This window comes from Lissotriton vulgaris, chromosome 9 (genome assembly GCF_964263255.1).
Source record: "Lissotriton vulgaris chromosome 9, aLisVul1.2, whole genome shotgun sequence".
Lineage (NCBI taxonomy): Eukaryota > Metazoa > Chordata > Amphibia > Caudata > Salamandridae > Lissotriton > Lissotriton vulgaris.
Window position 1 is genome coordinate 331,592,507 of NC_141697.1, and position 72,089 is coordinate 331,664,595.

Below are 72,089 nucleotides of genomic sequence, written 5' to 3' on the forward strand. Positions count from 1 at the left end.
CCATGTTTTTTATACCTTAATAAAATACTTTAAACCTAAATAGTATAGATATAAGTGGGTCATCCCCAGGCCCCCATCGAAGGAAGGGATCCTACAGACGCTCAGAGCCAGGCTGGCTATCCCTTTCCCCCAGAGAAACTTAGAGGCCATGCTACCTAGATCTCTGAACCAGGCCCTCCAGAAGCTGAGGGGGGTGTTTTGAAGAACATAAAGGAACCTGGGGAGAATCATCATTTTAAAGAGTGCGACTCTCCCCATGGGGTTCAGGAGCAGCGCTTGCCACTTCTGGAGATCTGCCTTAGCCTTCTTCACTAGGGGTGTCACATTGAGGGCCCAGCTGAGTTCGGGGAGTAGAGTCACCCATATCCCCAGGTATTTGAATGATTGACGGTGGAACAGTATGTTGGACTGCAATCAAAACATTATCTAGACATGTGGAGAGGGACTAGGACCGACTTGTCGGGGTTCAGCCGGAGGCCAGAGGCCTGCTCACAGGAATGCAGGATAAGGAGACAGTGAGGGCCTGACTGTGTGGGGTTCGCTAAATAAATGAGGACATCATCCACTTAAAGAGCGATCTTGTCTGTCTCTGTGTTGGGCCACTCCCAACCCCGTACGTGTCTGCTCAAGAGTATCAGGGCCGCCAAGCGCTCCATCACCGGAGCAAATAGCAGGGGTGAAAGAGTACATCCCTGCCTCGTTCCCCTGCAGACCGAGAAGGGTTCCGATAGGGCCCCATTCACCAGGACACGTGCCCTCGGGCAGGCATATAGAACGCGGACTAAACCCCAAAAGCAGGGTCCAAAGCCCATTGCGGCAAGGACGTCCTCCAGAAACCCCCAGTCCACTGAGTCGAAGGCTTTCTCGAAGTCTACAAGGAGAATCACTAGATAGGGGTAATCAAGTGACAGTGGGCCAGGGCCAAATGCAGCCTCCGGAGACAGTGTTGGGTACCACGCGAGGGCATAAACCCACATTGATCAGAGTGAACCAACACAGATAAGTATGGTTTGAGCCACCGTGCAAGGACCATGGCAAACAGCTTAAGTTCCGTGTTGATAAGGGAGATGGGACGGTAGTCCGTACATGGCAAGGGTGGCTGGGATTTGGGAAGGACTACTATGGTGGCCATATCGATCTCAGGAGGGAAGGAACCCTTTTCAGCCGCCTCCTGGAACAGACATGCAAGGTAAGGAACAAGGTTTTCACCATATAGAGCATAGTATTCCTGGGGGAGGCCACCCGGGCCCGGTGTCTTGCCGGAGGATGTGAGGGTGATCGCGTCCCCAATTTCTTCTTGGGTGATGGGGCGGTCGAGGTCCTCCTGCACAATGGAGTCCAGGCGAGGTAGGTAGCCGTCTCCAACCCACAACAAGCCTGAGAGAGAGAGAGGGTTGGAGTTTTGGCTTCATATAGTTGGTGATAGAATGAGGCAAAGGCGCAGGCCATCTCCACTGGGGAGCGGCACACCGATCCCTCCTGAGTTATAATTTCGGGGACTATACAGTTCGCCCTCGGGTAGGTGGCTAGTGTGTGGAGAAGTGAGCCGTTTTTGTCGCCCCAGTCATACACCCTGGGAATGGATGAGCGCCAGAGGAGCTTAGCCCCGTCTGGTGAAAGCTGTCGAAGCTCTGCACGAATATGAGCAGGAAGCCTCACGTCTGAGGGTCTGAGTTCTGAGCGGAGGATTGTTCAAGGCGTAGAGCCGTTGCTTCTCGCGAAGTACTTTGCTCCAATTGCACCTGCCGCTGGAGCTTGAGCTGGCCCTTGGTGACTCCCATAATCGTGGCCTTGCTAGCCCCCCACAGGGTGCCTAGTGAAGATACAGATCCCTCATTAGTCTAAAAGTAATATTGAGTTCCTGTCTCACCACCTTCTGAGACTCCTTGTCCTGAAGGAACCAAGCTTTTAACCTCCACGTCTGACGCATTGAGGCAGGAAGGGGGCCCGTATTAAGTATCACCGGGGAGTGGTCAGTTATACCTCGAAGGAGGATGAAAACATCTTGGATCATGAGACAATCGGTCGAGGGAACGAAAATCATATTGAAACGCGCCTGCGTGTGATGAACTGCTGAGGTATGTGTGAATTGCTTGGAGCGTGGATGTCAGGTGCGCCATGCGTCGCAAAGACCCAGTGATTCAGACCAATTTGTCAACTGTCTCGCATGCGCAAGTCTACTATGGGACAGAGACCTGTTGTGTCCAAGTCAGGGGAGGAGACCGCATTGAACCCATTCCGCATCCCTAAAAGGACTGATGGCTATTAGGAGTGAGCAGTGATAATAGATGAGGAGTAAGTAAATAGGGTTAAGACCTCAACAATGAGTTGTGACTGGACAGAAATGAGGGACTGAGGAATGATAATACATAAAAAATGGATCCTGAAATGGATGCAAGCTGATTGGTTCAGAAGCCACAGTTTTCCTTGATGTTGATAGTTCCGCTATTTTAAAGATGACATAGGCTGTGGTCTCCATGATTGAGATAACAGTGTGGGACAGTGCGTGGAGTCAGATGTGGGTACTTATTTGGTGTTGCTGCCTCTTTCTTTGTAGGAGAATGCTGTATGGAAGTGTGTGTGTGTGTGTGTGTGTGTGTGTGTGTGTGTGTGTGTGTGTGTGTGTGTGTGTGTGTGTGTGTGTGTGTGTGTGTGTGTGTGTGTGTGTGTGTGTGTGTGTGTGTGTGTGTGTGTGTGTGTGTGTGTGTGTGTGTGTGTGTGTGTGTGTGTGTGTGTGCGTTATGTGTGTGTGTGTATGCGTTATGTGTGAACTTGATGGTGTTAGTGTTAAGCACAGTGGTGTGGATTTGTCTATCTGTTGTAGGAGTGTGGGGATAGCTATTGTATTGTGCTTGCATTTACAGAGCGCTTCACACCCCCGATGTAGTACTGTAGCACCATAGGAAACCGGTTGCATGTTACACTACAGGTAGTGGTTGTCTGGAAATTTGGTGAAATGTAGTAGGGCCCATGTGAGAAGTGTTTGGTGTACTGAAAAGAAGAGTGGTTATTGTATCATGTCATCTGATACACCACTTAAGCGTGTACTGGAACGAAAAGGAATGGAGTTCTTAACCTTCATTTCATTGACGTGTCTGGTTGGAATGGATGGGTTGTTGGTGTGCCATAGGTAAGCTGTGTTTGGGTGCTGTCCATGCTGAACAGGAAATTGCAACACTTCTGTCACTATGATCATGTAGCTGCCCCTATGCTTGCAATAGAATGAAAGAGTCAGAGATAGTTGTGCAGGAGTCATATCTATCATCTTTGTGGGGCAGAAGAATAGGTTCTGGTTTGTGGGTAGGTATTTTCTTGTGTCCACTGGTGACCTTTGTTTCGTTATTGAGACTGGATGAATTCTTGATTGGTCCATTTGAGGTGTTGACCTACTTCCTGAATTCGAAGTGATCTTGGATATGTCTTGTCACATGGGAGAGAGTTCCATAGTTGTGCTGCTAGCACAAAGAATGAGGTTCTAACCATGTGATTTACAGTTTCTGAAGCACACGCAATTACTAAAGAAATGATAATACAATAGCATAAAGAGACAAAGACATTTTCGTGTTCTTGGGCTTGTCCAGTCTTTTTATTTTTCAAAGTCTTCCACTCCCTTACACCAACGCGTTTCGTTGTATACTGGTGTAACCCCACGACTTCCTCAGGGCTGGAAGTAATATAAATGATCACATTGTAGTGTGCCAAATTATAATCAATCAATATTTCATCAAATAAGCCCAAACATCACCTTTTTGCAACGAGGGACTAATCAAAAACCCAAGCATTATGCAATTATTTCTTGCTGACAGCATATTGTCTACGTTCTTGCATTGTGCATTTTCAAATCGATGTTCTATAAATAGGAAACACATTTTGACGCAGTTCTTGTCAATTTAAATACTTGTGTTGAACTATTTCCCTAGTTTCACTTTATTTGCTTGTTACTAATTCGAACAATGTCTCATAAAAGAGTTCCCTTAGGTGTTTGTAAATATTCCCACTAGCTAATGCACCATCAACACCAATGAACTTAGCTCTTCTAAAATTGGTGAGCAATGAAAGTTTGCTGATCAGGTGTCAACCTCCCTTATAGCTCAATCTACCAATTTATTCAAGCGATCAGCATCTGAATCATATAAAACAAAAGTTTGCAGTAACAACTTGAGGCGTGAGTTTCTATAATTGCAAAGAGAAAGGTATTTTGGTTTCATCTAAAGCAGTGAACACCTTCTTACAGCAATCATTGATTCCAGCTTTGACGCTTCTTGGCTGCATGTTCACTAGACGAGATGCTGCATCAAGCAACTGTGACTGTAAGTCAGACTTGCTCATTTCCAAACTCCTGGGTAGTGCAGTCCTTCAGTTCATTCTTCCAACACCTAAAAATGTCACATCAGGGCAAATAGATTTTTTGTGTTTCAGTCAATAATTCTTGAAAGGTAGATTTTGTGCTGAGTCAGCAGTACTATATCTGCTTACTCATGCATAAATAGTGATTCAGATATCTCTAGAGCCAGAGGATTGACCGCCTTCTGTTTGATAAAAACTCTGTATTTAATTAGAAGGAGATTGGTCAAGGTTTGGCAGCGCTTTTAGAAATGAAATCGTAGTACTTGGCACCATTGTCTTACCTTAAATGCTTCTTCTTTAATTGCCCTTGGTTCTGAGTAAGCAATCTCCCTGATCTCATCTTGAAGGCTGAACAGAAAGAAGAAAGCTTGGAGGACTACACATGGATCGAAGAGCGTTCCAAGCCAGCAGTGATTTGGGCCAACAGACTCCAGGCCTTTTAGTACAACGCCAATGCACATTGTGCAATTCAGGCACTTTGATGGTGCTACTGGCACACCGCCATCGCGCTACGCAACTGCCACTCTGCTGTTCAAAGCAGGTGCAGCCAATGAGTGTATAGGGTTGGTCCTGGTGCTCCTTCTGCTCCTAACTTGTTGACTACCAGGCTAGCACCAATGGTTGTGGACTGGAAGTTCTGTAGTCCGCGTAGAAGGTGCTTCTTGAAGGATAGGATTAGCAGCAGCTATGGTATGATTAGGCCAAGCCCAAAGGTGGTACTCTCATACCAGCCAAATGTATTTTAGGACTAATGAGACTGTATATCTGGGACATATTTGAACAGTGAAGGTGGTAAACTGAAACCCAGTACGGTTTAGCAGAGCTTCCTAAACTTTTTCGAACCACAAACCAATTTCTAGAAAGACAAACTTTCGCAACCCACCTACATTTAATGGACATGAGGGAGGAGTTTTTTTTATTGTAGCTAAAGCCTCACGCGGTAGCACACTCATTTACAGACCGCGCGTTTTTCATATAAATGTCCATAAAAGTTGCACAAACTTACAGTTTTAATAATGAAACTATATTTTACGCTAATGATAATGTATGGAAATCAGGTTTTAGTGAATATTTATCATTTGTGCATCACCCATTAAAGTTTCTTAATTTGTTTTATCCTATTATATCTTTGTTTCCATGACGCTTCTAAATTACCTGAAAAGTGCTTAATTTTTGCTTTCATAACTGCTGAATGTATACAGTTCATTTCACTTTAGTTCACGCCACTTTCTCACCCTAGCGCGGGGACATGCCGAGATGGCGTAACCATGCGCTTTATACATTTCTTTATTATTATATCATTTTGTTGTGTGTTACAAAAATGACATCCTACAGCCTTTCCTTTCAAAATCCCTTTACCCCAGCAAGATGATCCCATAATTCACTTTCATTTTCTTCCCTGACTACAGTGAGATGAGTTTGCATATACCCAAACCCCATTTTAAAAAAGCAGCAATTTGTCAGAAGACATAGCCTGACATTATTTGAAGGGCAGCAAAAGTGACAAGGTAAATGCAAAATTTAAAGGAATCTTTATTTATTGCTTGGACTTTCAGGACATATAACAAATTGGCTCACTGCCCACCAGTGGGTCATGACCTACAGTTTGGGAAACACTGGTCTTCAGATTTATTAATGGTCTGTTGGGATGAAAATGTCTTCTGTGTGGTAATGGATGTGTATCCCTGCCCTGAGTGCCTAACTATAACTGTTGTATTGGTTACTAATACTGATTTTTGTTGTAATTGACAAACGCTGATCATAAGCATGTGCCATGACATAAGCATGTCTAATAGGCTGTGGCATTGTTGGACCGGGTGTGGCGCCCAGTGCGTTACCCTCATAGTGGTGGAAGGTTACTACCTTGGCCAAGAGGTGATGGCAGCATACCATGTAGTGATCAGTAGGAGTGAACAAGTGCTTTTAACCTGTGCCACTGAAGTGAGTCCCACAGGCCGAATCACTTTCTTAAGTTCTGCTGCTGTATGCTTAACTCTCTCTTTAGCCTACATCGGTTAGATGTAAAGATCTGTGCCGTGCAGAAGAGTTGGCTCTTCACTGGTGGTCTGTGTCCCTGGGAAGGGTACAGTACAGGGAAAGAGCATTTCTGTGCAGTGCCTGAATGGTGAGTGCATGTACTAGGTGTATGTGTACTTGAGAGGGGTACAATACGTCAAGTGTGAAGTGTTGTCTAGCGCGCTCATGCAGAATGTGTGTGTTGGCTGTATGTGTGAATGCAAGTGACAACACAGAAAGGTTACAGTATTAAGCAGTGCATGCAGAGTGAATGTGTGTGCTGGGTGTATGTGTGTCTGTGGTGACAAAATAGATGGAGGTTACAGTGCTAGACAGTGTGTGTGTGTTGCGTGCAAGTGTGCGTGTAATGTTACATTGCATGGAGGACCTTGAATACCATTTTTGGAGGCCCGGGCATGCGCGATGAAGACATGAGGAGGTAGAGGAATCCCCCCAGACAGATTTGTGTATTGCTGCACTCCTGTGAGCTGGTTGGGCACACTGGAGAGGGAGAGTGCGGCTCCTCCTGTACACTTCAAAAGGTGCTCTTTGATTGAGTGAGAGATCATAAGGAAGGTGCTTGGACACAGCTCAGGAAAGTGATGGGGCTGATAAGGAAATCATAAAGTGTTGGGCTGGTTGCCTGGGAATAATCTTTTGATGCACATTTCACTGTAGCTGACATCCAAGTGTGAACTCTAGTCACTCTTGTGGCCTGTGTTGTGGGACTATCAGCTTCAGAGTCTCTGCTGCTGTGACAGACGACTTTTCAAGAGGAAGAGGGAGAGTAGAGTGTACTTTAAAATACGTATTGGAAATGGACTATAAGAAGTGTAGGTTGAGAACCCAAACATTGTCACCTGCTAAGTGACACATGAAGGTCATTCAATCAATTTTAGAACAAGCATTTCCAATGCAATAGGTCTTGCATCAGTTAAATTTAGAGCTACTGGCTTTGCAAATTAGAATGTTTCTTGGAAACTTTTTTTTCTCCAAAAATATTCTAACAGTAGCCTAACTACAAAAGTCAATAAATAGAAGAAATAAAATTGTGCAGCGGTTGTATTTTTTAAAATGTATTTATTTTTGTGGCAATCCCGGCACGCCACGCTTTCGAGTTAAAGTGCGGTCTGCCGCGATTGCCACAAAAGTAAATTAATGGAAAATAAATGTGGCGTCCGCCTGCCTTTGTTTTTCTATTAATTAACTTTTGTAGTAATCGCGGCACACTGTGCTTTAGCTTCAGATGTTTAAAGCCAAAGCGCAGCGTGCCGCCATTGCTACAAAAGTCAATAAATAGAAAAAAAAGCTGTGCGGCTGCAGTATTTATTTTCTATTTATTTACTTTTGTAGCAGTCACAGCACATCCTGCTTTAGCTTCAAATGTTTAATAGTAAAGCACAGTGTGTTGTGATTGCTGTAAAATTAGATAAATGGAAAAGAAATTAAGCGTCTGCCTGCCATTGTTTTTTTATCTATTGACTTTTGTAGCAATGGCGCCACGCCACGCTGTGCTTTAGCTTCAGATGTAAGCCGAACAGCCGGTCGTGCCGGCTTGAGAAATCCATTCATTAACTTAGCAGTGCTCACTAACTGTTAATCAAACCTAGAGAGTAAGGGCTCATATAAGAGGGGTTATCCTCATGGAAGGTAACAACAAAAGAAAGGGAAGTACTAACGAGGGACTTTTAAGTCTATATATGAATCAAAAGCCATCATTTATAAAGGACAGTAAGAGGAGCCAATTTAAAAGATGAACGGAAACTGGGCAGAGCTTAAAGTCTATGCCTGAATACAGCATGTCTGGAAGAGACAGCACAAGCGATGTCTAGGCAAGATCTAAAACGAGTATTAGAGAAGAGCTTTTTTGCAGGTGAAATATAAAAATAGAAATGAAACATAGGGAACGCAGTGCAATTTCAGTGATAGACATTCTATCACTTTTACTCCTTCATGTTTTGTCTCGAGAGAATGTGGTGTAAATTTTCTAGAACTATTCTATCATTTATCTGGACATTTAAGGTACATGTTGATTAAGGTTGACCAGCTTTTGATATTTATCGAAATTAGGTTTGTGACTGAGCTCACCGCGGATGGAGTTATCATCGGGTGACCAACCGTCCATAAATTTCATGGACTGCCCGTTATTCGGGCCTCTTGTCCCTTGTCTGTGAGGATTCTGTTGTAACTTATGTTTACCTGCTGCTCAGCCAGAATGAGTGTGGCGTGGAATGTTGGATGGATGGAATGTTGGATGTCTGTGAGTGTCAGTTGGGTATGGGTTGAGCAGCAGGGCGGCTGCTCCTGGTGGGGTTTCCTCATTTATTCATATAACAACTTAATAAAAGAATCTAACTAATCTACGCTGAAAGTCTGGACTTCCTTTTGATTACAACAGATTTCTTTCACAGATGCCTTTTGCCCGTAATTTTGAGGATGGCAACAAGCTGTGGTTTTCCCCTGCGACAATCGGTGCCAGCCAGCACTTCTCTTTTGAACTCTAGAGGCTGCAGTAGCCCCTCACTGACCTCGCTCAGTCTGTGGACAAGCCCATTGTCATTCTGACTGTGGATGATTATGACATAAAGAATGGCAATGGGCCAAAGGCGTAGTGAAGCACCCGCTATATATGCTTAAGTGGGGGTGTCAAGGGTCAGATAAAAATGTTTTTTGTCCTTTCTGACTTTGATCTGTGGCTCTCAGATCAGTATAAGTCAGAATAACAAATAAACATAGCAGAATATTCACCATGATGCAGTTATGGATTGGGGGCTAATGAGTGCCAAAGTAGCCAAAAGCTGCGAAAGAAAGAGAAACTATTAAAATGGTAAATCAAAAAGAAGTACAAGACAAATGGAGTGAGAAAGCAAAGGAAGACTAGAATGCAAATAATGAAAGAAAGCTGTGAAGATATAAGAAAAAGATTTAGATTTAACAATGGAAGGAAGGTCAAGAGGATGATCAAATAAAAAAGGAACAAAAAATGAATGTGAATGTGGAATATGGAAAAATGAAAAGAAAATGAAATTAGAATTTAAAGAATGGAGAGAAAGAATGAGAGACAAAATGAAATGATGAACCGACAGAAAGAGGAACAAATGACAGTTGTAAAGAAGAAAGTATAGAACAAATGTGGACAGAAAGAAGGACAGAATGAAAGAAGAACATAAGGAAAGAAAGAAAATGAAAAGACGGAAAGAATAAAAGAAAAAAGTCAATGCAGGTAAATGCAGTTTTCAACCAAGTGTCTTTCCTGCTGTAAAATGCCTAATTTTGCATTATTTTATGCAAATTTTCATTATGGTATCAATTTTCACTGACTTCAAAAGGAGAGCCCAGAATAGCTCACTTTGCTTCTTTATTTAGTGGCATATTAAGGGGGTGGTTTATTTTTCTGGCTACTCCCTTGCAATGGGCCCTTGTGTTTGTTTTGACCCTTTGTCCTGAATTTTTACACTCGCTGTCCTGAATTTGCACCTTTGCCAGTTGGTCACCCTAAGTTATCATGTTTTTTCAAGGAGGTGTGTACCAGGTAAAGAATTCCAGAAATAACTTGAACAGATAATGTTGTGTAATTTACATCCCATGATATGAATGAATTTTTAAAGCAGGGGTCTCCAAACCGGTCCTGGAGGGCCGGATCCATGCCAGATTTTTTGGATATCCCCATTGAGATACATGTAGTAATTTTAAAAATCTGGCATGGATCCGGCCCTCCAGGACCGGTTTGGGGACCCCTGTTTTAAAGGATTGTTTAATAAAATATTTTCAAAAATGCTGTATATCCGGCACAAAATAATAGTATTGTAGAAAAGTGTATTAAAGCACAGAGAGAATGTATGCAAATTACCTAGAAAAGTACAATTGAAATGTGTGCTGTCATCAGGAAGATGCCCGGGTTTTATGCAAGTGCAAAAACATGAACTATGATCTAAAACCCTTTTCTGACAGTAATTCTACTCATGTCATTTACAGCATCAAATACCTGTGCAATTTATTCTACACTGACTAAGCATCACAAAAGATTACACAAAGAATAAGCCAGCACAAGAGCAGACTTGTGTGCAAGGTCGCCAACAACCCCCTCTTGTTGAACAATCCATAAATATATACATGCACAAGGAGGATGACCTTTACTTGCAGGTCATCATGACTGTCACAAAATCAATGAAGGGATGCAACATTGAAGAAATGCTCTCCAGACAGGAGTGTACAAGGGCGTCTTAATTAAAGAGGCACTAACTGCCGTAGAACAATGAAATTTGCTGATAAGAAGCTACATATTTTAAAGGACCATTCAACTGTGCACTATGGACTGCTTAAGGACACTTGTAATTATCTGTCCATTGATATTTATCAGATACCTGTCTTATTCATTGCATACTGCTTTTAGTAAAATCGTAACTATTTGTAATTATTATATCTTGCCATTCAGTTTTACCTCTTTGTGTTACTTCTGCAACTTCTATAATTTTTTCCAACCAAATGTTATCATTATTTTTTCTCTTTTCCCTTTACTAATATAGATTTAATGTAATGTAATCCTTTTAATACAACCCGTATTTTGTTGTACTAAGGAAACATTGCATAATCGTGTACTCCTTGTGAGCATGGATCCTTCATCTTGCTCAGGACGCACTCGCCACCCTATTAAATCTGCAGCTGACTCCGCCACACCTTGTCGGAACAACCTGTGGACAGTGGTAAGTGGTATTCCTTTTAATGGCTTGGGTCTGGCAGCCCATTCAATGCACGTTTTGAATTTCTGCTGGTGAGTTTTGGTCTCCTAATCTATCGTACTATGATAATGTTTGTAATAGCTTTGAATCTCTTAATTTTATGCTCTACAACAAATATTGCTGCTCTACAATATTAACACTAAGGGGCTGATTCTGATGCGGGTTAGAAATGCTTCCCGACTGAATCAGGTTGGAAATGGTTTCCAACCCACTCGGATCGGGACAGTCTGACCGACGGAGTACAATGCATCCGGATACTTCCCGATACGATTTGATTGGACTCCAATTGACTTCAATGGGAGCATATGTTCCTAACCGCATCATAATTGGGCCCTGGGTCGTTCCCAATCCGATTTGGAAGGAGCAAATGCCATTACGAGTCCTTCCTAACCGCATCAGAATCAGGCCCCAGGTGGGAAAGCTTCCCAACCCACATCAGAATCAGGCCCTTAGCAAAATATTCTCTGACAAGAAATCATTTATACATAATTCCATTGAAGATCCTTCGCCAACAACAGACTGTTCCTAAATATAACTTGTTGCTGATCACCTGTGAAAATTAAAAACCTACCTCGAATGCTTGTCTTATAGACCCATGAAACTGCCTTATCTCCTATTTACCCCTGGAGCAATCTCCCCACTAGAGGCGCACATCCGAGAACAATGTCTGCCCTCCAAACGTGCTGTAACTGTAGGTATTTGAACTACTGGGTATCGCTCAACTGGTATTCGCGTTGGAGAGAGCTGAAAGAGATCAGATATCCATTTTTCAAGAGTTCGCCCAGCCTGGATATCCCTATTATGTCCCATGTCTTGAATCCCTGCAGTTTCCCAACTCCCACAGTGTAGTTTCTCGGGTAAGTCCTTTTTCCCCTCTCCATTCATCTTTCCGCCCCTGCCAGGCTTCTGAGTTGCCAGCAGTAGTTGTCTTACCCCCTTGCCACCGTAGATGTAGTGTAGATATACACATCTGAAATTGGAGTCTCTCTAGAGCATAGACTGGATGGTGACCCGGTAGGTGTCCCCAGTCATTAATTACTATCAGGTGAGTAGTACAGTCATATGATCTTATATCTTGTAGCACAATGACCCCATTATACTAACTTCTTTGAAGTATCTGTAGTGCCGCCCTCGGATGACTCTGTTTTTCATATAAGTGTACGGACTTCCTTATCTATTGTGACAAAAATAGCCTTTGGGAGATTATGGTAAGTATTTTTATAGAATGTAAGGCAATTTCGGCAGTGTGACCATCTTGTACATGGCGGCCCTGCCTAAGAGTTGTAAGGAAAGTAATCTCCATCTCTCAGCGTCTCAATGGAATTCTGCCAGGACTCTCTGGATATTACGGTTGAGACTAGCCATAATGTTTGTGGTTATGTAAAGAACAAGGTATTTGAACCCATCTTTATCAATGCGTAAGTGTCCTGGAAGGTCCCTTATATCCAAGTGACCGCCCACCGGGTAGAGGCTCAACTTGTCACAGTTAAATCTATATCAGGCATGAGCACTATAATTGTCAAATAGTTGAAATTTGAGAGAAAGAGTCACATTCGGGTTGGTAAAGTACAGGAGGATGTCATTGTCGTAGAGGGAAATGCGTTCATCTCTAAGTGGCCCCGATTCATCCCTGAAACCTCCAATGCCGATGTGTGCTTGAAACATGCAGGTCCGTGGTTCTAGAATGAGAGCAAATGGCAAAGGGAGCAGTGGTCAACCCTGTCTAGTGCCCCTGCCAATTGGAAATTCCGCTGATGTTACTCCATTGACCAGTACCTTAGCCATAGGTGTTGTGTATAGTAATTCTATCCATTTAAAAAATGTGGGCCCAAACCCGAATTTCAACAGGGCTTGCCACATAAAGGGCCCGTGGACCACATCAAATGCCTGTGGAGATTAAATCTCATTCATCTCATCAACATAAACAGGGATTGATCCTTATGGATTAAAGGAAGTAATAACCGTCAATAGTCGATTGGCTAAGATTGTGGCCAGGTTTGTCATTTCCACATTTAATAATGAAATCGGATGATAGGAACCACAATCCATGTTGGTCTTCCCTGCTTTATGGATCCCCACTATGGTAGCATTAGGGAGATCTGGGGAGAGCACTACCTCTGCCTGTGCCTCTACGAACATCTTAAGGAGGTATGGGCTCAATAGTGCAGTGTTACTCCCAAAGAGTTTGGCTGGTATACCAATAGGGACTAGTTTCTGCTTGCCGATAGCTGCCAGTACTTCTTCTAGGGTAGTCTTCTTCTAGTGCTGAATGGTTATCAAGTGACAGGGTGGGAGTAGTAACTACACTTAGGTAATCTCTGATCTGGGGTTTGTCCACGAGGGCTTGGGAATTATAAGTCTGCATAATATCTGCGAACTCATCGGTGGTCTCTTGTGCCGGAGTGTATGTGGCTCCACCCTCATGGATGGACCGCACCCAATGTTTCCATCCCTTTTCTACCCAACCAGGCAAGCAACCTCCCTGTCCTATCGACCCGCCTCATACAAGCTGTGTTGCATGGATAAAAGCAAGGATTTCACCTCTTGGCGTGCCAGCACCTGGTTATTCCCTGCTGGTAACCGTGATCTGACGTATTATTAGTAGGTCTACTTCCGATCCCAAGCGCCCCTCCAGATCTAAGAGTTATTCCTCTAGGGCTTTTATCTCCCAAACTTCGTTTTTTTTCCTATGCACAATAATGTGCTGCGCCCTATCTCTAAGTACAGCTTTATATGCTTCCCACAGTACAACTGCTGATGACACCAAGTCCTTGTTTTCCGTAAAGTAAAGTTCAATGCCCACCCTAATTTCACAAGCTATTGTCTCATTCTTCAGGTCCTATGGGTTGAGCCTCCATCCTGCCTTTTGTCCATGGGGTCTACCTCCCACTGTGAACTGAAGGGGTGAGTGATCCCATAAGGCTATTGCCAAGTTTTCCCCCTTGCCAACCATACCTATCTCACCTGTAGGGGTTAAAATGTAATCCACCTTATAGGCCCCTGAGAAATTAGAATATTTGTGGTCGCTGGGATGTTGTTTTTTTTGTTTTTTCCCCCTCCTTTATTAAGTTTATAGGGCAACAAACAGGCAGACATCAGTACAGATAGAGATGCATTGTATCACCACTGTAGAGCATATCATACATGTTATCCAGATATTGTAGTGTAGTTCCTATATCCCTAATAGGCTCTGCGCATTGGAATACTATACACTACAGTTTTGACATGGGACTGAGGTCAGTATGTCTCTATCGAGTACATTAAACTTAATTACTTGTGTGTGCCAGCTAACTCAGAGGTCACTAGAAACTTTCTCGAATGAACAAGAAGGGATTAGTCTCTGACAACCGCATAAACATGACAACTTTGTTTCCCTTAGAGTCGGAACAATTTCCTCAGAGTCGTGGAAACAATAGATAACCGTTTCATTCAGTCAATCCTGCATGCTTCGTTTCTACAGAGTTTGCACAGAAATAGAAAGACAGGCGTTTCAATAAAAAGGGTTTATTGAACAGTCGTCTTGCTCATACAAGAGATATGAACTGCTACAATCGTAATACAGAATGTGAAGTATAATGCGTACAGCGTTAACAGTAATATAAAATAATACTGTAATAGCATGGTCTGTAGCTATGACATATAGAAAGATACATACATAAATAACACAGGCTAAAATTCTCAACTGGTGCTTCTATAATAATCCTACCCCAGTGTACCTAACCTAAGTCTAGTACGAGAGAAGAAGTAGGTGCTATCTTAGCATAAGTTGAGTTTTGCCAAGGATTGCCAAAGGTTTCTCTAGGTTCTAATCAGCTCCATACCTTAGAATGAGAGAGGTTGGTATCTCTTTCCCAGGACTCGATTCTCTAACACCCCGCAAGGGGAGTTAGAAATACTGGAGCTGGATTCTCGGCGAGAAGGATGACAGTGTCTGGTCAGTGCGTCAGTTGGGGGATTGACTTCCTTCTGGACTTGCTGTGGCGAGCCGCGTCGTGCAAGTAGGTAGTCGAACCGCACCGTGCCTTGCCATAGCAAGTGAAAGTATATTTGTACCTTGAAGGTGTTTGGGAATGCCAGTATTGACGTAAAAGTTGGGCATATGAATGTCATGAATGAACCTCTGAACTCCTAAGGAATAGATGTTCATGCATAATTAATGGTTTTTCCAAGAATTCGTTGTGACGTAGATGAACGGATGTAAGTAGCCATGACTGTATTTTGGTAGCATGGACTATGCCTAAATAAGGGCTGGGTTTCTATGCCAATATAAGGGCAATTTGAATTGTACCTATATAAGGGCATGAATCTGTAAATTCATACGGAATCTAAATCGACACACAACACTCACTCCACTTTCTTATGTACGACGTTACTAAATTCTAAACATGTTAAAACATATCTAAAATATATCTACATGAAAAATGCATTGGTGCTGTACACATTAAAGCAAGGTTTCATTCTAAGCATATGTTGACATTTGAAATGCTAAATGAATGAACCACGAAAGTATACATTTATGCAATGGCTCGTAAATACAGAAGAAAAGAGCCGAAACCATTTCATGTCAGATTACATAAAACTGTTTGTGGACAAGGTCATATATTGTCTCTGGAAGTATTCAAAGAATTAGTGTTCTCTATGAATAGTTCTACTATAAACAGATTTCTTGTGCCAAAAATGAAAAATACAAATTTGGAGAAAAAAATGTATTAATCTTAGGAAAAAAGTTCTAAAGTTAGTCCCTTGTTTTTGAAAAATGAAGGTCAAATTCAAAGTTTCTCAGAACACTGTGTGCCAAAATCGAAAGTCAGTGTTAGGACTTGGAGAAAACATGAACTCTTCTATGTCTGTAGGTAAAAAGTCGTCTACCATTGTAGGTGAAAGTTGAATCTTGTTTAGAAGATTAACCGCACATAGATTAGATGCATCGCCTTCAGCATTGGTCACATCAGCAATGTTTGTATCAGATGTTACCTGCGTACCTGTTGTTTCCTCTCGTACCTCAGCAGCAGCACTTTGCGTCTGTGAGATCTCAATGAATGCCGTCATCAGAATTGGTAGCCGTTGGGGACTACACAGAGCATGGGCCGTTACTGGTTCCAGCAAAGTATCATCATCCGTTTGCATGACTGATGGGAGTGTTATATAACAACAACAAGAGAGAAAGGGCTCAAAGGACACTCCTGTACCCCATTCTAAATATAACTAACAACAAAGGAGTGACTAAAAAAATGAAAAGAGTGTCTAAAGTGAAGTGAAACGTGGAAAAAGTAATACTTTTTTATATATTACCCTCACTCACCCAACTATTGGGTGACATGCTTCATCATTGGGTAGATTTCACCAGACAGGTAAAAGACCTGTCTGGTGTGCTGCGACACCTGCAGTTGCAGTGGAGCTGGATTGACTAAAAACCAGTGAAAGATAGTGAACGTGATAAAGTTAAAAAGGTGCGGACACTGATCCAAACCAAACTTTAATGAAGATCAGTGTGAGCATCTGAATATAAAAGGGAGATAAGAAGGACAATATAGGCTTTGAATTTGAGTCGAATTGTCCTAATCATTAGGTCGACATGTTTCTGCTTTTGAGGGCCAAATCGGCCGAGCTTTCATCAGGACCAAGAAACAATCTAAACACTGGGCGGTATGCACACTCTAAGGTGCACCCTAACCTCAGCGTTACCTGAGGTTAGACCTGGAATTTCCAGGTAATTGGGATGTGAAACTGAAGTCCGCCTCACGTCATGGGCACAAGTGGTGGGGGTTACTTCACATCGGAGGAAATTGCGCTCCGATGGCTCCCCGCGTGTGACCTAAAGAGTTCACAACCACATCATTCGGGCAGTGGTTGTGAACTCTTTAGGTCACATGCGGGGAGCCATCGGAGCGCAATTTCCTCCGATGTGAAGTAACCCCCACCACTTGTGCCCATGACGTGAGGCGGACTTCAGTTTCACATCCCTATTACCTGGAAATTCCAGGTCTAACCGGTATTAAGAACCGTGAGTTAAGTAAGACTTGAGATAACACTGAGGTTAGAGTGCACCTTAGAGTGTGCATACCGCCCAGTGTTTAGATTGTTTCTTGGTCCTGAAAGCTCGGCCGATTTGGCCCTCAAGAGCAGAAACATGTCGACCTAATGATTAGGACAATTCGACTCAAATTCAAAGTCTATATTGTCCTTCTCATCTCCCTTTTATATTCAGATGCTCACACTGATCTTCATTAAAGTTTGTAACTGCAGGTGTCGCAGCACACCAGACAGGTCTTTTACCTGTCTGGTGAAAACTACCCAATGATGAAGCATGTCACCCAATAGTTGGGCGAGTGAGGGTAATATATAAAAAAGTATTACTTTTTCCACGTTTCACTTCACTTTAGACACTTCTTTCATTTTTTAGTCACTCCTTTGTTGTTAGTTATATGATGGGAGTGTTAGACAGATGTCTAGCACACATTCTTCTCAGCAAAGCAGGCAGCGTAGAACAGGAAAGATGCAATCTTGCCAGATTGGTCTGAATGACAGAAACCATGTGGTATTTAATTCTCGTAGATGAGGTAAACCCAGAATTTGAACGATGCGCTCACGACACTTCATCACCAGTAGATTTGTCTCCATGGAGAACTGGGTGTCGCTGGTGAATTGGCTTGCCATATCGTAGCAGTAGGAGCAAAAATAGTATCCCTGCAACGAGTCCCAAAAGGAGGGGCAGTCCGCCAAACACAGAGTGCATGAAGTAGGGAAATATTCCGAGGACTGGTTGAAAAGGTGCTAACAGTCCTGAACATAAGTTCTTAAATAGATGTACAATGATTCCGCTCGTATCAGACATGTTTAAGATACGACTTAACATTTCTGAGAAATGTATAGGGCAGTTTGTATTCAAAAGGGCATGTATCTCGGCAGAAGTCCTTGCAATTTGTAGATCATAAGTTTCTTTGGCCGAGGTCAGTGGCACAGTTTTTTGCAAAAGAATGACTTTCATTCTGCTTAGAGTATCAATTTGTATGGAAGAGATGTTCAGTGAAGGCCATAGAGGCGACTCCATGGCTGTCTTCGTTTGTGGAAACAATACTTGCATACAGCAAGTGACCCTGGAGGACACAGTTACTAGATATGGAATACCTGGCAACATGCCACAGCAGCTGTGATCGTTCAACATGAGGTAACTTCCATTTGAAAGTTGTCCAAATATTGGATCAATCACCACAGCTGGTGAACCTTGCAGGTGACAGGATAAGTTGTTGGAGGAACCATCGCAGGCTCCTTGTAAATTAATACCCTGGCCAATGAGAGAACTGTGCATTTTCACAGTTTGAACCGCTAAGAAACACTTCACGTCCCCCACTCCAACATCTGTGTGTGTATGGTAAATTCCAGGATGTCTTGATGTATTCTTTGCTCAACCTTTCATATTTGCCTGCTGGTATGTGTTTTAGGCAATACTGAAGATGGAAAATTGTAACTGGCAGAGTGATTGTTCCATGTATTATCCATTCTGTAGCTGGTTTTTCTACAACTGTGAATGGTAATCTTTCCAGTTTTTCAATGCTCAGCACCGTATAGTCTGCTCCCCTTTGTGCCAGTTTGATCTGTTTAGATCTGTTTATCAGTGAGATTGAATTCTGAAAATAGTGACGCAGTATTGATTAAACCCCAAGGCACATAGCCTGAACGCAAGTTTTGGAGCGTCCAACCCAATAGCATGATAGAACTTAGCTGAGACTGACCATGTTGCAACATGACCAAGACTTGTTCCAAGATGTCTATGGCAGAAGATACAATGCTGTCCAATGAATATATCCTGGACGACAGAGTTGTTAACCCATTGTCAACTACAGAGAGAGAGATTTCTCTAAATTAATGCGGTCAATTTCTCGTATTCGTTCTGCAGTCTCTGCTTGTGTAATCTTCCATATTTCGTTATATGCAGCATATATACCGGCATATATGAAACGTTTTTGACGCAGTTTTCTTGGTCCTAGCAAGAATTCCCTAAGGTCTGCGCCATCTTTAAGTAAAGATAAGTGTTGCTTTACTTTTTTTTTTGAAAATCTGTTTATTAGCATAGCAGTTGGAGCAGTTACATACATATTCGGGTGCAGAAGTAATCAGGATGTCACATGCATATGTTTGCTCAGTACTTACAGGTACATAGTATCATTGATTTTTCGTTTTTGTCCGGAACCATGTTAACTTAACAATCCCATATCGTTCCTGAACCCTCCCCCCACCCTCTAGCATCCCTCTCGACACTCTTTCAATATGCGTATAACTGTGATATTTACATCTGGGTCACCCATGACACCGTATAATTCAGCTTTATCCATACACACAGGCAGGCTGGGGTAGAATTGCCGATGGTACGGGGTTCCTCGTACCTCAGCACAGTGCACCATAGTCCGTGACAATACATGGAATATCTAGGAGAGCTGGACACGTTCATCCTATATGTAGCGAGTCATCTGTATCCCCATCGTCCCCACCATCCCCAGCTTCGAAAGTTCCCATTACGGTAAACCAATCCAGGGAAAGCAGTGTTTTCCTGAGACCTCTGCGTTCCTCTCGCTGCAGCGCTTCGCCTTCTGCCTTGCCCCATCGTATTACCTCTGCTTTCCATAAATCAGGGTCGGGTGGTTTGGAGGACTTCCACCTCATCGTGATTGCTCGCTTCGCTAGTAATAGGGCCATGTCTGTAAAACGTGTCGCTACGGTTCTTGTGCGTGCTGACGGTCCCAGCCCCAACAGTGTATATTCTAGGGTGAGTGATTGGGACAGGGTGCCAGCTCTCTCAAGCGAGTCATTGATAGTGGTCCAGTAATAACCCAACTTAGGGCATTGCCATAGCATATGTATTAGCGATGCGTCGTTAGTGTCACACCGGGGGCAGTTACCATTCGCATCGGGGAACATCATGTGTATGCGATGCGGGGTCAGGTAGGCTCTATGTAGTAACATCAGTTGAATAAACTTAAACTTGGGGTTTCTAGCTACCTTCTTGGGAAACTGGAGGATGCGCTCCCACTCTTTGTCTCTCAGTGGCCTACCAATATCTCCTTCCCATGCTGGTGACAGAGGGATCGCCCTCCCCGTTTTGATACTAGCAGTGAGCCATTTGGTCAGGTGGCCACCCGTGCCCATGAGGTAGTGCATTGTTATTAAGGGGTTTATATCTGGCTCTTGTCCCTCAGGTGACCACTTGTGTGTTATATAATGGCGAAGGCCTGCGTGTAAAAGGAATGAGCCCCTAGGAACGCCATGTGTGGCCCTGAAGTCTTCGAAGGACAATAGGCGCCCCTCTTTGAACAGGTCGCCCACATGCGACACTCCTGCGTCATGCCAGGGCATCAGTTTGTTCGTCGTAAGTGTTCCCGAGCCCAGCGGGATACCTAAAAGCGGGATCGTGGGGGCATAAGATGTCGTGGGGGAAGTGTACTTTAATGCCTTCTGCCAATATGTCACCGCCAGCCGGAGGAGCGGTGGGGCGTCTCTCGGCAGATCCGATCGGGGTAAAAGCAATGTGTGTACTCCCCCTTTTGCATGTTCATCCTCTGACATGTTGATCTCGTGTAGGTTGCGACCTGCCACCCAGTAGGCCAGCCATTGTAGCTGGCACGCATAGTTATATGCCCTAAAGTCCGGTAGGCCCATTCCACCGGAGCCAGAGGGGAGTTGTAGTTTAGCGAGGCCTATGCGTCGGCGCCCGTGTCCCCATACAAGTTCCGTGAGTAGTGTGTCGAGATTTTTAAATGTCGCTGCTGGGATCAGGAATGGTAGGTTGGTGAAGTGGTAAATGAGGCGAGGGAGCATCACCATCTTAGAGATGGCCACTCTGCCGGCTACAGAAAGGGGCAATGTTAGCCAGAATTGAATTTGCGATTTCAGTGCTCTTATGGCCCTCCCAAGGTTGCCGTCTACCATCATGTCAGCTTCCCTGTAGATGTGCATCCCAAGGTATAGGAAGGTGGTTCCCGCCATCTGGAATTCGTGTGGGGCGAAGGGTAGGGGAGGGGATGAGTCTGCATTCCTAAAGGTGAATCCATAAGACTAAGTGTTTCTTTACATCCTGTAGTGTAGCTCCCTGTAGCCAATCAAGGCGTAGTTTCCCTACACTGTATGTTGTTATTACCCCAGGATGCTGTATTCGAATATATCTTGGGTCTGGCCTATTGACTTTGAAACCTTGAGTTTTGTTCAGGAATCCATCTTGACAGTTATTTGTGTCTTAGGCACCAGAGCAACCATTTGTTCCAATCTGGATCTGATCTGTTGTGATGCAAAATATTATGTATGTCAACCTCTCCCCGTGTAAAGCAATTACTCGTAGGTATTGGTATGGTCAGTGTGTTCAAGTCCTTGTCTTGGCTAACCCAAGGCAAGGCGTTTGTTGGATAGTGTCATTCGAAAACATAATTTGCTCAGGGATGATACAGGCTCTAAACAAAGCTTTTACCCCCTACACTTGCCAATATTTTGTACCTAGACAGTTTTTGTCTCAATGTTGTCTTTCCTAAAGTCGAAACCCTGTCTAGACAGTTGGGCAGAAAAGGCTGCAGAATAAATCTGTTTTGTATTGATCAACATAATTTTCATTTCTGTTCTGTTTACATTTCTAAAGTAAAATGTTTCTGCATTCGATACATTGAACCCTGAAAAATATGGAAACTTATTCGCAAATGTTTTTGAGCTACCCTTTAGAGGCGTAGGTCAATGTTCCCATTGGTTATACATATATACATTTCTAGGCATTGTTGATTTGCGCAAAACATTATGACCATAATGGTTATAACAATACATTTGTTCATAGTATGATGAACCTTCTAAATATTCATGATTTGTGAATACTGCTGACATTTCTAGATCAGACATCATATTATTAAGTCTCGAAGTCCCAATCATCAGAAAAGGTACTCGAGGTAATAAAGTCACTTAATGAAACCTTAAATAAGTGTAGAATCTTCAACAGCTCCGAGGGCCAAAAAGGTCATATTCTGTTTTGTCCCAAGCTATACCATCAGGTATAGGAACGGCTGTGATGTTCACTGCTGACAAGTCTCTTTGTTCACGATGGGATGATTTGTGTGGTTTGAGGAGTAACATGACTTTCCGATTTGCTGTGTCCATTCTTACATATCTTCCATTTATCAGCATACCCAGAGTTATTACTAGAGTTAACCAAAGTAGTTGAAAATTTATTCCCAACACAATCCATAATTCATTTCATGGTGAAACCAGATACGTTTTTTCCAGGTGATGAAAAAAGTTAGTTGCTTGTTCTTGGAAAGTTCTTTTTACTGGCGTTGTTTCAGGTTCGCTGGGATCCTCCGAAAACGTATAAAAGTTAATGAAATAGCCAGAGGCAGTCCTGTCAATGGTAGGAATTGCATCCGGATTTGTTGAAATCACTGGAACCACTTGATCACTTTTTACTTCATTGTAGACAGGTGCTTAAGGACGAACTGTTATTTGGGTCTCAAGAGGAACGAGTTCCATGGATTTATTGCTTACTCTTTCTTTTCTCACTGTGGATTCTTCAATGGTGATGAGTCTCTCAGTTTGAACCTCTTGTATTGTAGCTAGAGGAGTGCGTCTGCTACTTTGTCGGAGTCCACTTGGCCTCCTGCTTAGTATCGGCCACATAGTGTGCTTTGATCAGGTCGATGCAGACAAACCTGTTCTCCTTTTTTCCAGTAAGGGGCGGCAGTATCACTGTTCTTGTTCCGTGGATTGCTATGACAGGTACTGTTTGTCTGTAAGAAGGCCCAAATTCCTTCTTGTTAGCCATCTTTTTCTGACTAGATCACCAAGCTTTGAGATCCAGACAAGCCTTGTTGGGACGGGTGGTGTTTCCCCAGTGGTGGTTGGCTTCAGGAATACGTTGCTTTGTTTCGTTCTTAGTTCATTTAAGTCCTGTAAAACAGCCAAACGATCTTTGATATCAAATTTCTTAATTTGCACTACTGATGTGTGACAATCGAGGACCGGGACCAACATTCTTGTCCCAAATAGGACCTCATATGGAGTGATACCCCCTAGAGAACTTCTTGGCAAGTTGTTAAGACTTTGTTGGACAGTTATTAGATGTTTAACCCACCCGTCACCCGAATCTAATGCCCTAGCTGTTATAGATTGCTTTATGTCCCGGTTTTTCTTTCCACAACCGAATTTCCCTCAGGATGGAATGAACTAGAGTACCGCAATGCAACGCTCGAACTGGCTATGGCTTCTTTGTAAGCTCGAGAGCTAAACGCAGGACCCTGGTCAGAATGTAGCGTGCCAATTGCGTATGTGCCGATAAAGACTCGCACATCTTTTATAACAGAGCGTCAGCCAAGCGCTGAGGCCACATTCAAAGGAACCTTGAACACGAATCCACTGTGACCATGATATATTTGTAGTTACCATCCCTTTGTAAGGGACCGCAGTGGTCCAAGTAAACACAAGCTAATGGTTTATCTGAAATTAACAGGAGCGTCTGGGCAGGACGTTTCACAGTTGAAAGTTTCCTCTTTTGACATATTTCACAGTCCAGAACATGGTTTCTGGTCTGCTTCCTAATGCCTGGCCACCAGTACCTCTGTTTTAATGATACTGTGGCTGAAACACCTGCATGAGCATAGGCGAGCCCTTCATGTGCTGCAAGGATTACTCCTAGTCTATGTTCTATGTTTGGAATTACCCTATCCCACACTCCAGGGATTCGAGCAAACAGAACATTGTTCGCATCAGTTTTATATGAGTATTTGAGTGGAAACCCTTTAGGTAACGCTGCACCGCTGCCTTCACTTGTAGCATTGACAGCCAGCATTATTTCACTGTCTATTTTTGATGAACGAGTTACTGCAGCTACGGAAGCCGATTGTACAGCCCCCTTCGTTGCTTCATCAGCCAATGAATTCCCTTCAACGTGAACGCCATCATGTTGATGACTCAGCGTGTGTATCACGTGAGTGTTTTGTGGTCTGTTTCGCAACTGAACTACTTGTTCCCAGAGCTTTTTGTGCTTGATTGTGCCACCTTTTGCATCTTTGAAATCAGTTTGAAGCCAATTCTGTAAATATTCATTGTAAGATTGAACACAATAAAAAGAATCGCACACTATGAGTGTGGGGAATTTGCGATCCATATTTTCAAGTGCCATTATGAATGCTTGTATTTCAGCTCGCTGAGCTGTACTATATCCTAGAGATTGCATTTTTGTGACCATAGGTCTGAATTTGCCATCTCGCATACGACCTTTAACGATTGCACATGCAGCACTATGAGCTTGTTTACCTCCCGTAGCGGGTTGTGCTGATCCGTCAGTATAAATTATACATTCAAAGTGGTCTAGAGGTAGAATTTCATCAGGCAGAGGACATTTGTGTTCGTATTGCAGGAATGCTTGTGTTTTCAAATAAGGATCAAAAACGTATTCAACATCAGTTGCAGTAAGAGAATTAACCTATTGTATCCATCTCAGATGCAAAGCTTTAGCATTTGGAATGCTTGCTTTTGTCACTGCCTCTACGGCAGGTACAGGAGTTAATACCAAAATGCGTTTCCCCTGTGCTAGGGTTCTTTCTTTTGCTACAGCGGTTTGAACTGCTATCAGAATTTTTTCTGTAGAAGTGAATTTCATTTCTGCTTGTGTGTACAAATGTGATTTGTATGCGATCAGTACTTTTTCGCCTTCGTTCAAAGATAAGTAGGTGAATCCGCATTGACCCAGAATGATTCGGATCACTAAGTTGCGTACGTTTATGCATGTTTGTAAATGTTTAGTTGCTAACATGTCTGTTTGTAGCGAACGCAACATTTCTGTGTGTTTTTGTGTCCAGTTTACTGTTTTCAGCGTTTTTGGAGGTTGGAGCAGCGCACACTTTTCTAAAAAGTTGGCTGCCAGGCTTTTGCCTTCACTTGAAAGTTTATATCCTAGAAAAAGGACGTTGAGATGGGCAATTCTTTATTTTTTTTTAATTGAATTTGTACCCTTCAGAGGCGAAGCCAAGTATAATGGTGTTCACCCTGTTCAAGTGCCTATTCAGGTCATCGTCTGTCAGATAGATATCATCGACATATGACAATGCCTCGTCATCATACATTTGTAGTAACTCTGTTACCCTTGCTGTGAATAACCCTGGACCATTCTTGAATCCTTGAGGCAGACGACAGAATTGACTCTGTGTCCCCATTATTGAGAAAGCGGTCAAATGCCTACTTTCAGGTGCAATGTTTTGACAAAAGAAACCGTTAGAAATATCTAATGTGGTTTTATATTTTTTACGCACAATGTTATTCATTAATGCTGTACTGTGTGCATTTTGCACTGCAAATGTTTTACAACATGAGTTTAAGTGTCTGTAATAAAAAACTAGACGATATGTATTGTCTGGTTTGGAAACAGGAAGCAAAGGATTGTTCATTGATGAGTTGCAAGTTTCAATCACCCCTTGATATTCAAGTTGATCTAAGATCTCCCTGACCTGTTTAGGTCTCGCTGAGGCAATGCGCCTGCGCATTGCTTCGGCGAGAATTATGTAGGGGCTCCAGGAAAGGCTGCTAAGAGGGCTTTGGAATGTGGATTATGGCCAGTGCATGTGCGCCGGGCGCGCGCTCACCATTTGCTCCCCCGTCCCCCCATCAGACTTGAAAGGAAGCCGCTCGCACACCACCATTTGTCTGTGCCTCGACATGAGACTTCAAAGGAATGCGCTCCCGCCCTGCCCCGCCACAGCAATGCCGAGAGCTTGTTTTCATTGGTTCCTGTTATTGCCCTTCATAAATGCCTTCTTTTGTTTAGTGACTATGTTTATTACCCCTCCTTTTGGTGTTTTGGAACCTCACATGGAGACGTCCCCTGTTACATGTCTCATTTTGCTAATGTTCATTTCAGTTTGTTCTGTGCACCGTTTTCTTTGCCTCGGCTCGTGTTCTTGGAATGCTCTTTGTTGGCTTTCTGAGGCAAACATACACAGCTGATGTTTGCAACCGGTGTTACTGATTTCTCCTCCCACCTACCATTTCTCTGTGTGCTGTCCCCTTTGCACTACCGTGTCCACATCCTTGTTCCCTTCCCACCACCCTCCTTGTTTCTCCCATTTGCCTCTTCACTTTTCTTCCACTACTAACACACTTTCCACATTCGCACCCCTTCCCCTCCTCTAACTTCATCGCCAACTGTCTCTGTACACCTTTATTTATGCCACTGCTCTTCTCTCTGTTTCCAGTCTCTCCGAGCCTCATCCACTTCCCTTCGTTGATTTCTAGTCGCTGCTGTCTTCCCCTCCTCTCTCCCCAACTCCATCTTTAACCGGGTGACTCTATCCTACCCCGCCCATTTGCCCTCGTATTTCAATAACGCTCCACTGTTCTGACTTCCATTTCCTTCTCCTCCGACTCTCCTCCAAACTGCTGTGCCACAGACACCCACTCTCCTAATTGGTAAGCCCACTCAGTCACCTTCCCCCACCTCACATCTAGTCCTCGCATTTCTTTACATTTTGATATATCTATTCCCCTCTATATCACGTATTCCTTCCTATCCCCTCATCTGGGCAACTTACTTTTCTCAGTGACTTAATTGTAGAATTGGCTTCATCACTAGGCCACTCGGGTGATCCTTGACAAATCGCTTTCCCACCTGAATGAACCCTGTTTTCTTTTCTGCCTGAACTGTGAGCACTTAGTGTTGTATGCCTCCTTGCGCAGAACTTTACCCAGCTATGCTCTCTCCCATTCTATTTCTCACCTCTGAGAATCTCCTCTGCCCCCTCCCAAATCCTTTTTTCTCCAGACACACTGACCAATCTTTGACTTTCCACCCTCCACAACCTGCTCTCCCACCCTCCAACCTATGAGCTCTCCAGACCACTGTACTTTCCCTTCTCTCCCTTTATTGTCCTCTCCCCTCGAGCTTAAGATCCAGTCTTCCCTCTCACCCCAAGAGTATGGGTGTACGCCCTGCATTCCATGTATTCACCTCTCCATACTTTGTTTTTATTCATCTTTCTTCTTTTCCATTTAGATATTAGATATACTTTCACTCACTTGCACTTTCCTCACTCTACTTTTTCTTGTGTCCTCTCTATGTACACTTCCATGTCTCTGTTTATTTTTCCTTTTCTCTGCTCTTCTCATCTACCCCGTTCTTTTTTTGTCTTCCCTCTACACTGGCTTTGTATATACTCTCCTTTTCATTCTTCCCACTCTCTTGTCTCTTCAGACACACTCTTTATCTCATCCTTCTCAAACTCTTCTTCAGCCCCCTCTTTCTCCCCTACTTTAGATCTACCCTCTTCACTCACTTCCTCAATCTCTTTTCTATCTTTTTTCTTTACTACTTCCCTTTTTAGTTTACTGTTCCCTCTGCTCACTTCATATTCTCTGCGTTCCCTTTTATTATTTGCCCATTCCCTCCACTGTTTTCATATGTTCCCGCTCTCTTTTTCTATATCTTTGGACTGCACCATTCCCTTCACATCACCCCACCTCCTTTGCATATTCAGATCGCGTGAACTATATACCCCTTGTTTCTCCTTTATTTTCATGTCTTCCCCTTCTCTGCCTCTCAATATTTGCTCTCTTAGTAGACTTTTACTCCCTCGTTCGTTGGACGCTTCTCCTCCCCTTTCGCCTTGTATTCTCTCATTCCGGGGATCCCCAACCCCTGAACAGGCCTTTTCTCGTTCTCTGTCCTGGGATATCCCTTCAGGGCAGGATTTTGGGCAGAGGCCTTGCCTCTCTTCTGCCCACAGACAGTCACCGCAGCGCCCCCACCCTCTTGGCCCACACATCCTCTCACAGAGCATGGCTCTGCCTTCAAGCTGACACCCCTTGTAGCAGGCTTATTGGAAATTAGCTTTTTCTTCAACATTTCGTCCAGCCAGCAGGGGCAGGTGGTCGTTTCACCGCTCGCTCCGGAAGCAGACACCAGCCCTAAAGAATGAATCACCCCAGGTGCTTTCCTACCTGAAGCTGGGTATCTGACAGTCCTGTACGGAGCACTGAGGGCTTTCTGACACCGTAATGTGCACATGTACAAGGACGGAAAACGGCCCAACTATCCCCTAGTTTTAAAGTACAAAACATCAAAACTTTATTTCTGAATCACGGTCGAAGAAGAGCAAACTTTCAATGTAATCAATGCACAATAAAGTTCACAAAGACTAATTTCTATATTCTTTCTTTATTCTTGGCTATAGATACAACAGAAACAGTTAACGCATGTTGTCCCTTCTGACTGTGGAACTTTTTGATTCATCACATTGAACTTCTGATGCACTAATTCCTTGTCCATGTGAGTTTTTACCTACAGTCATATGGCAATCAAGCCGCATGTGCTCCACATATAGCGTGAGGTCGGTCACGAACATCTAATATCGTTTTTCATGTACAATTTGGTTGCAGTTGACCTGGCGCCACCTGCTGCACCACTGGTAGCAACGTCCCTTTACCTGTTACCTTTCTTTCACTTCCACTGTTTTTTTCACATGACACATGTACACAACTTTTTCATATTTTCATTAAAAAGCACGGAAGCCTATCCTTGGGTGTGTGGTCGTTAACCAATGCACCTGAAGTAACAGTATATGGTGTAGCACCCTGGATAATGTGCTGCATGGCTAAATACTTCAGAAGGTCCAAATGGCATCATCACTAGTCAGTGCATGCTTCCATCATGCACACACACTACTAGCTGTCTGTGCACGCTTCCATCAGACACACATCACCAGCCGTCAGTGCACGCTTTCACCAGGCAGACACACACCGCCAGCTGCCAGTGCACGTTTTAACAGGCACACTCCTCCAGCTGTCAGTGCACACTTTCACCAGGCATACACAACACCAGCTATATTTGCATGCTTCCACCAGGCACACACACCACCGTTTGTCAGTGCACGCTTCCACGAGGGATACATACCACCAGCCATCAGTGCACACTTCTAGCAGGCAGACACACCACCATCTGACCCACCTAATTGTTAGACAACTATTTTTTTATGTATTGTATTTTACACACTTTTGTTAGTCTGATCTATTTTAGTACACATTATGCTGCAACCTGGTGTTTGAGTTTTTTTCTGGCACACCTCTACCCCAAGGCCTCTCACTGAAAGGTGTGAACTCTAGCACTGCCACACTCCCGAATGCCTTACAGTGCAACCACACACACAACCACACACACAACACCACACACACAACACCACACACACAACACCACACACACAACACCACACAAACACAACCACACATGCAACTACACACACAACACACAAATACAACCACACACACACCCACAACCACATACAACCACACATACAAACACACACACAACAAACACACACACAACTAGACTGAAAACCAAACTGTCAGTGCACACTTTCACCACGCACAGACACCATCACTCATCAGTACACGCTTTCACCACACACAAACACCACCAGCCATCAGTGCACGCTTTCACCGGACACAGACACCACCAGCCATCAGTGCACGCTTCCACCAGGCACACACCAACAGACATAGTACACACTTTCACCAGGCACACACACACCATCAGTGCACACTTTCACCAGGCACGCGCACACCACCAGCCGTCACTGCACGCTTTCACCAGGCATACACACACCACCAGCCGTCAGTGCACAATTTCACCATTCCCACACACACCACCAGACGTCAGTGCACGCTTCTAACTATCGCACTCCCTCTATCTATCGCCCTAACTCTATCTATCTATCTATCTATCTATCTATCTATCTATCTATCTATCTATCTATCTATCTATCTATCTATCTATCTACCTATCGCCCTCACTCTATCTATCGCCCTCACTCTATCTATCGCTCTCCCTCTATCTATCGCCCTCCCTCTATCTATCTATTGCCCTCACTATCGCATCACCACAGCATCACTCAGCACCACCACAGCATCACTCTGGGGCCCCACAACATCACTATGCTCTACCACAGCATCACTGAACGCCACAGCATCACTCGTCGCCACCACAACATCACTCAGCGCCACCACAGTATCAATCTGTACAACCATTCAACAACAACTGGTTCAAATATGTTCTCTCAATGTTTCAAGCTTTATTACAAATCTCACAAAAAAATGTTAATATTTCACTTCTGTTCTTGTATTTTCGTCACAATAAAATACACTGAACATAATCTTCACAAAAGTTATTTACAAAAGTTTAAGCTATTGCCATTATAAATTACAATAACATTTAAGTATTAATTATTTTAAAAAATAAAAGCCATTGTTATTTGCAATATCAATACATCTAAGTCACGTAAATACAACACATATTGCATTACAAATGCTATAGGTGTCATATTTGTGAAAGTTAAAACTATTGGCATTGTAAATGACAAAGATATTAATTTCGCTATTTTCAAAACCAACACATAAATAAACAAGCATTTGCAATGCAATAGGTCTCGCATTAGGAAAGTTTGAGGTATTGGTGTTGTAAATGAAATGTTTTTATTGGTGTTGTAAATGAAATGTATATGAAATGTTTTTATTGGTGTTGTAAATGAAATGTTTTTTATTTTTTGCTATGTTTTGTTATGCTATGATATGTTTCGTTGTGTTTTGTTATGCTATGCTTTGTTGTGTTTGGCTATGCTATGTTTTGTTATGCTATTTTTTTTGCTATCCTATGCTTTGTTTTGTTATGCTATGTTTTATTATGCAATGCTATGTTTTTTTGTGTTTTGTTGTGTTTTGCTACGCTATGTTTTGTTATGCTATGTTTTGTTTTCCTATCCTATGCTTTTTTTGTTATGCTATGCTATGTTTTGTTATGCTATGCTGTTGAGGTGTGTGAGGGTGGGTGAGGGTGAGGGTGGGTGAGGATGAGGGTGTGTGAGGGTGAGAGGGTTGTGAGTGTTGTGAGGGTGAGAGGGTTGTGAGGGTGAGTGAGGGGCTGTGAGGATGAGGGTGTGAGGATGTGTGAGGGTGAGGGGGTGAGGGGGTGTGAGGGTGAGAGGGTTGTGAGGGTGAGGGGGTGTTGTACCAGGTCTGTGTGCATGAAGTTAACTTGGACTGCTGCTGCACATGCAATACCTGATGTCTGTAGAAAGCTTGCGCTGTTGCACGTTTTATTGGTCTGCCTGTGAGGACGCTTGCATTGGTGTTAGGTCTTCCAATGAGGGAAAGGGAAGCGTGCATTACTGCTGCATATGGTGTACCTGGTCTGTGTGCATAAGGGAAGCATGCACCGCGGCTGCACATGTTGTACCAGGTCTCTGTATGCGAAGGAAGCTTGCATTGCTGCTGCCCATGCTCTACCTGGAGTATGCATGTGAGGAAAGCTTGGCCTGCTGCCCCAGTGCATGATGTGCTTGTGCAGCATGTGTAAGCGAAACTTGGTGAATATTTCACAACTCGAAAGTCTCGATGATTGGCGTTGCATGTGAGCAGCACATATCTGGGGGTGGGCTGGGGTCCGAGTCGTGAGCAGCTGCGAAATTCAGCAATTAACCTTGGAGTTCATACGACACGAGGATAATCGCAGATAATGGTGCAATTTAAGAGCTGTTACGTAGCATTAATTTTCTGCAGTTCAGCAGATTTTCTGCCTGCGAGCGCACCCAGCGCTAGAGGGGTTCACAGAAGAGAAAAGCTCTTCCCGTCTGGCTCTTCACCAGGGGGAGTGTGTGTGTTTGTGATTGTTGTATCCAGCGCGCAAGCGCGACTTGTCCAGGCCACCGTACCGAAAAGGCTATAAGGGACAGAGCTGAAGCCACTGCATGGCGCGGTGTGACGAGACATATGAGGGGTAGTAGGCATGGTCGGGGGAGAGGGGGGATTCATATCAAAAGAAGCAGAACGAGTTATACCAGTGTGCTTAAGCATCCAATGTGATTTGTTTTGAAGCTCCTGAATGTAACTCAGTGGGTTAGGGTGTCAAACTCAGTGGGCCAGCAATGTCTTTTGTTCTCACGAGATCGATTGAAGATGGCTCAGCAAGAAAGCGCCCGATCTGATGTGATCTACAGGTCACACATTTGAATCCCATCTGGGCAGACTCAGCCTCCCATCCTTCCGAGGTCGATGCATGAAATGCCATTAAATTGGATGACCGTCACACCGGTTATCTGTAGTGTTTAGAAAGTGAAGTCGTGTGGAATGCATGATGTCCGGCTATTTAAGCCCTGCGAGATAGAATAGGCGAGACATAAAAAGGTTTGTGAATCTGATTCACAGCTGCAACTTCTTCCGTTTTGGGATTTTTTTATTTTTATTTTAAAAGACAATACACTGTGTTTAAAAGTATAAATCATTGATGCTTGGGAAAAAGCAAAAATAATGATATTTTACTTCAGTTCAGAATAACTTTATGCGGTTGATATTACAACCATAAAAGCAAAGAAGACATAAAACATTCAATAAAATACATCCGTAGTTAATAAATATTAAAATAACGGCTTGCACAAAATCAGATATTACAATTCTGTATGCATGAAAACAGGTAAAGGGCAAGTTTCATTTCAAGGTAGCAGCCCATAGAATACTTGATTTCAATTGGGATGCTGCTTTGCAGTCACACACCGATATCTCATGCACAGACCAATCAGAGTAGGGCAGCTTTACTGAGCATATAGTGTTCCTGTCACCAGACACCCATCTCTGCCCCGCAGCAGAAACTCGCAGGTACCCTGGTCTGGACCAGGCCTGTTGGACGAGATTCCAGTAGCAGAAACCGAATATTGGATTCCTTCTCTCCATCCTGCACAGCCCAGGCTCGTGTTGCAGCCTCCCCCCCCCCCCGCTCCTCTGACACTCCCTGCCTTTGAAGTGACAGCTGCTCCCTCCCTGGCGGAGGGCAGACCGCAGATTACTACGGTTGTCTTCAAGAACATTATCTGAGCTTGAAGATAAAATATGAGGTTATAGAATGAAGCTGCAGTTACCTCTCTGTACTTATCATCAGGCTGGAATTTCAGCCTCTCCCACCACTAAAGGCATCCATGTAAATAGCTGCAACAAACCTATAAATTAAAAAAACGTGGGGAAATGGACTGCCTTAGATGGAATAATCTCTATTCTGATCCTGATTTTTGGACAATGGCACAATCTAATTTTCAGGCAGTTTAGTGTTTCAAGAAAGTAGTGGTTTGATGGTTCCATCAAGAAACTTATGAAAATAAATCTCCACCTTTCTTGGTCGAAGAGTTCACTACTAGTCAATTTCCTGAATGCGTGGCGTGGAACGAATGTCAACACAAACATCTACTTGAAGGGTACAATGTGAAAACAGACTGAAAAAAATAGACAGCAAAAACAGTTGTCTAAGCACTAACTACCAAAAACAGTACACACAAATAAAAGCTACAAAAATGTCAACTTCCTCATGAAATTCATCATCAAGCATTTACAATTCCTGGCAAATATGGCGCAGCTTTATAATAGTAATTAACTCACTGTTAAAATAAGTGAACTGAGATGTTGTTTAGATGTAAGAATGCCCAATAGGTCGACAATTACACATAGGTATTTACATATGGCTGATATTTTTATAAATGCGCTTTTTGTAGTCTGTTTTTTATTTCCGTGTTATCAGATCGCACCATTGAAGGTACTGGGGGTGAAGCTACAATTGTAACTACATTAACGTTCACCACAAAGTAACTGTTTCTGTCCATGGGCACATACCTACAACAACCCGCTCACAGTCGTACACTGAAAATGTGGAAAATTGAACAGACTATTGACAAACCACGCCCCTCACCCAGCAAACGACCCAGCATCAAACTTCTCTGCTGGACCGCAAGGCACAGTTCTAACCCCGGCATTGCAACAATCCTCCATAGCACGCTGTACCAAGACGCAGTGGGACACTGAAGCTAAGGCCTTTCACTCCCATCAGGACCAAACTTGACTCATCCGGAAACTCATAAAACACAACTAGACAAATGCAAAAGCAATGACTCAAACGCAAGTGCAACCACAGCTTCAGTTGAGAGGAAACAATAATGCACAGTCATAGCCGAGGCAGTAAAAAGACTACACACTAAAATAAACAAAGCTGCCAACATCATCATGGAACTATTTACAAGTCAGACATAGAAGGAACCTTAGAGAGACCGCACTACCGGGCACAATGAAAAGTAGTCATAGCGCCACACAAACCACAAGACACAAAGTTGTATAAAGAAAAACACAATTACTTCAAAGCAGGCAAAGCGAGAACCAGGAAGTCAGGCATCCTTGCCCGTGACATGGGCGGGGCCTGTGACGGGGCCTGTGACGCGGCCGGAAGAGGCCGGTGTTGCTCGTTGATGCGGGGCTCCCATCATGGAGGGAGAGCCCCGCGGTAGCGTGAAGATCCAGAGAAGTGCCCTGCGTGTGGAGATGCGCCGGAGAAAAGGAGCGCAGCGAGGCTACGCGACGAAAGAGCACGGTGAGTGGAGGGGGGATATGTGTGTCTGTGTGTGCGCGCGTGAGCCCCGTGAGTGGTGGGGGAGGGAGTGCGTGCATGTGTGTGTGCGCGTGCGTGCCTGCCTGTGTGTGTGTGTATGCCTGGGGGAGGGAGGGGGGGAGTGTGTGCGCGTGGGAATGTGTGTGCGCATGCGTGACTTTGCCTGTGTGTGATTGCGAGAGCATCTGAATGGCAGGCAGGGGATGTGCACGGCGCCGTGCGCGCCCTCGAGGAGGAATCTGAGACAGCAGAGGCGCGTCCCCGAAGGCTGTCTCAGATTCCTCCGAACACGCCGACAAAAGGTCCTTCGCTACGCTCGACCTAAAAATTTGTCATTTACAATACCAATAGCTCAAACTTTCCTAATGCGAGACCTAATGCATTGCAAATGCTTGTTTAGCTTCTTGCTTAACTGGGTACTGCCGTTGTGCAGTTGGATGATTTTTAGGGCTCGCCTGCTGATGCGCTTGCGCATAGCTGGCAAGAAATATAGGGGCTTATCCAGAGTTTACCAAACTGTAACCCTGGGCGGAGTTCGCGGAGTGGGGCTTCGCGGAGCTACGCGAAGTGGGCGAGAAACTACGCCCACCTCCGCACTCCGCGTAGCCCCACTCCGCAAACACCACTGGCCGTCAGCCCCGCCACCCGCCTCCCTCCCGCCCTCCCTAAATACTTTGAAATAAAAGAATCAAATACTTTAAAAGCACTTACCTTGCCGCCGCTGCCCGCCGCGTCCCCGGGGCTCGCGATCTTCCGTCTTCCGTACTAATGCGCATGCGCGGGCGGCCGCGCATGCACATTTTCTCGTGAAAATGCGCATGCGCGGCCGCCCGCGCATGCGCATTAGTACGGAAGACGGAAGACGGAAGTAAGTGAGCCCCGGGGACGCGGCGGGCAGCGGCGGCAAGGTAAGTGCTTTTTAAATTATTTCATTTCTTTATTTCAAAGTATTTAGGGAGGGCGGGAGGGAGGCGGGTGGCGGCCAGCTACGCTCCGTCTGCGGAGTGCCGCCTGGCTCCGCCAGCTCCGCAAAATGCGGAGTAGGCGGCACTACGCACACTCCGCAGACGGAGCGTAGCTGGCCGCCCACCCCTACCAAACTGGCGATTTGATGCTGTGCCTGTGCGCTTTTTAGGTCAATGCACAAGCGCATTGACCTAAAAAGCGCGTGCACATCAAAGCCAGCCATCTGTTTCCAGCTTGGTGCCGCCAGCAGCTCTTCCCGCTCCGCCCCCTGCTGCATCAAAGCCTTTCATTGCCCCCTCGTGCGCTCTGACTCAGCCATTTCTCCTCCTCTAATTATTCACGGCCGGCCGGCCGTACTTTCAGTTTCACGGCCGCCAGGCCGTGTCTCCTTTTATTTTAACTGTTTAGTTGCCCTTCCCTTTCATTCTGTCTTCTCAAGCTAATTTATCTTTTCTCTTCTTTCGTTCTCTGCTCTTCCCTCTCTGTGCTTCTACCTTTGTCCCTTTCACATCCTTATTTTGTGATCCCCTAGAGATCTCTCCCTTCGTTTACTCAGTGCGTCCTCTCTTGCACTGTTCTTTCTCTCCTGCGCATTCTCTCTGTCCGGCACGTGTGCCCCCCGTCCCACCCCCCTTCTCACGAGCCCCCCTCCTCTCCTGGGTGTTCTGTCAGGCCCAGGCAGCGCTTCGCCAGGGCTGCTCTTTTTGGTACAATGAGCGATTGTGTTTTTGGGTTGGTGCCCTGGGGCTGACTCCTGCTTGGCACTGGAACACGCTGGACTCTTCAGGCTATTTCTGCTCTTTCTATATTTGTCCTTTTCTTCTGGCTTCTCGGCTCTGGGATGTGATTACAGAGGATTCCTAAAATGTGCGTGACTCTGGGATTTCTCTTTCCCTGGTTTTGAGTACCACCTTTGGTCTTCCAACCCACTCCTTCTGCCCCCGCCCATCGCCCCTCCTCCTAACCAAGCGCCCGCCCTCTCCCTCCTCATCTACCCTCGCTCCTCCTCTGCCCCCACCGCGTCCCTCCTTCTCATTTTGTCCAACCTCTTGCCCCACCTCTGCCCTCCCTTTTCCTGCCCCGCCTTCTTTCCCACATCTGTCTCAGCCCACCCTCTGTGTTTTTTCCTCTGCCCTGCCTCTCATCCTGCCCTTTCCCTGTCTTACCTCCAACTCCCCACTGTGCAACCGCCATCGCTGACAAAGCCTATTATCTTCTTTTATCTCTTATACTGCCCCTCTTTCCTACATTTATTTCGCGCACCTTCATCTTTGATGTTTCCAACCTCCCCTCCCCGTCCGTAATTTGTTTCCTGTGACGTCACCTCACTGACGCCGAGATTGTGTGATCCGCAGATAAAATTTTGATTCCCTGCAAGGTCGACTTAGCCTTTCACGTTTTAGAGGTCGCTAAATCTCACGTGCCTTTAAATTAGGTGATAGTAACCCACACATGCTATTTACAGTAGAGGTGGTATGAACAGATGTCTAAAAATAAGTTACTTATCGGGAAGGATCTAGTCATCCTGCTCTTCAGCTCTTGTCCAAATAGTTCACAATCTCTGCGATTTAATCAATGGCCCACATCTTGGCTGTTTGGGGCTATTGAGGAGTGTCAATGTCACTTGCTAGACATACTTCCTGTAGTTTGGGACTGTCACAGTTGCATAAATGCCAATTTCAGATTACTGCACTTGAGTGGAAGAAACCTACCTTTCTGGAGAAACAGTATTGAAGTAAATACGCGAGAACCTAATAAACATACACCACCACATTATCACTCAGCATCACCACAGCACCACTCAGAACCACCACAGCATCACTGGTTCAAATATGTTCTTTCAATGCTTCACGCTGTTTTCAAGCGTTCACGCTTTATTACAAATCACAAAAAGATGTTAATATTTCACTTCTGTTCTTGGATTTTCATCACAATAAAATACAATGAACATAATCTTCACAAAAGTTATTTACAAAAATTTAAGCTATTGCCATTACAAATTAAATAAATTATTTAAGTACTATTTAAAAAAATGAAAAGCATTGTTATTTGTAATATCAATACATATAAGTCACGTAAATACAAAACATGTTGCGTTACAAATGCTATAGGTGTCACATTTGCGAAAGTTATAACTATTGGCATTGTAAATGACAAAGCTATTAATTTAGCTATTTGAAAAAATAACACATAAATTAAAAAAAAACAATTATAAGACCAATAGCTCAAACTTTCCTAATGCGAGCCCTATTGCATTTCCAATGCTTGTTTAACTGGATTTCATGATGAGGTGAATCCTCATCCCATCCTACATGATTTTTGTATAATGCTGGGGTTTGGGCGACTGCCCATTTCCTGGCATAAGTATATTTTAAATGTACTGGAACATGATTAGAGAAGGCTGGCATAATGATGTGCTCGCCATGTGGGCACTCCCTGACAAATTCTGGTGACCAGTCTTGTTCTGCTAGTAGTATATCATAGCCCTTGGAAAGTCGGTCCCAAAAGGGTGCTTTCACTTTTCTTGTTATGTCTCCCTCCATCCGGATTGTTATTTCATATAACCTATGTGGAGAGCTAACCCTGGTGTCTGCAGTTTCAACTTGAATGTTCTCATACAAGTCGTCTCTCTAGAAGTCCCGTCAGGTTCTGGTGAGCTATTGTTACTTCTGCTGCACCGTCCAACATTGTCTGATCCCTTTCTCCATTCTTGAGTTGTGTCCTCAAGATCCTCGGCAAGTCTGATTTTTAGACCTGCTACCTTCTTTTTGGTGAATTGAGGTTTTGGTTTGCTTTTCTGAACGTGTTGATAGTCTTTGGACTTAACACGTTCTTCTTTTTGATCTGACCGTCCTCTTCTTTTGGATATCTGTGACGATATCTGAAAGGTACGAGAGGAACATGTATCAGTATCTTGATACCTGTCAGGTTTTCTCAAAATATCTCTATTCCATGAGCTTATACCTCCTTTCAGAGGGCTCCTTTTGAGGAGACCTACCTCGAGAATGAGAACGATTCTCTTTAGAAGTTTATTTGCTATTCTCCCACTTCTTTTTAGGAGATGTAGGAGTGTTTTTTTCAGGACTTTCAGATAGTTGTGGTTTAACTGTATAATTCTACCTACCTTATATATTACTAAGTAATTCATCGTCCGACATTGCTTCAATGTCAGGGTCTGGTGTATAGCCGGCTAAAATCGGCCATGTTGCTCCTGGTCTACCTAGTGGACCAAGCCTGGTAATGTGATTTAAATGTTTCAGGGCGCCTTTAAACCAGAGCTCATGCTCCTGGTATGTGAGTGGAATCTCAATATCCTCGAAAGGAATATATTCCTCTGGTGGATCATCTTCTTTGTAGAAGTGAAACATACATGTTACTGGATTTGCTTCCAGGAAGACTATCCATGAATAGAATACCTCTCTCTAGTGATATTCATGTGCCTCTATCACAAAAACTGCTCTACCACCTCTTGATGATAGGCCATGTTTTATAAGTTTTATAGTGATGGCTTTCCTTAAATTTGGAGGAATTATTACAGCATTCTCATCGGTTTCATTAAAACCTGTTAAGTTAAAATCTGTTTTGGCGTTGTCGCCTGTAGCTTCACCGGCTTCGGTGTTATTGACCTCGTCAGCCATTGTTTACTGAAGGTTTTTGCAGAGTAAGTTTCAAGGAAACAAAGATAAGGTGCACAGCCCTTAGCCATATCGTAGAGCTTGAATTAATATTGTTTTTTAGCAGCGCTAGCGCGCACCTCTTTGCTGTGTATGGTAACGTGATTTGCACATTATCAAGCGCCCACGCTACCACTGCTCCTGAGTTTGTTGTTGTTGCTGCCATTTTGTCCGGAACCCCTGGCCCTTCCTCCACCTCGCTCCCGCCTCCCAGCTGACCCGCCCACGCTCCGCCCCCTCCACTCTCCATTTAAGGCTGATGTCCCAACGCGCAGTGTCCACGCGCTGCGGCCGCGCTGAAGGTGCGCCAAAGGTAAGCCCGTCTACGCCCGTCCGCGCCTGGACCGCGCCCAGCGCAAGACCCCCTGGCCCTCGTACCACCCACCCCTCCCGCATTACATACGACGCCTCCTCCCTCCTAGCCCTTAACCCCGGCCGACTCTCCAACTGCGCCCAAGCCGCTCCTGGACACACCCATGGACCCTTCACATGCTACTCCTGCAAGTTCGACGGCTCCAAGAAAAACTCCTCATCCACGAACACACAACAGATATCTGACTCCAACCACCTAAAATGCATCCTGCTCAACACCCGCTCAGTCCACAGACACGCCATCGACCTCTGGAACCTACTAGACACCATTTCTCCCGACGTCGCCTTCCTAACAGAAACATGGATGAACACCTCATCAGCCCCAGACATCACCATTGCCATTCCGGAAGGATACAAGATCATCCGTAAGGACCGTACCGACCAAACAGGAGGCGGCATCGCTATCGTCAATAAGAACTCCATCCGCATCTCAACCAGCTCAGACGTCAACCTTGCCAGCGCCGAACACCTTCACTTCCAGATCCACACCGACCCCAAGACCACACTCAGAGGCACCCTCCTCTACCGACCTCCAGGACCCCGTGCACAATTCAGCGACGATATCACTGACTTTATCACCCCACACGCCCTCCCCTCCGAGGAATACATCCTATTGGGAGACCTCAACTTTCACCTCGAAAAGAGCAATGACAGCAACGCCACCTCCCTTCTAGACAATCTCGCCAACCTCGGACTCAAACAACTTGTCACTACGCCCACCCACATCGCAGGTCACACACTCGACCCTATCTTCACCTCCAGCAAACATGTCTCCTTCAGTCACACCACAACTCTCCATTGGACGGCCCACAGCTGCGTACACTTTATCTACAATAAGACCACAACTCACAACCATCCTCAACCTACTCTGCGAAGAAACTGGAACAAAATCACTATCGACCAGATCTCCTCATCGCTTCTTCAAAACCCCCCTGCCCACTCCTCAAACCCCGACCAAGCAGCCATTAACCTCACCCAATGGCTATCCAACAGCGCCGACATCCTAGCACCGCTGAAAAAACGTCAAATCAAACTAGGCAGCAAAAACGCCTCCTGGTTCAACGATGATCTTAAGAAATCGAAGAAACTCTGTCGCTCCCTCGAGAAGGCCTGGAAAAAAGAACCAAACACCAGCACCAGGGACGCCTTCAAAAACGCCACCCGCATACACCACCAACTAATCCGATCTGCCAAGAAAGCCGCATTCAAAGACCGACTAGATAACAACGCTAACAACAGCAAGGAATTATTCAACATCGTCAAAGAATTTACCAACCCCTCAGCCAACTCCAACGACATCACCTCCTCTCAAGCTCTCTGCGACTCCCTAGCTTCGTTCTTCCACAACAAAATCACAGACATCCACAACAGCTTCGACAACCGACCCGGAGACCAACCCTCCCAACCTTCGGCAGGACCTTCACCCCCCTTGAACATCCTTAATGACTGGAACCCAATCTCCACTGAGGACACCATCCACCTGATGAACTCCATCCACTCAGGATCCCCCACAGACCCTTGCCCTCACCACATCTTCAACAAAGCAGACTCCATCATAGCACCTCACCTCCGAGACGTCATCAACTGCTCCCTCAACTCCGCCACCTTCCCGGAAAGCTGGAAACACGCAGAACTTAGCGCCCTTCTGAAAAAACCCACAGCGGACCCCACCGAACTCAAAAACTACCGCCCCATCTCGCTCCTTCCATTCCCGGCCAAAGTCATCGAGAAAGCCGTCAACAACCAGCTCGCCGCCTTCCTCGAAACCAACAACTCCCTCGACTCCTCACAGTCCGGCTTCCGAGCCAAACACAGCACGGAGACCGCCCTCATCGCAGCAACAGACGACATTCGAACTCTACTGGACAATGGAGGCACAGTCGCCCTCATCCTCCTCGACCTCTCCGCAGCCTTCGACACAGTCTGCAATAGCACCCTTCTACAGCGCCTCAGAAACATCGGAATCCAAGGAAAAGCACTGGAATGGATCACCTCGTTCCTCACCGGAAGAACCCAGAGAGTCCGCCTCTCACCATTCAAGTCAGAGGCCACTGAAGTCATCTGCGGCGTACCACAAGGATCCTCACTCAGCCCCACCCTCTTCAACGTATACATGAGCCCCCTCGCGGCCATCGCACGCCAACACAACCTCAACATCATCTCCTACGCCGACGACACTCAACTGATCCTCTCACTCACCAAAGACCCTAACACAGCCAAAACCAACCTACATGAAGGAATGAAAGAAGTAGCCGAGTGGATGAAGCACAGCCGTCTGAAACTGAACTCAGACAAAACAGAAGTCCTTATCTTAGGTACCTCCCCCTCCGCCTGGGATGACTCTTGGTGGCCAGAGGCCCTTGGAAAAGCACCCATCCCGACGGACCACGCACGGAACCTGGGCGTCATCCTGGACTCCTCACTCTCTATGAACAGACAAGTCAACGCCGTTTCATCATCTTGCTTCAACATTCTTCGCATGCTCAAAAAAACATTTCGCTGGATCCCCACCGAAACCAGAAAAACGGTCACCCATGCACTGGTTACAAGCCGCCTGGACTACGGAAACACCCTATACGCCGGTATCACTGCAAAACTCCAGAAAAAACTCCAACGCATCCAGAACGCATCAGCCAGACTCATAATAGACATCCCGCGTAAAGACCACATCTCTAGACACCTGAAAAACCTCAACTGGCTCCCCGTCAATAAGAGGATTACTTTCCGCCTCCTAACGCACGCTCACAAAGCACTTTACGAACTTGGACCCGAATGCCTCAACACACGACTTTCCTTCTACACCCCCTCCCGCCAGCTACGATCCTCCAACCAAGCCCTTGCTACCGTACCTCGCATCAATAAAACCACCATGGGAGGTAGATCCTTCTCCTACCTCGCAGCTAAAACCTGGAACTCACTCCCCACTCACCTTCGTCTCACTCAGAACCACCTAGCATTCAGAAAGCAACTTAAAACTTGGATATTCGACAAGTAATTCCCCACCCTTCTTCAAGCGCCTTGAGACCCTCCGGGTATGTAGCGCGCTATATAAATCTTTTGACTTGACTTGACTTGACTGTAGTGTAGTTCCTATATCCCTAATATGCTCTGCGCATTGGAATAATATACACTATAGTTTTGACATAGGACTGAAGTCAGTATGTCTCTATAGAGTACATTAAGCTTAATTACTTGTGTGTGCCAGCTAACTCAGAGGTCACTAGAAACTGTCTTGAATGAACAAGAAGGGATTAGTCTCTGACAACCGCATAAACATGACAACTTTGTTTTCCTTAGAGTCGGAACAATAGCTTCAGTGTCATGGAAACAATAGATAACCGTTTCACTCAGTCAATCCTGCATGCTTCGTTTCTACAGAGTTTGCACAGAAATAGAAAGACAGGCGTTTCAATAAAAAGAGTTTATTGAACAGTCTTCTTTCTCGGTGTGCCTGCATGAGGGGCGGAGCCAAGATGGCGGGCTGAGCACCGCCGAGTGAAGACGTGTATGAGCGGGTCTGCATCGGAAACATGCTGCGCTTGCCTTGATAAATAACAATATACACTTTTTACCGCCTAAAGGAAAAACGAAGGAGGAAAGGAAAGCTTAAGGCACCAGTACGCCGTCTGAGAAAATCGGCAAGCGGCGGGCTGGAGATTGGAGCTTATCTGTGGAAGCTGGCTGCTACGCTCGGCACTTGTGGACGGGGAAAAGTGAATGAAAACGAAGCGCCCGTTTAACGAGAGGAACAGCTGGTACCTGGCCGAAGATCGGGTCTTGACGGGGCGCTGATGTTTTGGAGACTGCTGCAGCAGGGAGGCAGGAAACTGCTGTATTCCTGGATTAACGTAACGAGCCTCACTCGCCTGCCACTGCTTTCTATCCCCACAGTCGGCTGGGCGTTCCCAGCCTCAATACTGCAAAGGACACACCTGAAGCCTTCCCTGGTTACAAGGGAGCTGAAACGGGCAGAAACAGAGGAGACGAACACGGCACATGAATTAATCTCAATGCGCCAGACCAGATCCAGGAAGACTGCTTCGACAGTTAAGAAAGCACTCACAGGTACTATGACTGCAGTGGCTGCAGGGGTAACGGTGGTGGGGGATAAAAATGAGGTTAACAACTCTGCTAAAATCAGACAGCATTCAGAACACTTAAAACCTGTGGATTTAAAGGGAAGTGTCAGTGCCAGTAGCACAGTAAATGTGGACTCAGATTTGATAGAAATGCAATTAGCAAACAAACAAAAGAGGTGGGGCAACGACAAAGGTGGAAAAGACGGGGATGGAATATTGGTAGATAAAGAACTCGGTGTACCTATTGTGCCCACAGTGCCATGTAACAAAAACGGAGAGACCCAGCCAGGAGAAACTAGTACACAGGCAATTAAAGATAATGGGTTTGCTACAGAGGCACGGGGAGGCAAGAAAGGGTCAGATAAAATCCCCATGGATAAAGGACCTACATGTTCAACATCGAAAGAAACCAGTAAGATAAAATTGGTTAAGACAAATGAAATTGGAAAACATATGGATGCTCTAGTAGAGAGAGCCCCGATAAGTAGTCCACTGCACATAGTACAAAACCAAGCAGGAGGCTCTGTACACCTTAAGGTTAATAACACGGCTGATAATACGGTACCTGTACTGACTGATAAGATCAATTCAATAGAGAAAGAGATGGTGAAAGAGGGTGCGATCGAACCTGAGGCTAAATCAGATGAGGATTCAAACGCTGACTACGAGGAGTTATCGGAACCTGAAGAAGAAGGGCTTAATGAAGCCTCCAAAACAATAGTTAACAAAAAACTGCTAGCGAGGAAAGCCAAGAAAAAGGTTAAGACCAAACAAAAAATCCTTCTACTAAAAACAACAGGGAAAGAAATGGCCGAAAGCAAAAAAACTCGGTTAATAGATGATAGCCCTTTGAGACGATGGATAGAGGCTAAAGGCGGGGTTAAGAACATGGCCCTAAGACTTTCAGGAGCCAGCCCTGATGAGCTGAAAGGTCAACTTAGTAAAATTCAAGAAGACAACCTAAATAAGGACTTAAGTCTAAAACCAAACAAACCTATAGATCTATTAACTGACCCTAACTCGAGTGCACTTCCCCTGAACCAAGAGGTAACTGGCAATGTGGTTATGATCTCGGAAGAAGGTAATGGGGATTTAAATAATGAGATCTACTCAGGGATTTCTAGAGTTTCACCTAACGCCATCTCAGATACCTCGCTGCCCCATACCATGTTAAACGATGCTAAGAAACTCAGTGACGAGCAAGATTTTGAACTCTCAAATCTTAATTCTGAAGAGATTAATGCAACTATAGTATCCAGCCTGAGGCAAACTTCAACGCAGTTAGAACATAACCTTAGTGCTGAATCAAGAGAAAATGGGGAACATGACTCTCTGGCTGATATGTCCGATGAGACAAATTTTGGAGAAACAGTACCTGATCCATCTACTACACAAATTAGTGATTCTGCGCTACAGAGCGCTTCTGACATTTCAGATGCTATACCTCCGAAAAATATCTCAATGGAAGCAATTATGCAGATTCTGATAGAACAGAGAGTAGAGATACAACAACAATACTTTCAACTAAGAGAAGACAATACTAAAATACAAGGAACTATGATGGAGATATGTCAGAATCTAGGAGGAGTAACAAAAGAAATCGAAGACATCAAATCAAGAATAGTAGAGGTGGAGGAAGATGTGAGCCAAACTACATTAACGGTCAAACAAAACACTTCAAGAGTTTCCCTTTTGGAAGCCAAAGTGGAAGATTTGGAAAACAGGGCCCGGAGACAAAACCTTAGACTTTTCGGAATACCTGAAGGAATTGAGGGGTCAGATCCGAGAGCCTTTATGGTCAAACTTTTTCAAAGGGCCTTCTTGGACCTCACGGACTGGGACTGGGATTCCCAACTCCAGAGAGTACATAGACTTCCACTAGTTCAAAGAAACACTAATAGTAAATTTCCGAGACCCTTTTTGATTTATTTCGGTAATTTTCTTCTGAGACAAGCAGTAGCATTAAAAGCAAAACCTAATAATCCTGTTACTGTTGATAACTTCACTTTTTTTGTGAAGTCAGACTTAACTAAGGCCACCATGGATAAGCGTTGGGAACTTCGGAAACTGATAGATGCCTTTAAAAATCTAGGATGTTTGGCCTATCTTCAAGAGCCCGCTCGCCTTAAAATTATTCGTGATGGGCAAGTGGTTTTCTTCACTGATCCCATATCTGCGGAACAATGTTTGGAAAAATTTTCACGGGACAACGAAAAAAGAAATCAAAAAGAAAAAGAAAATTAAGGTTGCATCTTTGTACAAATTTCTAAAGGGACTGGATTGTATATAGTGATATGCTTATATATGTCTGTCACTCTCTTTCTCTGTTTTCTTTTCTCTCCTTCCCCTTGTTTTTTTTTTTTTTTTTTTTTTTTTTTTCTAGCTTTTTCTTCTTCTTTTTCTTCTTGATTTAGGCGGGGTTTTTTATTTTGGGTTCGAATTGAATTGAATATAGACACTGTAAGACACAAGTAGGCATGAATTAAATATGGTTAGTGCAGCCACTCATACATGCTTCTTCACTGCGCTGCCAAGCTAGCGGCAGCAATGCTAGAGGGGAGCTCCCCCCCAAGAAACAGGGAGCCGCAAGGGAGGGGGTGGGGTTGCCACAAGGGCAGGGGTGGCAACGGGTGTCGTGGGTGGGGGGTGGCGAAAAAGGTAAAAAACATGATTGCAAGATTTGATGATATATTTTTGTTTAATAAACGTAGAAACGAAAAGGTAACGAAGGCAAAAGGTATCGAGGAAAAAGAGAACAACATATTTATGATCAATATCAAATAAATGCTGAAGTTAAGAATCCTATGTTGGAATGTAGACGGCCTAAACAGTAAAAGCAAAAGAAAATTAGTACAGGAAGAGATTAAACTGTATAACCCTAATATAGTGTTGCTGACGGAAACTCATATAAAATACCAAGACAGAAAGGTGTTAACCCAACTAGGCTATGAATTGGTTATTTGTACTTCTTTAAATGAGACTATAAGGGGGGTCGCTATTTTAAAACAAAAAACGCTCCCAATAGAGATAATTAAAACAGCCTCCGATAACAGAGGTAGATGGGTAATAGCACAGATGCAAGGAGAGATGTTTAAGTTGGTATTATGTGTGGTATATGGCCCTAATATTGATAAACCTAAAATCTATGAAGATCTAAGCTTAGAATTGTTAGAATGGGAGGGGGAAACCATGAATGCTGGAGATTTCAACTGTGTTATGAATTACAAAATAGACTCTACGGGGCCAATGAACTTTAAACGAATGTATAAAGTAAGAGCTGCTATTTTAGAGCTTGCAAGATTAAACAACATTAGAGATTTATGGCGGTCCAAACATCCCAGGGTGCCCGGCTTTACTTATTACTCTGCCCCGCACAGATCTTGCTCTAGGATTGACATGGTATGGGCCTCGCAACAAATTTTAGAAAAGTGTGCGATTGAAATCTGCCCCAAAGTCACATCGGATCATAACCCTCTTCTTTTGGATGTTAATTTGGAAAATCGGAATGTAAAACCACGAAAGTTCACTTTTCCTAGACATCTGCTAGTTGATCAAACATTCATCTCACTAATTAAAAAACACATACAAGAATTTATTGAGCTAAATGTTGATACTGCTAGTATCAATATGGTATGGGATGCTTGTAAGTGTAGCATTAGAGGGTGTGTCCAGCAATATGTATATAGGCTCAATGCAGAAAATTACAATAAAAATAAAGATAAGATATCTAAATTGTTGGACCTGGAAACACAATTGGCTGAAGCGACTTTGCACTCAAAAAGCGATATCGAGGGGCTTAGAGCACAACTGGTGGAATTGCAAGCTGGACTCAGAAAAGAGCTGAGAGAAAGATATGCGGTTAAACTACATAAATACAAGTTAGATCAATATGAAGGTGGCGACTGTATAGGAAAAGTATTGGCTTTTAAAACGGCAGATAGGAAAGCAAAAACTAGAATAAAGGAAATAATTGGATCAGATTTAGTGATTTATGGACAAGAGGATCAAATATTAAATCAATTTGTTAAATTTTATCAACATTTATATACCCCAGAGGAGCCATCGAACGAAGCAGAGGTTGTAAAATATCTAGAACAATACCTAAGACCATCGCGAGCATTAAATCACGAAGTTATTCAGCAATTAAATTCTGATATTACTACTGAGGAGATCAAATTGGCTATAGATAATTTACCATTAGGTAAGGCGGTAGGTGAGGATTGCATACCAGGGGAACTATATAAATTGTGCTATCAAGAGCTGGCCCCACTATTGCAAAAAGTTATTAACTCAATTACTGTCTCTAAACAATTACCACCTTCATGGAAACTTGCTAAAATCATATTTTTTCTTAAGAAGGGAAAACCGGAAAAAGAGTGCGGCTCATATCGGCCCATATCTCTACTCAACTCTGATGTGAAAATTTTTTCAAAAATTTTAGCTAATCGGCTAGCACCCCATATGCCGGATATTGTCAATTCCCAACAACATGGCTTTGTGATTGGTAGAGATACTACATTGCATGTTAATACTTCCATAACTGCTTTGGATGTAGCTGCAACGACTAATACCCCACTCGGTATGATAATGTTAGATGCTGAAAAAGCATTTGACCGAGTGGGGTGGGAATATTTGTGGACAGTATTAATTAAAATGGGCATAAATGGTTTTTATTTAGATTGGGTTAAATCTCTCTATGATGATCCACGGGCCGTGATCAGCTATGGAGGTATAGATTCTGACAACTTTAAGATTGCAAGAGGTACAAGACAGGGATGCCCTCTTTCCCCACTATTATTTGCTCTATCTCTAGAACCTTTTCTAAATGCTCTAAATGATCAAATCAATATAACTCCAGCTCAACATGGGGATATAACTCTTAAATTAACTGCCTTTGCGGATGATATCGCAATTTATACATCGGATGTTTGTAAATCTATGCCCGCAATTATAGAAGAAGCACATAAGTATGGGAAAATCTCCGGGTATAAGTTAAATGTTAACAAAACTCAAATTATTCTTAACTATACTCCGGCTACATGTAGCTTTAAAACCTGTAATGAAGCCGTATACTTAGGTATTAAGCTTACTGCCAAAGTGGAGAAAATTGTGGAAATAAACTATGGGTCATTCCTTAAAGATACGGCTGCGAGTTTTAAAAAATGGCATAAGATACCTTTGAGTTTGTTAGGGAGATTAAACTTGATAAAGATGAAAATTTTACCTAAGTTCCTTTATCTGTGCAGAGCTATACCGCTTCAACCAAACAAGCTTTTTTTTAGGAAATTGGATGGCATCTGTAGTAGCTTTATCTGGGGGTATAAAAAAGCACGAAGGGCGGTAAAATTTCTGACACTTCCAATCTCTAAAGGGGGTCTAACATTACCGGATTTTAGCCGATATTTTTTAGCTACTTTTCTTTTACGCACCAGGAGCCTATTAAAAAATACCCCCTCCTTATTTTTTCATCAATACATGTTGGGGGCAGATGCTAATCAATTTCTACTACGGGTCCATGATCCAAATTATTTCAAAAGAGTAAAGTTTAAGACTGCAAAACATGCCATACGAATTTGGGATAAAATTCTGCACACTAGTAATAGTTCATTTTTCAATAGTGAACTTAGACTATGGAACAATCCGGGTCTTCCTGACATATTTTCGGATGGTGTAGGTTATCGATGGATTAGACAGGATATAACCACATTAGGAGATCTATATTGTATTACTGGGTTGAGGGATTTCGAGAATCTAAAAAGTACCAACGGGCTTACGAATGACATGCATTTTAAATATAGACAACTAAGAGATTTTTTTTGTAATAAACTGAAAATAACGCAAGTTAAACACTCTGATATTATTGAAGGTATTTACTCAGAAAAAACTAAATCATTAATCAGGTGGGGATATCAATGGCTTATTAAGGAGAAGGGTGAAAACACTACTCAAATCGCAGCTAAATGGTCTCGGAGATTAAATCAAAACATAATTTCTGCACAGATTGGAAATGCCCTAACTCATTTAAGTGAAATAGTTCACTCCTCTAAGTTGAAAATGCAGCTATATAGGACAATTACGGAATTGTATTATACACCGCAAAGAATATCCAGCTGGACACATGGAAACTCATTGACAGAGAAATCTAAGTGTGCTAAATGTAATACTGATGCGGCTGGAATAGAACACATGTTATTCTCATGCCCTGCGCTCTCCAATTTTTGGAACCGCATATCTTACCATCTTCAATTCAACCAGATAAACTCATCGGATCTTACAGTACAAATGGTCTTATTAGACATCCAAGAAAAGAATTATCCCCATAAGGATCTCTTAACGATTTTGATAGCATGTGCAAGATTAACAATAGCCAGGGGCTGGATTTCCAAAGAACCCCCTAGTGTAGCGGATTGGTTAGCTTTGGTTTACGAAATTAGAACTATGGAATTTGCTTTAGCTAAACTTAGGGGCCCTAAAGCTCTTTTGAGAAAAGAAAGGATATGGATGCACTTTTTTGAAGGCCAAGATGTATGATTTAGGATAGTTTAAAAAATTTGTCTTTCTGCGCTTGTAGTTTATTATTGTAATAGTAGAGCTAATGTGAAATTTTGGCTTAATTATTAAGTATATGTTGTTGGCATTCATCAGTTTTTTTTGTTGCTCATATTAACTGTATTTGTATGTTAAGTATCGAATGGAATTGTAATGAATTATATCATTTCCTGCAATCAAAAAAAGAAAAAAAAAAAAAAAAAAAAAGAACAGTCTTCTTTCTCATTCAAGAGATATGAACTGCTACAATCGTAAGACAGAATGCGAAGTATAATGCGCACAGCGTTAACAGTAATATAAAATAATACTGTAATAGTATGGTCTGTAGCTATGACATATATAAAAATACATACATAAATAACACTCAATTGGTGCTTCCAAAATAATCCTACCCCAGTGTACCTAACCTAACTCTAGTACGAGGGAAGAAGTAGGTGCTGTCTTAGCATAAGTTTAGTTTTGCCAAGGGTTTCTCTAGGTTCTAATAAGCTCTATACCTTAGAATCAGAGAGGTTGGTATCTCTTTCCCAGGACTCGATTCTCTAACAGCCGCCAAGGGGAGTCTAAAACACTGAAGCTGGATTCTCAGTGAGGAGGATGATAGCGTCTACTCAGTGCGTCAGTTGGGGACTTGACTTCCTTCGGGACTTGCTGTGGCAAGCCGCGTAGTGCAAGTAGGTAATCGAACCGCACCGTGCCTTGCCACAGCAAGTGAAGGTATATTTATACCTTGAAGGTGTTTAGGAATGCCAGTATTGACGTAAAAGTCGGGCATATGAACGTCATGAATGAACCCCTAAGGAATAGATGTTCATGCATAATAAATGAGTGTTTGGAGAAATCAATATCCAGGCAAGGGGAAGTCCCTAAAGCTTAAGAGTCTGGTTTACCAAGAATTCGTTGTGACATAGATGAACGGATGTAAGTCGCCATGCCTGTATTTGGGTAGCATGGACTATACCTAAATAAGGGCTGGGTTTCTAGGCCTATATAAGGGCAATGTAAATTGTACCTATATAAGGGCATGAATCGAGAAATTCATACAGAATCTAAATTGATACACAACAATATAGAGGAAAATAAGTACACAATATACACAACATAACCATTACGATATCTGACATGATAGCTGTAATATTACAAACTGATTGTGGTGTACTTCCCCCTAGAAGTTTGCTATTGAGGGACGTTCCCAGGCCAAATGCATAAAGGAGGCCTGGGGTGTCCAACACAGCTTGCAGCATGCGTCTGCCCTAAGACCCATACAATGTAGCTGAAGCGGTGTGCGGTATAATCTGTGTAGGAACTTGAAATGTATAAAACCGGAGTCTGTAATTTGGTGATTAAGCCCTGATGTGTTTGCAGCAGAAAGTCCACTGCTCCTCCTTGGGAAGGGGGGTCTAAGTCTGCGGCCTAGCTCGTCAGAGCAGGTGGCCCGCATGCAGGTGCCTTGTCTTGCATAGTGGCATACAGATGAATGATCAGTTTACAAGGGGAAGGAGTAGTTAGTATATGCTCAAGAGCATGTAGGGTAGGTGGGGGTTCAGGAAATGTAGCATGTTGTGCACAGCAGGTAGCGGTCGCTCCCCACGCTCCCTGGTATCGTAGCATTCTGTGCATTGCGCACACTGCCTGCATTTTAACCTGTGCCTGAGTAATTTATCAGCGCTATACCACATTGATTGACTGCTTATTATCTTGTGCCCGAGTTATTTATCAGCGCTATACCGCATTGATTGACTGCTTATTATCTAGTGCCCGAGTTATTTATCAGCGCTATACCGCATTGATTGACTGCTTATTGTCTTGTGCCCGAGTTATTTATCAGCGCTATACCGCATTGATTGACTGCTTATTGTCTTGTGCCTGAATTATTTACTAGCGCTATATCGCACTGACTGCTCATTGATTTGTGCCAATTTGATATCGTAGCGCTGGATTGCACTGCTTGTGTGACAATATTTGCCTGATTGTGCCGGTGCCTCTGCCCATACCATTGCGACTCCCCAGACTGTGCCCCAAGCTCGCCTAGTTTGTCTTTTGTTTCTGCTGCCATTTTGTTGTTTGTTTGCCTCCCAGCCCGTCCCTCCACCCCGCTCCCGTCTCCCAGCTGCTCCTCCCTCCCACAGAGAGTAAAGGAACGTCCCACCCGCCTTAACGCTGTGACCGTCCTGACTCGTGCAGAAGCGGTCGCTCCCCACGCTCCCTGGTATTGTAGCATTCTGTGCATTGCGCACACTGCCTGCATTTTAACCTGTGCCTGAGTAATTTATCAGCGCTATACCGCATTGATTGACTGCTTATTATCTTGTGCCCGAGTTATTTATCAGCGCTATACCGCATTGATTGACTGCTTATTGTCTTGTGCCCGAGTTATTTATCAGCTCTATACCGCATTGATTGACTGCTTATTGTCTTGTGCCTGAATTATTTACTAGCGCTATATTGCACTGACTGCTCATTGATTTATGCCAATTTGATATTGTAGCGCTGGATTGCACTGCTTGTGTGACAATATTTGCCTGATTGTGCCGGTGCCTCTGCCCATACCATTGCGACTCCCCAGACTGTGCCCCAAGCTCGCCTAGTTCCGCTTTTGTTTCTGCTGCCATTTTGTTGTTTGTTTGCCTCTCAGCCCGTCCCTCCACCCCGCTCCCGCCTCCAAGCTGCTCCTCCCTCGCTCCGCCCCCTCCACTATCTACATATGTCAGAACAGCTGACGCGCAGCGTTCACGTGCAGCGAGCGCGCCCCATGCGCGCCGAAGGTGCGCCAAAGGTAAGCCCGTCCGCGCCTGGACCGCGCCCAGCGCCAGACCCCCTGGCCCCCGCAAAATCTACTCCGCCCGCATAACGTACAACGCCACAACCCTCTCAGCCCTTAACCCCGCCGACCACCAAACTGCTACCAATCCGCCCCAGGACCATGGACCCTTCACCTGCCACTCCTGCAAGTTCGACTGCATCAGGACCCACACCAAATCCACAAACTCCAAACAGAGCTCCGACACTAACCACCTGAAATGCATCCTGCTCAACACCCGCTCGGTCCACAGACACCTCATTAACCTTTGGAACCTACTCGACACTACATCGCCGGACGTCGCCTTTCTTACAGAAACCTGGATGAACGCCTCATCAGCTCCGACATCGCCATAGCCATCCCGGACGGCTACAAGATCATCCGAAAGAACCGCACCAACCAAACAGGAGGAGGCATCGCCATCGTCCATAAGAACACCACCTGCATCACGACCAGTTCCGACGATAACCTCGCTACCGCCGAACACCTTCACTTCCAGATCCACACGGACCCCAAGACCACACTCAGAGGCACCCTCATCTACAGGCCACCAGGACCCCGCACACAATTCAGCGAAGACATCACTGACTTCATCAGCCCACACGCCCTCCCCTCCGAGGACTACATTCTACTGGGAGACCTCAACTTCCACCTGGAAAAGAAAAACAACAGCAACACCACCACCCTTCTGGACAACCTAGCCAACCTCGGACTCGAACAACTTGTTGATACCCCCACTCACTATGCCGGGCACACGCTCGACCCAATCTTCACCTCCAGCAAGCACATCTCCTTCAATCACACCACAGCTCTCCATTGGACGGACCACAGCTGCGTTCACTTCAACTACAAAAAGACCACGACCCACAACCTCCCACAACCAATTCCCCGAACAAACTGGAACAAAATTACCACCGACCAGCTCTTCACATCGCTTCACCAAAACCCTCCTGCCAAATCATCGGACCCAAACCAAGCAGCCACCAACCTCACACAATGGATCACCCACAGCGCCGACGAACTAGCACCCTTGAAAAACCATCAAATCAAGCAAGGTAGCAAAAAAGCCCCCTGGTTCAACGATGACCTTAAGAAATCCAAGAAGTTCTGTCGCACCCTCGAGAAAGCCTGGAGAAAAAACCCAACCACTGACAACCTGGCCACCTTCAAGAACGCCACCCGCAAACACCACCAACTGATCCAATCCACCAAGAAATCAGCATTCAAGGATCGACTTGACAACAACGCCCACAACAGCAAGGAACTATTCAACATCGTCAAAGAATTTACCAACCCCACCGCCGGCACCAACGACATCACTCCCTCCCAAGACCTCTGCGACTCCCTAGCCTCATTCTTCCACAACAAAATCGCCGACATACATAACAGCTTTGAAAACCAGTCCGGAGACCAGTCCACTCCACCCACCTCTGAACCAAAACCCCCCTCTAACAACCTTTGCGCCTGGAACCCAATCACCACTGAAGACACCATCCTCCTGATGAACTCCATCCACTCAGGATCGCCAACCGACCCATGTCCTCACCACATTTTCAACAAAGCAGACTCCATTATCGCACCCCATCTCCGAGACGTCATCAACTGCTCCCTCAACTCCGCTACCTTCCCGGAAAGCTGGAAACATGCCGAACTCAGCGCCCTTCTGAAGAAACCCACAGAAGACCCCACTGACCTTAAAAACTACCGCCCCATCTCGCTCCTCCCATTCCCTGCCAAAGTCATTGAGAAAGCCGTCAACAGTCAGCTCGCCGCCTTCCTCGAATCCAACAAATCCCTCGACCCCTCACAGTCCAGCTTCCGAGCCAAACACAGCACCGAAACCATCCTCATCGCAGCAACAGACATTCGAACACTACTGGACAACGGAGAAACAGTTGCCCTCATCCTACTTGACCTCTCCGCAGCCTTCGACACAGTCTGTCATAGCACCCTCATACAACGCCTCAGCAACGTCGGAATGCAAGGAAAAGCATTGGACTGGATCATCTCGTTCCTCGCCGGAAGAACCCAGAGAGTCCGCCTCCCCCCTTTTAGATCAGAGCCCACCGAAGTCATCTGCGGTGTACCACAAGGATCATCACTCAGTCCCACCCTCTTCAACGTATATATGAGTCCCCTCGCATCCATCGCGCGCCAACACAACCTCAACATCATCTCCTATGCAGACGACACCCAGCTGATCCTCTCCCTCACCAAAGACCCAAATACCGCCAAAACCAACTTACACGAAGGAATGAAAGAAGTAGCCTAGTGGATGAAGAACAGCCGTTTAAAACTGAACTCGGACAAAACGGAAGTTCTCATCTTAGGTTCATCCCCCTCTGCCTGGGACGACTCATGGTGGCCACCGGCCCTGGGAACCGCACCCATACCTACGGACCACGCACATAACCTGGGCTTCATCCTGGACTCCTCCCTCTCGATGACCAGACAAATCAACGCCGTCTCATCATCATGCTTCAACATCCTACGCATGCTCAAAAAAATCTTCCGTTGGATCCCCACCGAAACAAGAAAGACGGTCACCCACGCACTGGTCACAAGCCGACTGGATTACTGAAACACCCTTTACGCCGGAACCACAGCCAAACTACAGAAAAAACTCCAACGCATCCAAAACGCCTCAGCCAGACTCATACTAGACATCCCCCGCCAAGCTCACATTTCCGGTCAACTGAAAGACCTCCACTGGCTCCCCGTTAACAAGAGAATAACGTTCTGTCTCCTCCCCCACGCACACAAAGCCCTCTACGACCTAGGACCCGAATGCCTCAACACGCGTCTGTCCTTTTACACCCCCACCCGCCAACTACGATCGTCCAATCAAGCACTCGCCGCAATTCCGCGCATCCATAGATCCACCATGGGGGGAAGAACCTTCTCCTACTTAGCGGCCAAAACCTGGAATTCTCTCCCCACCCACCTCCGCCTTACACAGAACCACCTCTCCTTCAGAAAACAACTAAAAACTTGGATATTCGATAAGTAAAGTACCCCCCTCCCTCAAGCGCCTTGAGACCCTCTGGGTGAGTAGTGCGCTATACAAATTTTGAACTTGAACTTGAACAAGGTAGGATGTGGGGTTCGCTCTGTGGGATACGGGGAGAGAAAGTGACCTCGCGGGTATAGGTCTACTTATGTAAATCGCTCGTGCCCTCGCACCCCTCATCGTGCAGTGCAGGTAGCATTAGATTGTGGGCCAGAAGAATGGCTGGGGAGTAAAAGCACTGTCGCTTGGCGACACAGGCCATCCCATGCCTATTGTACGCACTCAACTGTCCCAAGCCGGGGCCTGAAGGGTTGGTAAAGTGCCATGGATAAAGATGTCAGGGAGTCGACGTCCGCTTTAACTGCGATATGCACCAGGAATGGCACCGGGTGTACCCAAGAATGTAGGTATTGAGCCTGGGCACAGAGCGCATATAATATCATATCGGGCGCCCCAAGCCACCCTGTCGGAATGACAATGTTAGAATCTCTCATGTTATTCTGAAATGTATCCCGAGCCATGCCAGAGATATCATATTGGAATGCAGTTTTCATAGGAACTGCAAGGATAACGGCATGGGGATATTGAGAAAGAGATATAGACATTTAGGAAGGACCACCATTTTGGCAATGGCGAATCGGCCTGCCAGGGACAAGGGAAGGTGACTCCAAACTGGATTCTCTCTTCCAGTCAAGACATCACCCTGCCTTGGTTGGCACGCCATAGTTCATCCCTGTACCAGATGAGCCAGAGACCCGAGTATCTCACTGGCTCTGTTGCCCAGGTTAGGGGAAATTCCATGTTGAAGCGCTGTGTGGCTGCCATGAGGGGGAAGGCAATAGATTTAGCCCAATTTATTTGTATACCTGTATGTCCGCCGAACTTGATAACTTCCCGGATATAAAGCGCAAAATCGTCGGCATACAAAGAGACTACAACTCATGCTCCAGGCACGGCCATTCTAAAGAGTCGAACGCTTTTGTCACGTCAAGTAATACAACTAACGCACGCAGACTGGGCTCGACGCTATGCAGGATGGCAAAAGGTGTATGAAGGTTGTGCTCTGTGGAGCATCAGAGAACGAACCCAGATTGGTCTGGGCGCACAATATTAGACAGCAATGCCGGCTGGTGATTTTCAATGAGCTTAGCTAGTATTTTGTTATCGTCATTGATCATCGTCGGCGATCTGTACGAGTAGCATCTGTTTGCAGCCTTATCAGGCTTAAGGATAGTGACAATCACTGCCTCACGTAGTGAAGGCAGTAATTCACTGGACTCGAGAGATGCCAAATAAATAGCCAAGAGGTGTAAAATTAATAAAGGAGCAAACTCCCTTATAAAATGAGGCCCTAAGCCCATCTAGGCCGTGCACCTTGTCCCTGGGGACAAGCTTCATCAGTAAAGGGTGCATCAAGAAACTGTTGATGAGCGTGGTCTAGCCATGGCAGCTGGATTGTGTCTAAGTATGCTTCTAATTGCTCAGTGGCTGGTGATATCTGCGAATGGTATAAGTGGGAGTAGAAGGATGTCATTGTGTGAGGGAGGCCACTAGGGGTGCATTGAAATTCAAGACGTTCATCTAGAAGTTCAACAACATACTCGGAGGCTCTGTACGATTAAGCATATTGGCCAGTGTCTGGCCAGGCTGGTCGCCTTCGCCGTAGCAGCGTGCTATATTCTCGTGGGACAAGAAGCTCAGTTCGCGATCTGCTTCCTTCTTGAACACTGTGATTTTCCCACAAATGTCTGCCAATAAGGCAGGGTTCTTGGAATTGTATTAATCGTGTTTAAGCATGGAAATTTCACATTCGACCTCAGAGAAGTGAGATCACATTGATTTGAGAACACCTGCTTGCTTAGCGGTGCATACACTGCGAATAGTTACTTTGAAGGCCTCCCACAGAGTTTGTGGGGAGGACACAGAGCCCTCATTGAAAGCAAAATAGTCTACTATGGTGCTCCAGACCTCTGATTGGAACACTTGATCACGAAGCGCGGTAGAAGAACCGGGGCATGGTTGGATAATGTATGGGGGAGATGGGACACACATGCGGTACACACGCACACGTCACGCAAGAGCTGCCAATAATCTATTCTCCACCAAGGAGTACGTGCTGATGTAATGCATGTGCCCTCCTTAAGATTGCCATTCAGACTACCCCACATATCTACTAGGCAGTGATCAATGAGCAGTGCATGCAGCAGTGCAGCCGCATTAGGGTGGGAGCGGTGAGAGGCTTCCACGCAATCCCCATATTACAGTGTCCGGTCCTAGACTAACAACTTGTCACCAAACATCAGAGAATTACTCCGAGGAGTTGGTATTTGGACAATAAACAGATACTAGTATGACCGGGTGGCTGCACTAGGTGCCAGCGAGCAAAACATATATTCCCTCCGTGTCACTTTTGACTTGAGAGATATGCCAAGATGTACCATTCTGTATAAATATGGCAGTCACACAGGTGTAATTGGAGAAAAAGGACGCATGTATCTCGGAGCTCCATCACACACGAAGACGTGGTGTGGAGTTTTGAGTAAGATGAAGTTCTTGTAGGAAATAAATATCAATGTGATGCCGGGCAAGATACATCTGTACTAATTTAGTCTTCCGTCTATCATTCAGGCACAAACGTTCTAGGTCAGATATTTTTTCTTCGTCATTCAACTCTCCATTTGGGGAAACTGATGGACCTGAATGTTGACCTTGAGAGAAAACGGAGGTGAGTGACACAGCAGGAAGAGTGCTTATAGGGAACATCTGTAGCATAGAGGGAAGCAGGAGATATATGTACAGTCCGCCCGCGGTAATTGCGGGAATAATAAGGACTGAACTGAGTACGAGTCTGCTGAAAAACAGTCAATACAACATTCAGAACATGCATTGGAACAAACCCATGTCCACCGCCACCCAAACAGACCCAAAATAGAGGTTGAGACCATAGACCCCACCCACCACCCTGTACCCGATCCCAAACTGCAATAGTACTGGCAGGAAACATCCCTGGAGGTGAGGGAGAGACGGGCGAACTCCCACAGTCAAGGGCGACTCAGTGGCTGAAGTGATAAATATCACCTGAGATGTACGCCAGTGGCCTCCGCCCGTGCCGCACACAGCACAGTCCCAGTAATAAGGAAGAACATTAAATAAGTCAACTTGCGTGGCTAGTATTGTGCAGTTCCTCCCGATAAGATCTGTCTCACTGCAAGGGGAGACCACTCCATAGGAATGTGGGGCTGTTCAGGGGGGATTCAGTCATTGTCGTCCAGGACAGCTTCTCTGCGCTTGGATGGAGACCCCCAAGGCAATCGACCACCAGCAGTGACACTTGTAGCAAATTTGAGAGTGGTTTGGGGTCAACAAAGTGATGTGATTTCCCCTCATGTATAACTCACAGTTTCGCCAGGTATAAGAGAGCGCATTTTATTCCTGCTTTCTGTAGTAGTTTCTTGGTGGGCAGAAAATCCCTCCTGGCGGCCTGGACTGCAACAGTAAAATCGGGATAAAACGATATATCGCTGTTGCGGTATTGCAGTTCCCCTTTCTCATGAGCCAGTCGGAGAACTGTGTCGCGGTCCTTGTAATTTAAGAGTTTTGCAATATTTGGATGGGCTGGAGTGTCGGAAGGCGGCCGGGGCACCAACTAGCGGTAGGCTCGCTCCACTGCAATTCAGTGTCCCCAAGGAGCTCCCCTAACATAGATTCAATATTGTCCTCCATTCTGTCCATGGCCATGGTTTCCGGGACGCCCACAATGCAGACGTTGTTGTGCCTAGAGCATGCTTTGAAGTCCTTGTTTTTTGCATTAATTACCTCTAGAACGTTCATACGGCTGACCTTTAGATCCAGTTTAGCATTGATTGTTTGTAGGCTTGCCTTCATATCAACCAACATTGGTTTGAGGCCGGCATCATCGGCGGTGCCCTAAACAGGTGGCTCACTCCAAGCCCCCTGTGATGCCTCCATGTCTGCCAGACGAGTCTGCTGCTTACTCTCAAATAGCAGTTTAGATTGTCGTGCATCGTGTTTGCCCATGATGTCATAGATTCGTCAAGGCATACTGGGTTAAGAAAATACCGGGTCCAGGGGGTCAATCCAATATAGCGGGGGCCCCAAGTGCCCAGTTATCCAGAGCGTCCACGTGCTCAGCGCTATGAGGCCCACAGTTCACAGCCCCACAGTGGTCCCAGAGCAAGGGGGCAGGAAGGAGTCAAGCCCACCAGGGGGGCAACACAATGAGCAGGCTGCGCTCCCTCAGCCGCGCCCCCAGAGTGCTACCCGGAGGGGTGTCAGAAGTTGGCCTCCAACTCACGGGCTCCAGCTGCACCTCCCCCGGCTAAGAGGTGTGATGGGAGAAAATGGGATCCAAAACATGGCGCGAGGAGTCTCAGTGGGGGGGATGTGAATAATGTGTTGCACAGTAAATCGAGGCCCAGGCCAGGTCCGCACTGCACCTTAGCAGATGTGCAAGATGGTGGGTTCCAGAGAAGCCAGGTACGCCCACCCGGGAGTTGTTGCGGTGTTGTTGATGCCAAAAATCAGAAAGTCTCATTGTTTTCAGAAACTCTGCCAGGGGTGTAACATCCTGCTACCCTGGAGTCAAGCTTCTGCAGTCCAGATGTGGGTCTACCATGACATTAAAGTCCCCTCCTATTATGTACGTAGAGTAGCCAGCTTCTATCAATAACTTGGCTACCTTATCTAATGTCTGTTTTTGAAGTCGAGGAGGAGTGTATACGCTAACTAGGTTATTGTCTCTGTAGGCCCACATCTCTCAGACAGCTACATAAGTGCTGTTAGGGTCCCCTCATGATTTGTGTATTGTAAAGGGTGGTGTCTTCCTGATTAAGATAGCCACCCCTCTCTATCCTGAGGAAAGACAAGCGTATCCCAAGTCTTATATGCTTCCCTTCCAGGACCCTGCTTTGTGTGCCTTGTAAGTGCGTCTCCAGGAGGAGGGCAATGTTGGGTTTCATTCTTCTAAGGTATGTGGAGACTAACCCTCTCTTGATCTTATTTCCAAGACCATTGACATTCCATGTCATTAATGAGTATCCCTTATCCCCTTGTGTGACTGGATTGGCCATCTGACTATGGATCCGGATCTGGCCTCTACCTTTGTTCTTGATATCGCTCCATTCAATATGAAAACTAAACTGCCCTTCCTGCCTCTCATCCCATAACTCTGACTTCCCAGTCAGCCCCCTCCCCCCACTCTCTCCTGCTACCCGCGTACTGTAACCCCACATGACGACTCTGACACAGGTTAAGCCTCAGAGGTCTGTCTCATCCCTCCCGGAACTCCCTCCCTAAAACTAAAAGAAATGTTTTATATAACAAAGTACTGAAGAAAAAACCTGGGGGATGTGTCTGAAGTCTTTCTAGGGGCATCTAATGCCGACTCATTGTTCCTCCGCTCAGGACCAGTGTGTTTCAACATTCCTCACCTTCATCACGTGTAGTCAGCACATCAGGGCCTTGGGCGGCAGCGGCCGACAGTGAGTCCTCCATATGGGATGATCTCCAGGTAGGCAGAAAGATTTTTAAATATCGACATACAATAATCTTGATGTTTAAATATCGAAGGGACAGAATATAGAAGGTAAGTAATATTGATTTTTTTAATATCGGTGGGACAGAATTTCGAAGGTAAGTAATATCGATTTTGTTAATATCGATGTTAGTAATATCGATGTTACTAATATCGATGTTACTAATATCGATGTTAGTAATATCGATGTTACTAATATCGATTTTTATATGATTTTTATGTATATTATTATGTGTTTAGCATGTATTATTTTTTTAATGTACTTTTTTTAAATTTTGTAATTTAGTACCATAGCGGGTTGTGGGTTTATAGGGGAATAGGGTGGGAAGTAAGTTAATGATACTAATTTCATTATTCATTTTTAGGAATTATAAATTAATTTTAATTAATTGGTAATTAATTTTTATTATTTGGTAATTAATTTAAATTAATTGATTAATTGGTAATTATGTTCTGTAGCGGTTGTGGGTTTATAGGGGAATAGGGTGGGAAGTAATTTAATTAGGGTGACCCTTGACCTAGTCGCAGGTTCAGGTCGCTCCCCACGCCGCACAGCTCCTCCTGTGCGCGCATGTCTCTGGCCCCGCTGCCGCCGCTGCCGTGAGTTCGCCTCTGGTGTGTCCCCCTGTGCTGCCTGCCTGCATCGTGGTTTGACTGTTAATTATTCTCTGCTTTGTTTTTAGGTTGCTCTTAGCGCTCCTTAGCGCTTTGTTTATTGTTGTTGCCCTCACGCTCCTTGCCTCGCTTCACCCCCGCTTCCCACCGCTGCCCCCTTGAGTAGGGTGACCAGACGTCCCGGTTTTCCCCGGACGGTCCCCGTTTTTGGCAAAGTGTCCCCGTGTCCCGACACTTTTCCCAAAGTTAGTCAAATGTCCCCGTTTTAGACCAGTGTCCGGGGCAAACAGAGAAATGTCCCGGTTTTTTAGTGCTCTGGTTGCACGCATGCTCTGTTCGCACTGCGTGTGACTGTGACTTCACTGAGGTGAGCGCCGTAGCAGGGGAAATCCTTTGAAGAGATATTTTCTCTCGGGATTTCCCTTCTTTGTCCACGTCGCAGCGCCACCTACGTCATCGTTGCGTTGCACCATCGCACAGCAGCTGGTTAGAACCACCTGCGACCGGCATGACCCTGATTTTACCTTCAGTCTCCTGCTGTGCCTTAAAGCGAGCGAGGGCCGGACATTCTTTCTCTGACTAGAGCAGAATCCAGCAGCAGCTTCGTGACTCTTCCCCAGCCCAGCCGAACCAGCACCGTCGTCGGGACCCGCTACCTTCACATCGGACCTGCCTCAGCCTGGAGCCAGGATCATTTCAAGCCACACAACGAGACTTGCCCTGCCAGTGTGCATTGTAATCCCCTTCCCCGCAGCAAACCACCTATGCCCGACTTTGTTTAAAGAGATGAAGCGAGAGCCCAGCTAGGGAAAGATTGCCATGTGACTGGTCCAATAAACGTCCTCTAAACACCTGACAAAGACCGTTTCTGATTAAAAACATTATTTCTTGACGGCACATATTTTACTTTAGCACATTATTCTACGTCACTGCCTGGCATCTGTAAAAAGTAATAACTTTTAATCCTGCACTTTTCCCGCCTCCTGTGTCCTGACAAATCTGCCTCATTGGACCACGTGCATCGATAAAAGAAACATTATTGCTGGGGCAACTGGAATTATTTGATTCTGGGTCCCAGCGTTTTCTGTATATTTATAGATGTACTGCACTTGCAACATAATTCTCCACCTGCCGCATAATCTGCAGATTAAAAAAAATGATCAAAAGTTACTAAACCACAGCAACATATGTTTCTCCACAGTGGAAAGTCCTTTGCAAGGGTTAACGGGTCACCTTTCAGTTATTTATTGCTTTATGTTGGATGTTGAACTGTGTTAACCTGTGTAGCAAGCATGGGCAAAGATATAAAAGATCTCCTCTTCAAGGCCTATTGAGTCTGCTGATGTCTTTACACTGTACAGCATGAACGCAGACGCTGCACAGATAAAAAAAGCAATTAAAAGTAAGCAGAATGAGGTGGCTGCTGGGTGTGACATTTGTAGTTACACAAATGTGTGAATGTCATTGAGTGGAGGTATAGATTGGCGAGGTAAATAAACGCAAGGATTGGCGGATCAATAAATGCATAGGTACAGATATGAGAAGTATAAAACTTGATATGGTTTCAAAATTTGTGACAATTGTGGCTACACAAGGATTCAGGGAATCAGTAGCTATCTGTGCAGGGCTATAAAGTGACGGTGGACAACACATGTCCAATTACTTAGCGGTACTCTTCATTACTCCTGGTCCGGGTCAAAAAGCTGCATGGCAAGCCAGTAACACGCACCAAATAGGCGCTGCTCAGAAATGGCCTCTAGTGACAGCTCCCCACTGACATGATGTGTGATGTGTGGCAGAGAGAGCCGTTTCAACTAGAATATATCCATGCTTCTTTATTGATAAATGTGCACCCTCCTGGCAGCTTTTAGCACAACAGGCAGCCGTTTTTCACACAGTACTGCACTTGTGTGAAAACATTAGATTATTGTTCAAAGACAAGTGTTCGGTTCTAGTTACTTAAGGAGCACCCCCCACCCGGTGCTGCCAGTGTGCCCAGATCTGCCCTGGCTAAAGGAGAGAGGCCTGGGGAGATCTGAAGACACTCGGAAATTGAACTGTATCTTCCATAACAAGCATTTACAATGCAACGGTCTCACCTTTGAAAAAGTTAGAGCTATTGGCATTGTAAATGACAACATTTTTATTTATGTGTTGGTTTTGAAAACAGATAAATAAATGGCACTGTCATTTACAATGCCAATAGCTTAATCTCTCGCAAATGCCACACACAAACACAGACCCACACAGAGTCCCACACACATACATACCTACAGAGCCACACACACACACTTACACAGAGCCACACACACACATACACAGAGCCACATACACACATACAGAGAGCCACATACACAGACACACACACAGCTACAGACACACACACACATACTTCATCCACCCACTAAGTACATCCACCTAGCCACCACTCAACTCCATTCATCCACTGACTCCATCCACCCAACCACACCTTGTCAGGGGAAACCTAAAAATGCAGATCTGCCCTCCTAAACCCCCTTCTCTGTTTGCACATCCTACTACCTTTTATGTTTCTCTACATTTCCCCTTCTCAGTGCTCTCATACAGTCATTTATACATATTTGTTCTTGAATTTTTTTACATTGATTTCAAAATAGTGCTAGCACACAGCAGTTAGCAAGTTGAAAATCATATTTTACTACATTAAAAAATGGAAGGGTTGCAGGACCTCACTCTGCAGATAAATCATTAGAGTTGGGACTTAATGGAGTATTGTGTGATTCTCAAAGCTGACACAACATTGTGCACTGCGAAGCCAGTCTCAGCCAGTGGATAAGCCTTTCTTCAAACCTCCTACTCTGTGGTGGCTGGCCTCTCTTCCATTGGCTGCCGAGCAGCAGTATCTGATTTTGACGACAAACAGTAGGTATATATATAATATATCATAATCGATAGCGATGCACTCGTTCACTTCCTTGCGGCAAAAACAAGAGCACAAACTCCTCTTAGATTGTGCGATTTTCTTTATCGTTTAAAGTTAACAATGATAATATACACTTATTTAATCAGCAAACATACATGGAATTTCAAGGCAAGGGTGGTCACCAACTATAGCAAATGTTGAGGCAAAGTGTGTTTAAATGGAATTAATGGTTACTGCTGATAAAAGACCTCTGATTTGTCATCTGTAATGCTACATCTCAGTTTGTGGAGGGAACTGTCATTGTAGTCCCTTTTCTATGTCTATGACAGCTGTCAAATAGTCCTACTTTTATGGCGATGGTTTCTGCAAACCGTAGTCCTACTTCTATGTCTATGACCTGTCCCCGTTTTTTGTTTTGAGAATCTGGTCACCCTACCCTTGAGGCCCGCCCCCTTTTGCCATTTGTGACCTGTCCTGCCACTGCCCCCCTGCGTCCCCGCCCCCTTTGCCTTCTGTGACCCATCCTTTGGCTGCCCCGCTCCCGCCTCCCAGCTGCTCCTCCCCCCCACTTGTCCTTTTATGGAGGACGCCGCGCGGCAGTGAGTGTAACCCTTGACCTGCTCGCAGGTTCAGGTCGCTCCCCACTCCGCATGGCTCCTCCTGTGCGCACGTGTCTCTGGCCCTGCTGCCGCCGCTGCCGTGAGTTCGCCTCTGGTGTGCCCCCCTGTGCTGCCTGCCTGCATCGTGGTTTGACTGTTAATCATTCTCTGCTTCGTTTTTAGGTTGCTCTTAGCACTCCTTAGCACTTTGTTTATTGTTTGTTGCCCTCACGCTCCTTGCCTCGCTTCATCCCGCCACCCGCTTCCCGCCGCTAACCCCCTGCGGCCCGCCCCCTTTTGCCTTTTGTGACCCGTCCCGCCGCTGCCCCCCTGCGGCCCCGCCCCCTTTGCCTTCTGTGACCCTCCCATTGGCCGCCCCGCTCCCGCCTCCCAGCTGCTCCTCCCTCCCACTTCGCCTTTTATGAAGGGCGCCGCGTGGAAGCGCAGCAGACGCGCGCAGCGGGCGCGCCACTGGCGCGCGTGCTAAAGGCAAGGCCGTCTGCGCCCGTCCACACCTGGACCTCGCCCAGCGCCAGAACGCCCGGACTCCGCGCACCCAGCAACGACAGACTCCGTTACGACGCCAGACCCTCCTCGCTCTCAACACCGGCAGGAACCACCGCTGCGTTCAGGTTGCCCCGAAACGCACCCACGGACCTTTCTCCTGCCACATCTGCAGCTTCTCCTGCGACAGAACCACCAAACCTCCAAGGACCGGACCCAACAACCTCCGCTGCATACTCCGCAACACTCGCTACACACGCAAACACGCCATCGAGCTGTGGGACCTTCTGGACTCAACAGAACCAGGCGTAGCATTCCTGACCGAGACCTGGTGAACGACTCCTCGGCGCCTGACATCGCCATAGCCATGCCAGACGGATACAAGATCACCCGCAGGGATCGCGCCAACGGAATCGGAGGAGGAATAGCCATCGTACACAAGTCCACACTCCAGGTCCACACACTCGCAGACGACTCTCTCAACTCCGCCGAACACCTCCATTTCTGGATCCACACCGACCCCAACACCACTCTCAGAGGAACACTCGTCTACAGACCTCCCGGACCCCAGGCCCTGTTCAGCGACTCCATCGCCGACCTCGCCAGCACCCATGCACTCTCCTCCACAGACTACATCCTCATCGGGGACCTGAACTACCACCTCGAGAACAACAACAACACCAACTCCGCCACCCTGATCAACAACGTCGCCAACCTCGGATTCCGAAAACTTGTCACTGATCCCACCCACGCAGCCAGCCATTCGCTCGACCCCATCTTCTCCACAAGCACCCACGTCACTTTCAACCACACCACCGAACTCCACTGGACCGACCGCCGTTGCATCCACTTCACTTTCGAGAAGGCAACCACGCACCATCACACCCAGCAGCTGCTGCGTCGCTGCTGGGGCAGAGTCACTGAGGACCAGCTGGCCTTCGCCTTCGCCCTCGCCCTGAACCCACCTAGCGAACCCACCGACCCAGACACCGCCGCCCAGAACCTCAGACAGTGGATCGAAGACTGCACCAACACTCTCGTCCCACTAAAGAAACCCTCCATCACCCACCACAGTAAGAAGGCTGCCTGGTTCACCGTAGAACTCCAGACCTCCAAGCACACATGTCGGAAGCTAGAGAAGAAATGGCTCCAGGACCGCACGTCAGACAACCACGCTGCCCTCAAGGACACCACGCGCAGACATCACCAACTCATCAGAACGACCAAGAGAGCCTCTTTCAAAACCCGCCTTGACAACAACGCACGCGACTGCAAAGAACCCTTCAGCATCGTGAAGGAACTCTCCAACCCAAGCGCCAAAACCAACGACATCCCACCCTCGCAAGAACTGTGCAACTCACTGGCCACCTTCTTCCACCGCAAGATCGCTGACATCCATGACAGTTTCAACGCAGATCCCGACCACGACAGACACCACCTCGAACGACACCAACCTACTGACCATGAACTCCATCCACTCAGGATCACCAGCAGACCCCTGCCCACACCACGTGTTCAACAAAGCAGGCGCTACCATCGCACACCAACTGCGAAAGGTCATCAACATCTCCTTTGACTCAGCAACGTTCCCGGAAAGCTGGAAGCACGCCGATATCAACGCCCTCCTCAGAAAGCCCAAGGCGGACCCCAAGGACCTCAAGAACTTCAGGCCCATGCTCCCTTTCCCGGTGAGGGTCATCAAGAAAATCACCAACGTACAACTGACCCGTCACCTCGAGGACAACAACATCCGAGACCCAATCCGGATTCAGATGGAACCACAGCACCGAGACAGCCCTCATTGCCGCCACAGACGACATCTGACGCCAACTAGACAACGGCGAAACTTCTGCCCTCATCCTCCTGGACCTGTCGGCCGCCTTCAACACGGTCTGCCACCGCACACTAAGAACGCGCCTCCAAGAAGCCAGAATTCGGGACAAAGCCCTGGACTGAACCACCTATTCCTCTCTGGCAGAACGGAGAGAATCCACCTCCGACCCTACCAAGCCAAAGCCAAAGCAACCGACCTCATCTGCAGCATACCCCAGGGCTCATCCCTCAGCCCGACGCCGTTCAACATCTACATGGCCCCCCTCGCACAAGTGGCCCGCCAACACGACCTGAACATCATCTCCTACGCCAACGACACCCAGCACATCCTCTACCTTACCAAGGACCGGCACACCACCAAAACCAACCTCCACGAGGGTATGAAGGCCGTCGCCGAGTGGATGAGGAACAGCCGCCTGAAGCTGAATTCGGACAAGACGGAAGTCCTCATCCTCGGCCCCACCCCGTCTGCATGGGACGACTCCTGGTGGCCGAAATTACTGGGAACAGCACCGACACCCACAGACCACGCACGCAAACATGGGATTCACCCTCGACTCCTCCCTCTCCATGTCCAAGCAAGTCAACGCCGTCTCCTCCTCCTGCTTCAACACCCTCCGCATGCTTCGCAGGATCTAAAAATGAATACCGGTCGAAACCAGGAGAACGGTGACCCAAGCCCTCGTCAGCAGCCGGCTGGACTACGGCAACGCACTCTACGCTGCAATTCCAACCAAACACTTACAGCGACTACAGCGAATCCAGAACGCCTCGGCCCGACTGATCCTCAACCTCCCACTTCGCAGCCACATCACCACCCACATAAGAGACGTGCACTGGCTCCCCGTGAACATGAGGATCACCTTCAAGCTCCTCACCCACGCACACAAAGCACTCCACAACTCCGGACCAGCCTACCTGAACAGCAGACTCAACTTCTACACCCCCGCCTGCCAGCTCTGCCAATCTCGCCCTCGCCGCCGTCCCTCGAATCCAACGGACTACTTCCGGAGGCAGATCCTTCTCCTTCCTCGCTGCCAAGACCTGGAACACCCTCCCAACCCGACTAGGGCAGACCCAGGGCCTGCTCGCCTTCAGGAGGCTCCTCAAGTCCTGGCTCTTCGAGCAGTAGCAGCAGCCCCCCCCCCGCATCTTGAGACCCTCACGGGTGAGTAGTGCGCTTTATAAATACTGTGATTGATTGATTGATTGATTGATTGATTGAATTATACTAAATTAATTATTAATTTTTATGAATTATAAATTAATTTGAATTATTGGTAATTCATTGTTATTAATTGGTAATTAATTTAAATTAATTAATTGGGGAATATTGTGGGAAGTAATATAAATGTAATTAAGTAATCATTTATTTTAATTAATTGTTTTTGTTAATTATATAATTGTTAATTAATTATTAATTGGTACCTAATTTTTATTAATTGATTAATTGATAATTATGTTCCTTAGCGGGTTATGAGTTTATAGGGGAGTAGAGTAGGACGTAATTTAAATGTAACTAAGTAATAATTTATTTTAATTAATTGTTTTTGTTAATTATATTATTGGTGAATAATTATTAATTGGTAATTAATTATCATTAATTGGTATTTATTACTCATTTATTTTTACTTAATTATTCATTGGTAATTATGTTTTTAATAATTATGTATTGGTATTTGTAAATAGTTTAGATTTATTTAATTAAAAAAAATTATATTTTAAAATATTAATTTATTTATAAGTATGGTCTTTTTAACTTCTACGTTATCCAACACTTTCCCTACTGTTGCAGTCTTTGGAGTTGAATTAGTAATTTTTACCCCTACGCTATCCAACACTTTCCCTACTGTTGCACTCTCTGGAGTGGGTATAGTAATTTTTACCCCTACACTATCCAACACTTTCCCTACTGTTGCACTCTCTGGAGTGGGAATAGTAATTTTTACCCCTACGCTATCCAACACTTCCCCTACTGTTGCACTCTCTGGAGTGGGCATAGTAATGTGTACCCCTACGCTATCCAACACTTTCCCTACTGTTGCACTCTCTGGAGTGGGAATAGTAATTTTTACCCCTACGCTATCCAACACTTTCCCTACTGTTGCACTCTCTGGAGTGGGAATAGTAATTTTTACCCCTACGCTATTCAACACTTTCCCTACCTTTGCACTCTTTGGAGTGGGAATAGTAATTTTGACCCCTATGCTATCCAACACGTTCCCTAGTGTTGCACTCTCTGGAGTTGGAATAGTAATTTTTACCCCTACGCTATCCAACACTTTCCCTACTGTTGCACTCTCTGTAGTGGGAATAGTAATTTTTACCCCTACGCTATCCAACACTTTCCCTACTGTTGCACTCTCTGGAGTGGGAATAGTAATTTTTACCCTTACGCTATTCAACACTTTCCCTACTGTTGCACTCTTTGGAGTGGGAATAGTAATTTTAACCCCTACGCTATCCAACACTTTCCCTACTGTTGCACTCTCTGGAGTGGGAATAGTAATTTCTACCCTTACGCTATCCAACACTTTCCCTACTGTTGCACTCTCTGGAGTGGGAATAGTAATTGTTACCCCTACGCTATTCAACACTTTCCCTACCGTTGCACTCTTTGGAGTGGGAATAGTAATTTTGACCCCTACACTATCGAACACGTTCCCTACTGTTGCACTCTTTGGAGTGGGAATAGTAATTTTTACCCCTAGTCTATCCAACACTTTCCCTACTGTTGCACTCTTTGGATTGGGAATAGTAATTTTTACCTCTAAGCTATCCAACCTTTTATTTACTGTTGGTTTTTTTTGGAGTTATAATAGTATTTTATTCTCTGTGTTATTTAATAAATTTTGTATAGTTTTAGCTAATGTAGTATATAATTAATTTAAAAAATATTAAAAGTAAAAAAAATTCATTTGTTTTGCATAATTATTTAATTTTTATTTATGTTAATATTGTATGTGTATAGATGAATTTGTAATTTATAATATTTTTAATTATTAATAATTTATTAAAATAATTATTTAAAATGATTAAGTAAGTATATTATATATTATATGTATATGTTTAATTCATTTATTATTAAATTATGTATATTAGTTATTAATTTTAAATATTATAAAATATATTTAACTGTTATTATATTTTTAAGTTTTATTTAATTTATTTTACATATGTTTTTATTTAAAAAAAGATATTTAAAAAAAACAATATTTTTGACATCGATATTTTTTTTCCGATATTTTTGTACTTACCTTGTTGTAGATAGGAAGGCGATGTTGTTGATATCGATATTAATGCTCCGATATTTTTGTTCCTCGATATTATGTCTTTCTATATGTTGTCAGACATTCGATCTCCTGAAACAGTGGATATTCACTATCAGAATCCTGTGAAATTTCATGCTCTGTCAGATCTGGGGCGGCCTGCTTTCGGGGTCTGCGGTGTTTCTTCTAGCTTATCCTTCGTGTTGGTTCCTCCTCCATGTCTAATCTGCTTCAGAGAGGTCCTGTCTCGTCAGAAGGTTTCCAGTACACATTGTTGTTGCCGGGACCCCTTCTCTCTCTCTGAGGTTTGGGTCGAGCTCCTCTCTGTGCATCAAGGTTTGGGGTTCATATTGAGTCAGGCCTTCGTCCCAAGGAGGGACGTTCCTCTATCCAGGTCCAGGATTCCTCTGGTGTCAAATAGAACAGGCTTTTACCTTGGAAGATTACCTTAACATTCGCCGGAAAGAGCAGCGTGTATTGAATGTGGAGGAATAGCAGTTTTGCTTTTACAGAGTCAAAGGTTTGCTGCTGTGTCTGGACTTCACTTGAATAGTCGGAGAAGACCATCATTTTGACATTAGCATGTTCGACCTCTCCAAGTCATCGCATCTCCTGAATGATTAGGTCCTGGTCTTGATAATTCAGAAAGCGGGTGATTAGAGGTCTTGGGCTTAAACTTGGCATCCTGTGGGCTTATTCAATTATAAAGCAAGAATTGTGATGCAGGGAGTGAGTCCCTAAGCCATTTATCCTGGAAGGAGCCTGCGTTGGCATCCTTGATTCCCCCTAAAAATCCATGAAGCGAAGGTTGTTCCTGCGTGCGCGTTTTTCAATGTCAA